Source organism: Ananas comosus, linkage group 2 (assembly GCF_001540865.1).
Source record: "Ananas comosus cultivar F153 linkage group 2, ASM154086v1, whole genome shotgun sequence".
Taxonomy (NCBI): Eukaryota; Viridiplantae; Streptophyta; class Magnoliopsida; order Poales; family Bromeliaceae; genus Ananas; species Ananas comosus.
The window spans coordinates 7,936,141-8,008,229 of record NC_033622.1 but is presented as its reverse complement, the minus strand read 5'-3'; the positions used below and the strand labels follow the sequence as shown (position 1 = coordinate 8,008,229).

Sequence of the window (72,089 nt, the reverse complement as noted above, 5' to 3'; positions counted from 1 at the left end):
CAGCGCCTCATCAGTCGGAGGCCTCTCGAGCACCTAGTGGGCGGGTATTTGCCACTCAGGTGGAGGAGCAGCCGGCGGTACCAGATGACGTGGTGGCAGGTATTATCCTTATCAGAGGCACTAGAGCTAGAGCATTATTTGACACAGGTGCATCTCATTTATTCATTGGTGCATCATTTGCGAAAACTTATGACATAGAGATCACGCATAACGAGGACTATTGGTCAGTAAGTACACCAGAGCATTCGTTCCGTGTTCATGATGAGTGCTTGGCTTGCCCAGTACAGATCGGTGATTAGATTATGTCGATAGACCTATTGGTGTTAAACCAAATGTGGGGATTCGATGTCATTATGGGGATCAATTGGCTCTCCAAGTACTATGCGGTTATTGATTGCAACAGCAGGGTGATCACATTTCGTGAGCCAAATCAAGAGGAGTCAGTATACCGGGCATGTAAAAGCAAGCGCTTCACGGCGACCATATCGGCGGCGAGGGAGAGGAAAATGATTAAAGGAGGTTGTGTGGCCTATTTGGCGACAATGGTGGATACTCGAAAGGAGCACCCGGATTTGGGGAGCATTCGAGTGGTGTGTGAATTTCCGGATGTGTTTCCTGTGGAGTTACCGGGATTGCCACCGGACCGGGAAGTCGAGTTTGTCATTGATTTGATTCCCGGGACGGTGCCAATTTCGAAGGCTCCTTATAGAATGGCACCGGTGGAACTTAATGAGTTGAAGGTTCAGTTACAAGACCTACTCGATAAAGGCTTTGTACGGCCGAGCGTGTCTCCGTGGGGAGCTCCAGTGCTATTTGTAAAGAAAAAGGATGGCACACTTCGACTTTGCGATGATTATCGCGAGTTGAACAAAGTGATGATCAAGAACAAGTACCTGTTGCCTAGGATTGACGATTTATTCGATCAGTTGTAAGGGTCAAGGGTATATTCAAAGATCGACCTTCAATCGGGGTATCATCAGTTGAAGATACGGCCCAAGGATGTGCACAAAACGGCGTATCGTACGCGGTATGGCCACTACGAGTTCACGGTTATGCCATTTGGGCTTACTAATGCCCCGACATTCTTTATGGACTTGATGAATCGAGTCTTCCGTCCGCTATTGGACCGGTGCGTCATGGTATTCATTGACGACGTATTGGTATATTCTCGGACCGAGGAAGAACACGAGGAGCATTTGAGGATCTTATTGGAGACACTCCGAAAGGAAAAGCTATATGCAAAATTAAAGAAGTGTGAATTTTGGCTTTCGAAGGTTACTTTCTTAGGTCATATTATATCCGGGGATGGCATCTCGGTAGACCCGAAAAAGTTGAGGCAATTAAAGATTGGCCTCGCCCGACAAGTGTAGCGGAGATTCGTAGCTTTCTTGGACTCGCGGGCTACTACCAACGGTTCGTGGAGGGGTTTGCCAAAATAACTACTCCACTAACGCGCCTTACCCATAAAGGGTTGAAGTATGTTTGGAGCCTCGAATGTGAGCGGAGCTTCGAGGAGCTAAAGGAAAGGTTAACGTCTGTAGCACACTGGACCTTTGCAAATTGCGAGGTTCGAGTGATTGGATGTGTCCTAACCTTTTCCAGACTTTCTGGTGGGTCGTTGACAGTGTTCCGACCTATGGTTCGAACCCCAAAAAGTGAGGTTTAAAGCCTAGCACCAAAACCCGAAAAATCGGATTTTTGGTTAGCTCTCGGGTAGCCTTCAGAGGGCTGTGTACCGGTACGGTGTGATGGCTGTACGTACCGGTACAGCCATCAACATTGGCTGCTTCTCAGCCAACCCGAGGCTCGGGTTTGGCTATTTCGTAGGATGTGTACCGGTACGTGGGCCCGTGTACCGATACGCAGTGACAGATTTTGAATGGTCAAAACTGCAGGGGTGTTTTTGCATTGTGGCTTGTCTATATTAGCACCCACGCCCCTAGGGCTTTCTCCTGAGCTTGCCACAGCAGGAATAGAGGTAAAGGAGCCCTCCTTGATTTTTCTTTGATTATTCTTGGATTTTGGTGGGATTTTAAGAGATTAAATTTTTCTTTTTGCTCTTTGGTGCAACTTCACCATTGTTGAAGCTTGAAGCTTGAATTTGGAGCCTTGTTGAGGGAAGATCTTTGATGTTAGAGGGCTTAGAGCCTAGATTGAAGCTTCTAAGAGGTAAGCAGCTTGTTCTCTCTCTCTAGATTGGAATTTTATTGATGGTTTTGAGATGAAACCCTAGATTGGGAACCTAGGGCTTATTTTGGGCATTTTTGATCTAGGGCTTTTGGGGCAAAATTATTTGGATTAGAACCCTCCTTTGGGTTGGATTGGAAGGATTCTAACCTTCTTTTGGAGCTTGTGAGAGTTTTCTCCACTCTAGGTGAGATTTTAGCCCTTTTGACTTGTTGGTTAATGTTTGATCTCATAGTTGATCAAAATGCCCGTGTATCTCTTTGCTCAATACTTTTAGGGTATTTTGAGACGCGTGGACAACTCCGTTCGGCGAAACGAAGGACTGCGCGACAGTTCGGTGGGTTTGACCTAGCCACACAATGAGAAAATCTCATTTGTGATGATTTGAGTATCGTTAAATGATAAAACATGCGTAATCATGTTAGATATATTTATTATGAATTTTAGAATGCTTAACATGCCTATATAATGTATAGTAAATTTTTGGATCTCTATGTGGTAGAGTGCATGCATGTAAGATATAGCATTCTAGTCAAGACTTGGAACCATGATTCCTATTATGAAAATGAACATTGCTTTTATGCATTTAACCTTTTTGCCCAATTGTGACATTAGGGACTTTGGAAGCCTAGAGAGGCTTGGGGACTTAGACTATTTGAAAAATTGGGCCAATGTCATAAAGAGGCATTGGGCCCGGGCTATAGTGAACATTGGTATTTATGTCTTAATTGGAACATAGAATATGAATTGGGCTTGATTAGTTGTGATGCTTAAGTGTCATAAAGAGGCACTAAGGAAGTGAGTGTTGGATATCACATTGTGACATAGAGCTAGACCGTTGGGTTACTGGTAGCTATTGCCATGTTTGAGACATGAGGGTTGGATATTTGAGCCTTTGACTACCCTTGCTTGCCAATTGTGCTCATTCGCACATACTTGTGAGGGTCACTCCCTACAAGCCGGCACTCCGGAGTTAGTCTACGCGACCTATGTTCGCTCGTGCGGTATTGAGAAGCCTACGGGGTCGAGTGGGACAGACACATTCCAAGAGTAGGAATGTTGGGCTACCACAGGCACTTAGGCGGCGCAAGCTAGACTACCTTGGGTAGGTCCTTAATTGAAAATGGAAATCGACACAGTATTGAGTGTGTTATGATCACTACTAGATAGAGAGTAGTAGTTGGATTATTTAGATTTGCTTCTAGCATAGTGTTGGACACTTGAGTATACATACATACATGTAGCATGCTAGGAGATGTTGTTCATTGCATTCATGTAAACATTGTTTACTATAGTAAAGCATGATCTTCATAAATTCATAAAACAAATTATGATTGTTACTTGTGGTCATGTAGGGACATACTTGTTCATTATGAATTAAAGGTGCATCTTAATTGAGACAATGTAGTATCTTAGCATTTTAATTATGCCTTCTTAAATGCAAATTATTCATTATTATTGCTCTTTTTTTTGACTTACCCTTTCTTTGGGGTCTAGTGGTGCATTGAGCTGAGGTCAGTAATTGCCCACTGGGAACTATAAATTATAGTTCTTACGCCCTCTGTTTTATGTTTTCTTTCAGAGCCTTCCACGCCGGTAGAAGCTAGGGACCGCGGGAAGGGCGTTGCTTCGAGCTAGCTCTTCTGTGAGGGACGACTTGATAGTTTGTTTACCTCTCGATATTTTTATTTTGGAGAGGTTGAGAGCTGTACCAGTGTACTAGAGGCCACCCTTTTGTGTACCTTTTTGGACTGATATTGTTTAACTATATGTTTCACTTTTATTGCTTTAGTATTTCTCTTTTACCTTGTTGTAGACGATAGCTCTATTTGTACTCTGATATCTCTAGATGTTATTTATCTTTGGTTTATTTTCCGCTGTTGATGTAGATGCCTTATATGTGTTGACATATGGCGGGTCTGGGCACGCTACCGGGAGGGCCTCCGCCGGTCCCGGGGCGTGACAGATTAATTTGGTATCAGAGCCTAGGGTTGAGTCTTAGTGGACCTAGCGAACCTTAGGCCGGTTGGACTATAGGAATTAGGCTCGTGAGAGACGAGGTCTAATTGACTCGTGAGCGAAAGTATTTTGATTGGGTTTATGACAACTCTAAAAAGTTAGAGTTTGATCGGAGTGTATGGCTTCTAACTTCGCGGAGGGTTACGTTGGCGGCCGACAACGTAACATCGGGAGTTAGTGGTGAAGGACACTTCCTTAGTTTCGCATGACTTGGGTACTTATTTATTTGAGCGGGGTTGCGATAGCGTGGGTTTTACTAACTTCCGCTTTTATGATGTTGTAGTGACAATGCCGACGACTCGCTCTAAGTCTGTCGGAGCGGACAATGCGGCGAACTTTGAGGAGGTGGAGACCTCCGCTACCTCCGGATCCGGCGAGGTCCGTGAGTTGACAAGCCAGCTGGCGGCCCTCACTGATTTGGTCGCACAGCAGGCGGCGGCAGCACGACAGCAGGCGGATGCGGCGCGCCGACAGGAGGCGCGAATGGAGCGACTGGAGGATTTGCTTAGGCAGCAGGCGGCTGCAAGGGAGTCACAGGTATCCACACCCCCACCAGCACCGGCAGTGATTGCGACACCGAGGGCGCCATCTCCAGGGCCCGGTACTCCGAGGACATCACCGGATATTGCGGCTCGGGGAGAGGAGTTCGTGGCACCACCGGCGTGAGCATCTGTAGCGGGGGCGGTTTTCGCCGCGATGGTTGAGGGAGCTGAGCGGGATCGGCTCATGGAGTGCCTTAGTGAGTTCAGGCGATGCAGTCCACGGACCTTTGACGGGGAGAACGTGGACCACTGGATAGTGGAGAAGTGGCTCATGCATATGGAGAAGCTATTTCGAGATACCTTTGTGGAGCAGAGGGACAGAGTGTGGCTCGCCACACACTTCTTAGACGGCGAGGCCTACCGTTGGTGGTTGGATATCCTGGACAACCCCAACACAGACTTGGCAGCGATCTCATGGGCGAGGTTCAAGGAGCTGCTTCTGGCGCACTACTTCCCTACCAGCGCCAAGAGGAAGATGGAGCAGGACTTGCGCAGCTTGCGCCAGGAGGAGCGGTCAGTGGCCGAGTGCGAGAGGGAGTTTTCTCGGCTACTCAACTGTGTACCATTTATGGTGCGGAATGACGAGGACAAGGCCCGCATTTTTTATCGTGGGTTGCGGCCTTCGATCTTTCGGTTGGTGCAGTCCTCCAACCTCCAAACCTACCGGGAGGTTGTGGACCGTGCACTCATTGTGGAGGCTGAAGCGGCAGACCTTCAGGAGCGACGCGAGGCCCTAGACAAGGGCCAGAGTAAGAGGCCAGCGGTTAAGGGTGCGAGTCAGACGCACTCACGGAGGCCGCCGAGGCATCCCAGGAGCCGAAGCCAGTCGCGAGGATGTGGCCAGTCTACTCAGCGAGGAGGACCTGATGGACGCCAGGCTCCGCACTGCGTGATCTGCTGTGTTCCCCATTTTCCACGGCAGTGTTCACGCAGTCGGGGCAGGTGCTTTCTGTGTGGCCAGGAGGGCCACTTCCAGTTGGACTGCCCGAGGGGTTCAGCGCCAGCGCCATCATCGGCATCAGTGCCATCTTCACCGAGTCCCAGCCAGGGGACACTTCCTGCAACTCACCAGGCCGGGCGGCCACCTATCCAGCAGCTGATGGAGGGGTCACGACAGGCCCCGAGCGGGCGCATGTACGCGGCTCAAACTGAGGAGGCGGCAGTAGTCGAGAATGTGGTCGCAGGTATTATTTTACTTTATGGTATTCGAGTACGAGCATTGTTTGATACCGGTGCATCGCATTCATTCAAAGACCGATTGTTTGCCGAGTTGCATGGCATCCCACTGACATCTTTGTTGCATCCTGGATGAGTTGTTGTGCCCGATCATTCGTTAGATATTCGGGAGTACTGCCCCAGTTGCCCTGTTCGGGTTGGAGATTGGATTATGCCCGTAGACCTTTTAGCTTTGCATAAACTCGGGGAGTTTGATGTTGTCTTGGGCATGGATTGGTTGACTAAGTACTACGCCACTATCGATTGCAAGGATCGAACTGTGACATTTAGAGAGCCGGGGCAGGCGGAGGTTGTGTACCGAGGATGCTAGAGTTCGCTGTTTGCGATGACGATTAGCTCCTCGTGAGCTAGGCAGTTGATTAGTAGAGGCTGTGTGGCCTACTTGGCTACTGTTGTGTTGAGGGGTGATGACGATGCCCCCAGGATTGAGGATATCCCCGTAGTGCGGGAGTTTGGAGATGTGTTTCCGGCTGAGCTTCCAGGCATGCCACCTGATAGGGAGATTGAGTTTGTAGTAGATCTCGTTCCTGGGACTACTCCAATCTCAAAGGCGCTCTATAGGATGGCACCAGCAGAATTGAGAGAGCTGAATGCACAGTTGCAAGATCTTTTGGATAAGGGTTTTGTGCGACCGAGTGTGTCACCTTGGGGAGCACCGGTCCTGTTTGTCAAGAAAAAGGATGGATCACTTCGCTTATGCGTGGACTATCATGAACTTAACAAAGTCATGATTAAGAATAAGTATCCATTACTGAGGATCGACGATCTATTTGATCAGTTACAGGGATCTAGTGTGTATTCCAAGATCGACCTGCAGTCGGGATATCACCAGCTAAAGATCAAGCCCGAGGATGTGTCAAAGACGGCTTTTAGAACACGGTATGGACATTATGAGTTTACTGTGATGCCATTCGGGCTTACTAATATCCCGGCAGCTTTTATGGATCTTATGAACCGTGTGTTTAAGCCTTATCTAGACGGGTTTGCCGTGGTATTCATCGACGACATCTTAGTGTATTCCCGGAGTAATGCGGATCACGAGGAGCATTTAAGGCTTATACTTCAAGTACTTCGGGAAAAGAAGCTCTACGCCAAGTTAAAAAAGTGTGAATTTTGGCTTAGAGAGGTAGCATTTTTGGGCCATGTGATTTCAGGATCAGGCATAGCCGTGGACCCGTGAAAAGTTGAAGCTATCGAGGATTGACCAAGGCCGACGAGTGTCACGGATATTCGGAGCTTTCTTAGTTTGGCCGGCTACTACCGACGATTTGTTGAGGGATTTGCAAGATTATCTACTCCCCTCACGAGGCTCATGCATAAGGGCACCAAGTTCATTTGGAATGATGCGTGTGAAAGAAGCTTCCAAGAGTTGAAGCAGAGATTGACGACCGCCCCAATCCTAACCTTGCCAGTTACTGGAGCAGGGTATGTGATTTATAGCGATGCTTCCTTTAATGGATTGGGATGTGTGTTGATGCAGGACGGGAAGGTGATCGCGTATGCTTCTCGCCAACTAAAGGATTATGAAAGGAACTATCCTACTCATGACTTGGAATTGGCGGTCGTGGTCTCTGCATTGAAGTTATGGCGCCATTATCTCTACGGCGAGCGGTGTGAAGTGTATACGGATCACAAAAGCTTAAAGTATTTATTCACTGAAGGAGTTGAACTTGAGACAGCGCAGATGGTTGGAGCTGCTCAAGGATTATGACTTGACTATTCTTTACCACCCAGGCAAGGCTAACGTGGTGGCAGATGCGCTAAGTAGGAAATCGACGAATAACATAGCGATGCTTGTGGTTACTCAACCGCCGTTGATCGAGGAGATGAAGCGGTTGGAGTTGGAGGTAGTGGCTCCTGATACACCTTTGAGACTGATGACTTTGGTGGTGCAACCTACACTTGTCGAAAGGATTAAAGAAAAGCAAGTCTCCGACGTGAAGTTGCAAAGGATCCGAGCTAAAATGATGAATGGTTGCACCGGTGACTTCTCTGTGGACGGTGTGGGATTGATGTGTTTCCGCGGACGGATTTGTATACCGGCGAATTTGGACATTAAAGAAGAAATTCTTCAAGAGGCACACCGAGCACCGTATGCTGTACATCCGGGAGGCACCAAGATGTACAAGGACTTGAAATTGATTTATTGGTGGCCCGGGATGAAGAAAGACGTTGGTGAGTTTGTTGCTAGATGTTTAACTTGCCAACAGGTTAAAGCTGAGCACCGAGTCCCCGCAGGGAAATTGCAGAGCTTACCGATTCCAGTGTGGAAATGGGAAAAGATCACCATGGACTTTGTGATGGGTTTGCCCCGCTCGCATGCCGGGTATGATGCTATTTGGGTGATCGTGGATATATATAGATTGACAAAATCGGTACATTTCATATCTATCCACACTACTTGGACTGGTGAGAGACTCGTACAGGTATATTTAGATGAGATTGTGCGATTGCACGGGGTACCTACTTCTATAGTATCAGATCGAGACCCCCGTTTTGTATTTCACTTTTGGAGGAGTTTACAAGATGCCTTGGGCACGCGCTTGGACTTCAGTACAGCTTTCCACCCTCAGAGTGATGGGCAGTCAGAGCGTACTATACAGAGACTTGAGGACATGCTTCGAGCCTCTATGATCGACTTCCAGGGAGGATGGTCGCAGTATCTACCAATGGCAGAGTTTGCTTATAACAACAGTTATCAAGCAAGCATCAAGATGGCACCATTTGAGGCACTTTATGGACGGAAGTGTGGATCGCAATTTCATTGGAGTGAAGTTGGCGAGAGATTAGCTTTAGGCCTAGATGTGCTCGAGAAAGCAGAGGACAAGGTTCGCATTGCTAGGGAGCGACTGTTGACAGCCCAGAGTAGGCAAAAGAGTTATGCTGATAAGCGTCGACGAGACTTGGAGTTTCAGATTGGAGATCATGTCTTCTTGAAAGTCTCGCCGACAAGAGGGATTAGGAGATTTGGAATTCGGGGTAAGTTGAGCCCCCGATTCATTGGACCGTATGAGGTTTTGGAGCGTGTAGGCCCGGTAGCGTATCGACTTGCTCTACCGCCAAACCTATCGGGTGTACACAATGTCTTTCATGTATCGGTCCTTCGGAAGTACATACATGATCCGGCTTACGTGTTGGACGCCACACCTTTGGAGCTGAGGAATGATTTGAACTTTGAGGAGCAACCTTTGAGGAGCAACCTTTGAGCATTTTGGCTCACGAGGTGAAGAGATTGCGAAACCGTGAGATTCCTTACGTGAAGGTGCTTTGGAGCAACCACGACGAGCGCGAGGCCACTTGGGAGTTGGAGAGTGCACCGCGGGAGCGCTATCCCCATCATTTTCAGATGAAGGCTTGAGGTACTTTACTTTTGAGTTTCGCGGAAGAAACTCCTTTTTAGGAGGGGTGAATGTAGCACACTGGACCTTTGCAAATTGCGCGGTTCGAGTGATTGGATGTGTTCTGAGCTTTTCCAGACTTTCTGGTGGGTCGTTGACAGTGTTCCGACCTATGGTTCGAACCCCGAGAAGTGAGGTTTAAAGCCTAGCACCAAAACCCGAAAAATCGGATTTTTGGTTAGCTCTCGGGTAGCCTTCAGAGGGCAGTGTACCGGTATGAGGTGATGGTTGTACCGGTACAGCCATCAATATTGGCTGCTTCTCAGCCAACCCGAGGCTCGGGTATGGCTATTTCGTAGGATGTGTACCAGTACGTGGGCTCGTGTACCGGTAAGCAGTGACAGATTTTGAATGGTCAAAACTGCAGGGGTGTTTTTGCATTGTGGATTCTCTATATTAGCACCCACGCCCCTAGGGCTTTCTCCTGAGCTTGCCACAGCAGGAATAGAGGTAAGGGAGCCCTCCTTGATTTTCCTTTGATTATTCTTGGATTTTGGTGTGATTTTAAGAGATTAAACTTCTCTTTTTGCTCTTTGGTGCAACTTCACCATTGTTGAAGCTTGAAGCTTGGATTTGGGGCCTTGTTGAGGGAAGATCTTTGATGTTAGAGGACTTAGAGCCTAGATTGAAGCTTCTAAGAGGTAAGCAACTTGTTCTCTCCCTCTAGATTGGAATTTTATTGATGGTTTTGAGATGAAACCCTAGATTGGGAACCTAGGGCTTATTTTGGGCATTTTTGATCTAGGGCTTTTGGGGCTAAATTATTTGGATTAGAACCCTCTTTTGGGTTGGATTGGAAGGATTCTAGCCTTCTTTTGGAGCTTATGAGAGTTTTCTCCACTCTAGGTGAGATTTTAGCCCTTTTGACTTGTTGGTTAATTATTGATCTCATAGTTGATCGTAATGCCCGTGTATCTCTTCGCTCAATACTTTTAGGGTATTTTAAGATGCGTGGACAACTCCGTTCGGCGAAACGAAGGACTACGCGACGGTTCGGTGGGTTTGACCTAGCCACACAATGAGAAAATCTTATTTGTGATGAATTGAGTATCGTTAAATGATAAAACATGCGTAATCATATTAGATATATTTATTATGAATTTAGAATGCTTAACATGCCTATATAATGTATAGTAAATTTTTGGACCTCTATGTGGTAGAGTGCATGCATGTGAGATATAGCATTCTAGTCGAGACTTGGAACCATGATTCCTATTATGAAAATGAATATTGCTTTTATGCATTTAACCTTTTTGCCCAATTGTGACATTAGGGACTTTGGAAGCCTAGAGAGGCTTGGAACATAGAATATGAATTGGGCTTGATTAGTTGTGATGCATAAGTGTCAAAAAGAGGCACTAAGCAAGTGAGTGTTGGGATATCACATTGTGATATAGAGCTAGACCGTTAGGTTACTGGTAGCTATTGCCATGTTTGAGACATGAGGGTTGGATATTTGTGCCTTTGACTATGCTTGCTTGCCAATTGTGCTCATTCGCACATACTTGTGAGGGTCGCTCCCTACAAGTCGGCACTCCGGAGTTAGCCTACGCGACCTATGTTCGCTCGTGCGGTATTGAGAAGCCTACGGGGTCGAGTGGGACAGACACATTTCAAGAGTAGGAATGTTGGGCTACCACAGGCACTTAGGCGGCGCAAGCTGGACTACCTTGGGTAGGTCCTTAATTGAAAATGGAAATCGACACAGTATTGAGTGTGTTATGATCACTACTAGAAAGAGAGTAGTAGTTGGATTACTTAGATTTGCTTCTAGCATAGTGTTGGACACTTGAGTATACATACATACATGTAGCATGCTAGGAGATGTTGTTCATTGCATTCATGTAAACATTGTTTACTATAGTAAAGCATGATCTTCATAAATTCATAAAACAAATTATGATTGTTACTTGTGGTCATGTAGGGACATACTTGTTCATTATGAATTAAAGGCGCATCTTAATTGAGACAATGTAGTATCTTAGTGTTTTAATTATGCCTTCTTAAATGCAAATTATTCATTATTATTGCTCTTTTTTTTTACTTACCTTTTCTTTGGGGCCTAGTGGTGCATTGAGCTGAGGTCAGTAATTGCCCACTGGGAACTATAAATTATAGTTCTCACGCCCTCTGTTTTATATTTTCTTTCAGAACCTTCCACGCCGGGAGAGGCTAGGGACCGCGGGAAGGGCGTTGCTTCGAGCTAGCTCTTCTGTGAGGGACGACTTGATAGGTTGTTTACCTCTCGATGTTTTTATTTTGGAGAGATTGAGAGCTGTACCAGTGTACTAGAGACCACCCTTTTGTGTACCTTTTTGGACTGATATTGTTTAACTATATATTTCACTTTTATTGCTTTAGTATATCTCTTTTACCTTGTTGTAGATGATAGCTCTATTTGTGCTCTGATATCTCTAGATGTTATTTATCTTTGGTTTATTTTTCGCTGTTGATGTAGACACCTTATATGTGTTGACATATGGCGGGTCTGGGCACGCTACCGGGAGGGCCTCTGCCGGTCCCGGGACGTGACAACGTCGACCCCGGTGTTTGCTCTACTGACTCCGGGGGAGAGCTATGTAGTGTACAGTTATGCTTTTTATATTGGTCTCGGGTGTGTTTTGATGCAAAATTGTCAAGTTATAGCATATGCTTCGCGCCAATTAAAGAGTTATGAAAAAAACTACCCGATTCAGAACCTTGAGCTAGCGGCGGTTATCTTCGCGCTAAAATTGTGGAGGCATTACTTGTATGGTGAGCATTGTGAGATCTACACCGATCACAAGAGTCTCAAATACTTGTTCACCCAAAAAGAATTAAATATGCGACAACGGCGGTGGTTGGAGTTGCTAAAGGACTATGATGTCACTATTCTATACCACCCCGGGAAGGCTAATGTCGTGGCCGATACTCTAAGTAGAAAGTCGGCAGAGAATTTGGCGACGGCAATTACACTCCAACCGGCATTACAAAAGGAGATGCAATGGTTTGGTCTTGAGGTTGTGGCTATGGGAGTGCCGGCAACACTCGCCACATTGATTGTGCAACCAACCTTATTGGAGAAAATTAAAGAATTGCAAGTTTTCGATGAATATCTCCAAAAGGTGCGGGGTAAAGTGGAGAGCTGTAGTGCTGATGAATTTGGCATTGGGACTGATGGCGCACTACGATTCAGAAATCATTGGTGTGTGCCCAAGGACAATGATCTTCGGGGGGTGATTATGCACGAAGCGCATCAATCTCCCTATAGCATTCACCCGGGCGGCACTAAAATGTATCAAGATTTGAAGCTACATTATTGGTGGCCGGGCATGAAGAAGGACAAAGGGGAGCTCGTGGCACAATGTCTCACGTGCCAACAAGTAAAGGCGGAATGATGGTTTCCAGCGGGGAAATTGCAAAGCCTATCAATACTCGTTTGGAAATGGAAAAATATCGCAATGGACTTTGTGACCGGTTTGCCTAGATCCTAAGGTGGACATGATACGATTTGGGTAGTTGTGGACCGGTTGACAAAATCGACACACTTTTTGTCGATCCTCACTACTTGATCAGGAGACAAGCTAGCTCAAGTATATCTCGACGAGGTTGTGAGACTTCACGGGGTTCTGGTGTCAATTGTGTCGGATCGGGACCTGAGATTCACATCACATTTTTGGAGGAGCTTACAAGATGCTTTGGGCACACGGCTCTACTTTAGTACGACATTTCATCCTCAGAGTGACGGTCAATTGGAGAGGACTATTCAAATACTTAAGGATATGCTTCGAGCGTGTGTACTTGACTATAAGGGCGGATGGCACGATCATTTACCAATGGCGAAATTCGAGTATAATAATAGCTATCAGGAAAGCATCACGATGGCGCCATTCGAGGCCCTTTATGGAAGGAAATGTCGCTTGCCGATTCATTGGAGCGATGTGGGCGAGAGAGTTGCTCTTAGCCCCGATGTGGTTCGGGAGGCGGAGGAGAAAGTTCGTCTTGCCCGACAAAGACTTGCGACGGCGCAATCTCGGCACAAGAGTTATGCCAACAAGCGAAAAAAAGATATAGAGTTTGCGGTTGGAGACCGTGTATTCTTGAAGGTATCACCGATGCGATGAGTAAAACGGTTTGGAGTCCGAGGAAAGTTAAGTCCCCGGTATGTTGGGCCGTATGAAATATTGGAACGGGTCGGCGCGGTGGCGTACAAGCTTGCATTACCACCGAGACTTGCGGGAGTGCACGATGTATTTCACGTGTCCAATCTCCACAAGTATGTTCATGATCTGGAGTATATTCTCTCGTATGTGCCGATGGAACTTCAAGAGGATATGACTTACGAGGAGTTCGCGGCGTATATTATTGATCGGCACTACAACAGAATTAGGTTATAGCGACACATGTTTGGGACACTTTTGAGTAAGTGTCCTATTTATGCTAAAACTTAAAAACACATCTACTAATGCCTAAATATAAAGCCCAATCCAACCAAAAATAAAAGATTACTCTACTCAACCCACCACACCCAGTCCATTTGGCCCGATTACAAACAGAAAAGAAAAAAAAAGAAAAATCAATTACCATCTTTTCTTCTCTCTTCACTCAATCCACTGAAATTCTAGATGAAGAGCCTTTACTGTCGTCCTCCTCCGCCACCGCAGCCAACGAGATAGAGTTTCGGCGGTTGCTAAATGCTTAAATAAGTGTTGGTAAATTAGTAGCGCTCTTTTAGGTTATAGCGACACTCTTTAACTGTCACTATATACCTAGCGACCCCACATATAGCAACACTTTTTAAAAGTGTCGGTAATTTTAGTTAGCAGCACTTTTTTGACATGTACCTACATTTAAAAGTGTCACTATAGACCGTTTTTGTTGTAGTGCGGGAGGTGAGAAAATTGCGGAATCGTGAAATTCCGTATGTTAAAGTCCATTGGAGCGAACATGACGATAGGGAAGAGACTTGGGAGCTTGAGGACGTGATGAGAGAGCGTCATCCCCATCTCTTTGCAAATCTAGATTAAGATATGGATCTAGATTTCAATTAAGTAGTTTCGCGGACGAAACTAATTTTAAGGGGTGGAGAATGTAACATATTGAAACCTCGAGAGCAATTATCGAACTTTACCCAAATAGGTTAAAGTTGTCGAGAGAAATAGTTGGACAAGTTTCATTTAGCATTCCAACAATGTTGGAAGGGTTAAAAGTGAGTTTTAAGAGTTTAGAGGGTTTTAGCATTGCTCGGTGCGAAGAGAAGTCGAGCAAGAGCTAAAACTGCATTCTGGGGTATTGCGCGAGCGGGGCGGTGGAGGATTGAGGCAAGGGTATTGCGCCATAGCTAGTGGCCACCGGAGTACTTGCATCTAGTCATTCCCTTTTTGGTTCATGTATCAACTTTTATTTTATTGATCTAGAGATGTAAAAGTTGTAAACATTCGTGTATTTTGGGGTTGAATGATCAAGATGTAAAAGATATTACGCATAAAAGAAAAGTGGATGTAATAGTTTTAGTTTACTAGTATTTGGTTGAAATGTAATCAAATATTATGTATGGTTGTATGTTGTAGCTTAGAGCTTTCGCTTCCATTGTTGCTTGCCCTCGTGCAAGCCTTGTATAATTGCAAATCTCATTGGTTGATTGCTTAATTATACTTATTGTTAGAGCCTTGGGTGGGCAGGGGAGGCCCTGTTCGTTCGGCGTCTGTTGACGTGACCCGAATCCGACCAAATTGGCGGGGAGCGAGGCGTGACACTACTTCTACCCATGATGCTAGATAAGTAAACAAACTAAGTAGAGCGATAAAGCGATAATAAAGGTGCAAGGCTCAACATATATCATACAAAAATGATAATAGGAGAGGGGTGGAAAGGATGTCACCGAGCGTATACCACTGTACCGACTTCGGGTCAAAATACCCACCTGTACGTACGTAGCTCTGGTCTCCCGACCGCAGAAGAATCTCAACCGGACCTACGAAGGGTCTACTGGGTTAGAATCCAACCCACGAATAAGAACCACTAACTCCCAATCCCCACTTGTAAACCCATAGGAATCGGTTTCCCAAAATCGATTGCCGAAACTCACCGGAAGTCCCGAAAATAGCACCAGGACTCCGCCGGGACCCACGAAGTGTCCCGGGACTCACTGACTCGTGCCACGAGTCACCCTCTGCCACCCAACACTATAATTAGGGTGTTCCGTCAGCAAACACAAATGCTCACTCCGAAACGATTATCGTTGGATAACCACTCAATCCGGGTTCCCGGAAGTGTCAATTTCGAAACCGGAATCCACCGTCGCTCACCCGTCATCTCCGAACCCTCGGAACAACCCAACTGACCAGCAAATAAGGCTCAGCGATAATATAATTTACAATGAGGCACCGTCGGAAGAAATCCGAACCGAAAAAGCATTCCGTTGGCGGATTTCACTGAAAAATGCACCGAAAATCAACATTCGATTTCTGAAAAGGCCTGGGGCCTTGGACAACCAGTCCAAAGGTCACCCGCTGCCCGCACACACTGTCCACAGCAACCACGAAACGTAAATTTGCCTATAAGCCCCTGCGACTATATAAAATCACATCATTTTATGTGATTTTTGGAGTTTTACGGCTCGACAGCGCAAACCGAGGACATTTGAGCCAAGTTGAGACATCCGCTGACAGGTTGCGATGTGCTGGAGGCCGTGCTCATACTTCGGAGCATGGCCGGCCACTGTGGAGAGTCCGGGAGCGACGCAAAATTCAGCGAATAGCGCGCACAATTCCTAAACAGTGAATGATACGCAAACTGGGGCTTTGCTGACCCCAAAGAAGGTGAGCACGATGATCGACACAGACCAGGGATCTAAACCCGAAATAATGCGCAGAAATCATAAACTGCACTTACCGGAGCAAGGTGGAGCACGAGATGGCTGGCGGCGACCGGACGGCGGGCGCACCGGCAGGGGAAGGTTGCGGCCGGTCGGAGGGAGGCTCGGGCACGCTTTGGCCGGCGGCAGGAGGCGGCCGGTGGCGCGGCGTAGCGGCACCAGCCCGTGCGGCTCGGCTCGGGCACAAGGGGCAACGGCGTCTGGGCGGCGGCCGGGGGAGCGCCAGCAGACAACGACTAGTCGCCGGAGGCCGAGGGAGGGCGGCACGGCCGTCCGAGGGCGGTGGCGGCGCACAGGGACCAAAGTGACCCCTGTTCGGCTTGAACCTGCACCAGGTGGCCGCAGGGAGCTATGGCGGCGGCCGGGGCCCCACGGGGACGGCGGCGCCGGTGGTAAGGGGGTCGTCGGAGGTCGAGGAGGGCTGTGTCAGTGTGCGAACCGCGAGCAAGCTTGGGCTCGGCGCAAGCAGACCTTAGCTGGTCGTGGGTCGCCTAGGCGGCAACAGCGGCGCATTCGTACAGCGGGGGACCGGCGAGGACGACGCCGGTAGTCAGGCCACGGCTGAGTAAGGGGGCCCCGACATGTGTAGTAGGTTCCCTGGAGTCGACGACCGAAAAGGTGGAATGGATAGTGGAGGGAGGCAATGCCACCCTTTTTCGGCGGCCGGGAACGCTCGCCGGTGGCCGGGGTGCGCGTGGTTAGGTGCTGGGAGGTGTTGGAGGCTACTGGGGGCGCAACTGGAGGGAGCTAAACATTTGGGGTTAGGGTTTCATGCATGAACCCTACCACCTATATATATTAGGTGCAGTTTTTGTAGAAAAGTCCTCCGAAGCTGTGTATTTTTAACCCAGTCCCTCATAGCATGTATGTTTCACGCATACGCACCTCGACGTTCGAAATCGCGCAAAATGGTACATAAAATATAAGGTTTTTTGCAAATTTTCTGTTTTGCTAATTTCGACCCCTCAGCGAACTTTATGCGATTCCCGGAGATCCGTCCGTCGGATTTCCGATTGGATCACGCCAGTGCGTTCAGCATAACTAGGGCATCAAGTCTATTTGTAATCCTTTTACTTTTTCCGCATCTACCGTCTTTTCTAGGAGTAGTTGGTAGAATTGATTTTTGTTACAACTGCAGATATTAAAAAAAAATTGAGTACCGTGTTGAAAAGAGAAGGAATAGAAGTAAATAGAGTTTAAATAAAAATGGTACTTAGGTCGGCTTAGTGGGCCGCTGACGCAGGAAGCGAGGTGTAGTACTGTGGCATCTCCTAAGGAACAGATGGTGCTTCTTGGGGAAGGAGACGAGTGAACCCTTCTACATGGCGTCGGAGAACGAGAGTTACAAGAGTTGGAAGTGGTTCTGAGGATGAACTGGAGGGTCCGAGAAGCTTTGAGTTGGTCATGGGTTGGGAAGCGGAGCGGGTTGGATCTAAGCGTATTTGATCCGATACGCTACCCAGTTGGTGCCCAGGTCCAAGCAGTCTTGAACCCATCCGAGGCCCATCTGGAAGCTTCCATTTTATTCCAACCCTGCTCTTTTACACAATTTGCATTTTGGTCCTTAGCTAAGTAAAATTCAAATTCTCCCTTCTCCCACTCTCTCTCTCTCTCCTCCTCCTCTTAATTTCCTATCCTCTCCTCATCATTTCTGGCGATCGCCAGAGCTAAATCCAAGGAGCACAATTCTGTAGCTCTCAAGAAGCTTATGGATCCAGAGGTGGAATTAACATCATTGATGTCGTACCGCTAAGAGTTCAAACTCCGCAATTGCATCTCAGCATTAGCATTACTGGTGGATCCGATCAGCACCAGTGCCTTCCCATACTTGATTCCATATCTGTGGATTGCGCTTCAGATCAGGGCATGAGAACTTGGTATCAGAGCAGCACCATCCTCGGCTGTGGAGCTAAAGTGCTTAATCTTGGAAGAATCATCAATTCCTGTACGTATTTCTCACTATCTTTGATCATTGTCATTGTGATTCAGAAATTGGAAACTTGTAAATTGTGAGTAAGAAGGATATAATTAGTAAATTTCCATCAATACAACATCGAGATTGCCATAATTGGCAAAAAGGCAGAGAATCGCTTCACCTTTACCACAGAAAAGGGGCAGATGGCTGAAGGAACAGGATTGAGAGATCTTAATGAACATATTACTGCCCTGGAAAAGAAATTCCAGCAATTAAGCTTCAATTACCACCATAAGATTAGTGGATTAACTGCACAGACAATGGAGGTGAAGGAAGTAGTGTCACACTCCAGGATTCTTTTATAAATCCTTTTTAGGAAAGCTAGCGGAAAACGTGTAAGTTTTTTTTTAAAACACCTTTGAGAACACCCCACGGACGCACACAGACCCCACTACATGAACAAAGGATCATCTGTACGGACGAATAGAGTCTCCCTTGTACATGCACGGCATAGCAACACAACACATAAACAACCACACCTGCAACCACAAAGCACAACATCTAATAATCATAATATAATAGTAATTCATGTACAACATTTAACATATGAAAATCAATGGGTGAGGAACTAAACCAATCCAACAGAAGGTAAATGAACATCATTAACGGGTAACTCTAAGTACAACTATCTAGCACTGTCCTCATGCATCGTCCCAACCCTCACCGCCCGCATTATCTGAAAAATGGTGGGGGTGAGAACATGTAAACATAACTCCCCTCCTAGTGGGTACCGCAAGCCGACGAAGACGAGGAATACTCACCGGTACAGGAAGAGATAACCAAAGTCATGAACAGATATCACAAATACAGTAGCAATAATATCGGAAAGAAGAGAACAGTAAGGAGAAATGTAACTAACCGCTACTGTAATGTAAAATAGAATATATAAATGGATATCATAATGTCACGCCCCGAGAACCGCCTCTTTGGTCGAATTCGGGCATTTCGATAGACCGTCGAATGGACAGGGTCTCCCCTGTATGTCCTAGGCGTTATAACCCATACAATTCGCGAGATTTCAACTAGGAACAAAATTCATATATGATTGCATAAGGAAGGTATCAATAACATAAAACACAACTACTAAGCTATTACAAGCATTCGTCTCAATTTTTACATTTGCATTACATTCAACTTCCAAATATAATCTACTTATTATTACAAGTTCTTTCCACACCCCAAAGCTAAACTGACTCGGGGTACTTTTATCTCTGGTCTCAGTGGAAGGGTGCTATCTATCGAGCTACGCTCTTTCCTCGCGTCGTCGCGCCGCTCGCGTGTGGACCTGAAAAACGTAGGGTGAGAACTATAAAAATAGTTTCCAGTGGGTACGACCGCCCAAAAGAAGAGCTCGACCCACCAGGTCCAAAGGAGGCAAAACTAGCATGTTTGTCCAACAGATATCCATATATAATTTATGCAAGTACTAAACACATGCGTATGCCTCACAACATGCAATATGCAGTTCATATAAGTAGATCTACTGATTCTACTTTCTATTCCATAATCCATGCGCTATCTATCGAGCTACGCTCTTTCCTCGCGCCGTCGCGCCGCTCTCGTGTGGACCTGAAAAACGTGGGGTGAGAACTATAAAAATAGTTTCCAGTAGGTACGGCCGCTCAAGAGAAAAGCTTGACCCACCAGATCCAAAGGAGGCAAAACCAGCATGTTCGTCCAACAGATATCCATATATAATTTATGCAAGTACTAAATACATGCGTATGCATCACAATATGCAATATGCAGTTCATACAAGTAGATCTACTGATTCTACTTTCTATTCCATAATCCATACCATTTACCATTTGCTCCTAAGGTTTCTCTTACCTTAGCCAATCTATATATAATTTATGCAAGTACTAATACTAAACACATGCGTATGCCTCACAACATGCAATATGCAGTTTATACATGTAGATCTACTGATTCTACTTTCTATTCTATAATCCATACCATTTACCATTTGCTCCTAATGTTTCTCTTACCTTAGCCAACTATGCACCCGACTCGGTCTCGAGTCAATCACCAGCGGAATACCACTTATATCCAAGCCTGAGGAGAAGAACCTGCCACATACACCTCAGCCTTCAATCCACAAACCAAATCGCCCAACGGGTTACGAAGAACTGTGTACACCTATGGTCAGGGATCCCTCGGTGGGAGAGGAATATACCCATACACCCGCAGCTGAGATCCCCGAAAGGGAGAGGAACATGCCACATACACCCTAGCGCTCGAAGATTCTTCCGGTGGGAGAGGAACCTGCCACATGCACCCACCGCCGAGAACTATCGATATTCACAAGTCCTGGGATTCCAGAATCCACTTTCCAAGTCTCAAGAGTTAGTCACATACTCTATAATGTCAACCTTTTTAGGTTCAAGCCATTCATATCCTAGTGGTCATTCTACCACTTTGTCTCTCAACCTATGTTTAATGAAACCAGGTTCAATACCACTATGTTCATAACCTAAGTTCAACAACACTAGGTGTAACACACTGGACCTTTGCAAATTGCGAGGTTCGAGTGTTTGAATGCATTTCGAGCTTTTCCACACTTGGTGGAGGGTTGTAAAATGTTCCCCGACCCGAAAAGTTCGAAATCTGGAACTTTGGACAAGTCCTGAGAGTTTTTACTCTCGGGGACCGGTCCCTGGAAGGAGAGACCGGTCCCCTCAGTGAGCAGTGTTGAGGCGGCCTGAGGCAACCGGTCCCTGGCAGGCGAGACCGGTTCCCGAACGCGTCTTCGCAGTGAGAGACCGGTCCCGCGCAGGGAGAGACCGGTTCCCGAACGCTGGTTTTTCGGGTTCGCAGCGAGAGACCGGTCCCAGCTGGGGAGAGACCGGTCCCTCTGGGCGAAAACTGCCCAGTTCGGGCTGATGTAATTTTGGATTTTTGAGGGGCCTCACTGGATTTTGTTACATTAGATGGGCTTATTAGCCATTTCCCCCTCTTCCCTCTCTCATTCTCTCATTCTCACCCTCTCCCTACATTTTCTAGAGAGAGAAGAAGAAGAAGAAGGAGGAGAAGAAGAAGAGGAGCTAGCTTGAGGGAGCTTGGAGCTCAACCCCTTTCTCTCTTTCCCACCTTTGCAAGGCTTGGAGCTTGCTTGTAGAGCTTAGTGGTGGACCAAACTTCAACCCTAGGGCATTTTGGGCTTGGATTGAAGCTTCCAAAGGGTTAGTATCATGTTTCCCTCCTCTAGATTCTTGTTTTTGTGATTTTTGGGAGATGAAACCCTAGAAATGAGATTTAGGGCTTATTTTGGGCATTTTTGATCTAGGGCTTTTGGACCCAAATTGATTGGTTTAGAACCTTCCTAGGGCTTGGATTGGAAGGGTTCTAGCTCTCTTTTGGAGCTTTGGGAGAGATTTCTACTCTTGAGGTAAATTTTGGCCCTTTTTGCTCCTAGGTTAATGTTTGATCTTACGGTTGGTCGTGATGCTCCCGTATCTCTTCACTGACCACTTTTAGGGTATCTTGAGGCTCGTGGACAACTTCGTTCGGCGAATCGAGACCCTACGCGACGGTTCGGTGGGTTTGACCTAGCCACACAATGAGAAATTCTCATTTGTGCTTAATTAAGTGTTGTTAAATGAAAAAGCATGCATATTCTTGTTATATGTATTTATTGTGAATTTTAGAATGCTTAAAAGGCCTATGTTATATATGATGAAATTTTGGACCTCTATGTAGTAGAGAGTAGCTTATTGGGCCATAGTTGCATTTAGCATTCTACATGAGACGTGGTATCATGCTTCTATAGTATAAATGAGTTCGGATTCATGCATTTAAACCTAAGTTACTTGTGACATGAAAATTGACAAGATTGTCATTTAGAAGCTATGTGAATTAGAGAGCTAATGTCATCAAGCGGCATTGAGCTCGGGACATGTGTGAACCTAGTGGATAGGGCCATCGAGGGACTTGGGATACATGTTGGACACCAAATTGCCTAAGTGTCATTAAGGGGCACTAGGCGTAGCAAATGTTGAAACTTCACATTGTGACTTGAACTAGATCTTCGGGATGCTAGTGACTATACCATGTTAGAGACATGAGGATTGGATACTTGAGACTTGGACTTTGCTTGCTTGCCATTTGTGCTCATTCGCACATGCTTGTGAGGGTCGCTCCCTACAAGCCGGCACTCCGGAGTTAGCCTATGCGACTTATGTTCGCTCGTGCGGTATTGAGAAGCCTACGGGGTCGAGTGGGACAGACACATTCCAAGAGTAGGGATGTTGGGCTACCACAGGCACTTAGGCGGCACAAGCTGGACTACCTTTGGTAGGTCCTTAATTGGAAATGGAAATCGACACGGTGTTGAGAATGGTTAATCACTACTAGATAGGTTTAGTAGTTGAATTACATTTATATGCTTTTAGCATAGTGTTGAGACATGTAGTATACTTGATAGTCTCCTTTTGCATTAAAGCATACTTGGTTGCCATGACAGAACTTATGCATAATGTATTCATAAAGGTTAATGACTTACTATTTTGATATCGTAGATGTACATCACCATGACATCGTTTATACTTGAGTTTAGTAATTTAGCATTTTAATTATGCCTTTATATCGCAGTCATTATTGCTATTATTATTGTACTTACCCTTTTCTTTTGGGGCCTAGTGGTGCATAGAGCTGAGGTCAGTAATTGCCCACTGGGAACTATAAATTATAGTTCTCACGCCCTCTTTTTCTCGATGTTTTTCAGAGCCTTCCACTCAGGGTGAGGCCAGGGATCGCGGAAAGGGTATCGCCTCGGGCTAGCGCGCTTACCGAGGGATCGTTCGATAGGTGGTCTACCTCTCGTGTTTTCTTTTGTGAGGGGTTGAGAGTTGTACCCGTATTTGTGTAGAGACCACCATTTTTGTACTAGAGACAGATATGGTACTACTTATGGTTATCCTTGTTTGACTAGCTTTATTTCTCTACTTTGGTGCAGATGATAGAACTTGCTCTGATATCTCTAGTTGCTAGTTATTTCATTTCTTATATTTGTTCTATCTCTTGCTTTTACTTTCGCTTTTATCGTAGACGCCTTATATGTGTAGACATATGGCGGGTCTGGGCACGCTACCGGGAGGGCCTCCGCCGGTCCCGGGGCGTGACACTAGGTCCTATGTTCTTCCACCTAGGTTCACCCAACTCTAGGTTCAATGTCCAACCTATGTTCAATGACACTAGGTTTAATGTCCAATCAATTCTTTTCTATCCTAGTCGTCCACATCTAGGATTCATAGTTTTCATGCCATCTAGTCCTTAATGCCACACTTGTCGAGTTCTCTAATTCCTAGAGTTCATCGACCTATCTTTACTAACCACATCTTGGCATACATATATATATATACATCTTATATGTTCCACATGCCTATGTTCTTGTCATTCAATGGTAGGTAATTTTCATCCAGTAACATGATATAATATTTACATTAACCATGTACAATCTACCATAATATACATGCATCAATGATAAAACCATACTTCACTTTGACATGGAAGCGACCTAGTCACTTCGGTGAAGCACAACCCACCTCACAATGCTTCTCGATTACTTGTAGACACTTGCAATCGGACTCCCGCGGCCAATGTCACCCGGTTTGGCTCGTACTTGCAAACGACCACCGGACGCTCGCCGATTTCCAATCTACAGTTGTTTGGGGCTTTCCTCTATCCTTCAATTAGAGAACAAGGAGATCACTTTGGTTCAAAACCCTCAATGTCACGCCCCGGAGCCGATACCAATTTGGCCCGACCCGAGCACGTCAAACAGACGCCGAACGGACAGAGTTTCCCCTATCCGCCCAAGGCTCATCACACGTACATTTTCATCGTTAGAGAAAAGCACTAGCGGAAACATACACAAACCGCTTACACGAGGGTAAGCAATAGCCATAAGTGAAAGAAAGGAAAACTAAACATTCACAAGTAATATGATTCATTTTAGATCATATACATTACATCCATCTCTTACATTTAAGATTCTTTGCTGTTCTTACATAATCTCATCATTTCTTTCTTACAACACATTTACCTCAAAATAAGCTTTACATTCTTTCTTTACATCACTAATCATCAAATACAAAAGATGATAAAAGGGTGTCTACTACAAAATGAAACCCAACATCGGTGGCCTCTGTCTAAGGCGCGATACCTTTACCGCGGTCGCTCGCCGGCTCGCTCGGTCCCGGCTCTGTGGAAATAGTGGGGTGAGAACTACAACAAAGTTCCCAGTGGGTTCGGCCTCAACATCACCGACTTTCCCACTAGGACTAACTCAGGCATAATAGAAAGGATAAGCTGAAATATGGTAACCAATCTATAACATGATGCTAATATGCCTGAACAAAAGCAAGGAATATGCTCAACATTAATAGATGCAGATTATGCATGTTCTTTAGTTCTTTTCACTTTACTCTTTGTTCTTTATTCTTTGTTCTTTGCTCTTTAATCATTAAGGCTAACCCGGGGGTTTCGCCACATTAACTTGCCTCACGTTAAGTCCATCATCGCAGGTACTCACCAGCTAGGACCGTCCTTACGGGTCTACTCCAACCCGGATGCATAACTCCGGAGCGCATCGCCCGAGGGGGAGCGACCGCCCTCGAGCACGGAACTCAATAGCAAGTATGATCATATCCTTAACTCAAAGGATTATAAGTTCAATCTTGACTTTACACTAGCTCTAGTGTTCTTTACATCACTTTATGTTGCAAACTCATGCAATCACATTCTTTACATTCTCATTACTCTTGCTAACTCTAGCAATCATTGTTCTTTGCATTTCTTTTACTTTTGCTAACTCTAGCATTCTTGTTCTTATTGCCCACTTTACTTTAGCTTTACTCGTCGTCATTTTCATCATTCTTTACATCACTTTAATTCTTTACATCACACTAACTCTAGTGTCATTTCACATTAGCTTTATCGAATGCCACTCGATCTATGTCATTGTGCCACTCTGTTCTTTTGCTCACTTTGGGTGCTCACTTTTCTCTCATGCATACATATAGGGTTTTAACTTTCATAAGGTTCTTAACCATCACATTATGCAAGTTGTACTCACAATCATGCATCATTACATTCCTTTCATTACTTTACCCTAAAATGCATGCAACAATGCATATAACATATGCTCAAAGAATGACACATTAGGCATAGAGAGAATTTCAATGAGTTTGAGAAGCACCACCCACCTCGTAGGCTTCCAAAGGTGCTCCGATGATTTTCCTTGGGATTTTTAGATGCTTCGTTCTTTACCTGCGGCAAAACGAACCCTTATTAGGCCATTTTGCCCATAACCTTTCATACACTTTTCGAAATGCTATTCCGAGCGCACCAACGCGTCGGAAATACCCCCAATTAGGTTTTTAGAGGGTCAATTGCACTTAGCAATCCTCATGAGCAAAAGCCCCAATTTGGTGCCCTAGCTCCAACACATGTATCAAACCTAGGGTTTGATCTCAAAGAGAAGCAAAAGTAGCTTCATTACACTCTAATTAGTCCATAAGAACCATTCTTAACTCACTCCAAACCCTAGTTTGGATTTCACCATTAGAGGTGGGTTGAAGCTCACCTTGAGCTCAACCATGGACTTGATCTCTAAAGAAGCAAAAGAAAGCTTCAAAACTCTTCAAATATCCCTTTAAAACTCATTTCTAGGTTATTCAAAACTCATTCTAGGGTTTTTCTACAATATAGATCAAAGCTTACCTTGTAAGCTTTCCTTTCTTGCCCTAGAGAGGAAGAAGATGAGGCTCCTTTGCTCCTTGATCTTCTTCTTCACTTTCTTCTCCTTCTTTTCCTTCTTTTCTTCCTTTCTTCTTCTTCTCCTTTGTCTTCTAGAGAGAGAGAGGGAGAGAAGAGAGTGTGAGAGGGTGAGAAATGAGAGAAAAACCCCTCAGCCCCCCTAACATAGCTCAATGGGTTGCCAAAATGCAAATAAACCCCTCAACTTTCACTTTAATACACTGCCCGAACTGGGCATTCCGCGCAGGCAGAGACCGGTCTCCCCGAGCAGGGACCGGTTCCCGAACGTCCACCCTGCGCAGCCAGAGCTGCTGCGCGCAGTGCAACCGGTCTCTCCTTATGGGACCGGTCTCTGGGGGACCGGTCTCTCAGGCAGAGACCGGTTCCCGAGAGCTATCCTTCCAGGACTTAGCAGATTTTTCGGCTGTCTCATTCCATACGTGTTCGGGGACCGGTCTCTCCCTTTAGGGACCGGTCCCCGAGAGCTGAAAATCTGCAGTTTTGCAGAATTTGATTCTTTAGCTCTCGAAAACCTTCCATAACTCACTTTTGATCATTTTAACACCTTCGGACTTTCCGAAGTGTACCGTCCTCGCACTTTGGTCAATTTGACTAAAGTTCGATATTTATTTTCCGAATTTTCGGTATATTACACTCAAACCCCAAAATCCCCAATTCTAACCCTAGGTTTTCAATTTCCATAAGAAAACCCCAAAACTCATGGTGAAATCTTGATTAACTTAGTTTAGAATTATCTAGGGTTCACTAGAACCTCATTTCTAGGGATTTAATCCAAACCCTAAACTTCCTACCCAATTACGAACCTCGAGTTGAAGGCATTCCAAGCCACCAAGCTCCCGAGAGCTCGATCTACCGCTCCTCCAAGCTCTCCGAACTCGATCTCCACCGCGATCTCTGAGTCGAAGAAGGAGAAGAAGAATGAGAAGAAGAATGAGAGCGAGATGAGCTCCTCCCACTCCCTCACTGTCTCTCCATGCGTGTGTGTGTGTGCGTTCTGCAGAGAAAAGGGGCCGGGGGCCTCTTTATATAAGCCCCCAACTGAAATTATACTTTTACCCCTCAAAAATAGCATTCTGGGATGCTGCGTACCTGTACTCGGGCTGGCGTACCGGTACCCGACTCCAATACCTCCAAACACGAGAGCATGTTTTCTCATTTTTTACCACTGCATACCGGTAGCCGATTCCAGTACCAATACCCGGCCAGTCCAGTACTGGTACCCGATTCCAGTACCGGTACTCAATACAAAATTCTGTAACTCAGGCAGATTTCAGCTTTCGGAGCTCGTTTTCGCGTCTGGTTTGCGTCGAAAATACTCGAATGCTCTCCAAACTTCGCCGGAACTTATCTACTAGCTTTTTAAGCTTGTTCCCACCAAAACTTCATAATTGTAGGAGTCTGGTACATTACACTCTCCACCACTCAAAAAGAGTTTGGGATATTACACATAACTACAGTAGCAATATTACAAGGGTAAACAACAGTAAAGGGGAATATAACTAACCGCTACTGTAATGCAAAACAGAATGCGAGTATGCATCAACCGGACAAATCATCCAAAAATACCCAATCAATCTGTCGTATCGGTCTAAAGATCTCAGGCAATGCCACACCGCGCTCACCCACTGTGACACCCTAATAGTCCCTTATCAAATGGGAATGGGATTGTCATTTGGTTTATAAGAGATTTAGACACTAGTAATAATAATTAGGCTTAAGCATTTTGGGCCGGTGTTTGGGCCCAACGAGTTATTATTGCTAGCTGGTCGGGTCGTTACATTTAGTATCATACCAAATTTACCAGCCGGAAGTGTGAGATAAGTCTTGGCTGAGTTAGGGTCGGAATGATAGACTAAGCCAGGGTTGGTGATTTACAGGCTAAGTCAGGGTCGAAATGACAAAGGCTAGCGAGACAAGTCTCACATCGCCTGGTGATCTTGGGCTGTGTGAGACTGGACTGACAAGGGCGTTAGGTCCTTAACGGGGGGAGTCTGTGACACCCCAGTAGTCCCATATCGGATGGGAATGGGATTGTCATTTGATTTATAAGAGACTTAGACACTAGTAATAATAACTGGGCTTAAGCATTTTCGGCCGGTGGTTGGGCCCAATGAGTTATTATTGCTAGTGGGCTGGATCGTTACACCCACCTGGTATATGACCTAGCATAAGCTCCTGGGCTCACAGGTTGCGTTCACCCACCTAGCATATAACCTTGGCATAAGCTCCTAGGCTCACGGGTGGGTACTCCCAAGCACTTTTTTGAAAAAGTATATGTCACGCCCCGAAGACCCGCCTCTTTGGTCGGATTTGGCGCGCCGACAGACCGCGGGACGGACAGAGTCTCCCCTATACGTCCAAGGCGTCGCAACAGTACAATACAAGTGGTTCCAAACAGGAACAGTATTTATACATTGATTGCATAAGGAAAGTATCAACAACATAAATACTAAGCTATTACAAGCATTCGTCTCAAATTTTTTACATTTACATTATATTCAACTTCCAAATACAATCAGCTTAATACAAATTGTTTCTTTCTTTTCCTTTCTACACCCGTAAGCTAGGCTGACTCGGGGTACTTCTATCTCTGGTCTCAAGTGGCAGGGCGCTATCTACTGAGCTACGCCCTTGCCTCGCGCCGCCGCGCCGCTCACGTGTGGACCTGAAAAACGTGGGGTGAGAACTATAAAAATAGTTTCCAGTGGGTACGACCACCCAAGGAAAGAGCTCGACACACCAGGTCCAAAGGTCCAGTGGGTACGACCACCCAAGGAAAGAGCTCGACACACCAGGTCCAAAGGAGGCATCAAAAGCAAGTTAGTCCAACATTTAAACATATAGTTTTTATGCGAGAAATAAATCCATGCTTATGCCTCACAACATGCAATAATGCGACATAAATGCAACCCATGCAAGTAGATCTACTGTTTCTACTTTCCATTCCACAATCCATACCATTTGCCACTTGCTCCTAAGGTTCATTTACCTTAGCCAAGCTATACCACCCGACTCGGTCTTGAGTCAATTATCCACAACTCACCGCTTTACTTGACTTAGCTATCTGGCGGCGAAATCGTCGCATATGCCAAACAATGGCTCAAGTCAACGGTGGCATAATCCTTTACCTGGCTTAGCCATTTGGCGACGAAATCGTCGCACACGCCAAACAATGGCTAAAGCCTCCGACGGCGAAATCGTCGCACACGCCCCCTTAGCATCAAGCCCGGCGACGAAATCGTTGCATACGCCCAAGCTCTGATTCCAAGGTCACCAAACTCACTGGATGTGCATATCCGTCCATTTTCAAGTCAACCTCTCTAGGTTTATGTTCTCACGTCCATGTGATCATCCTGCCACTATATCTCATAACCTAGGTTCAATAACGCTAGGTCCAATGTCCAACCTATGTTTAATAACACTAGATTTAGTGTCCAACCTATGTTTAATAACACAAGGTTCAGTGTCCAACCTATGTTTAATAACACTAGGTTCAGTGTCCAAGCTATGTTTAATAACACTAGGTTCAATGTCCAACCTATGTTTAATAACACTAGGTTCAATGTCCAACCAATTATTTTCTATCCTAGTTATCAACATCTAGGATTCATAGTTTTCATGCCATCTAGTCCTTGGTGCCACACTTGTCAAATTCTCTAATCATCCTATAGTTCATTGACCTATATTTACTAACCACATTTAGGCATACATATATATATATACATCCTATATGTTCCACATGCCTATATTCTTGTCCAATGATAGATTATTTACCCTAAGTAGCATACAATCTATGCCTACTCATTTAACCAATTAATCTATCATTACATGTATGCATCAATAAACAAAGTCATATTTCACTTTGGCATGGAAGCGACCTAGTCACTTCGGTGAAGCACAACCCACCTTTTAAACTTCCTAATTGCTTGTAGACACTTGCAATTAGGCCAACTACTTGGATTCCCAAGCTTTCTCCCAAGCTTTCCTTGCCCTATACAAGAAATCCTTTGTCACCATTTTTGAACCACTAAATGATCTTTCTACTTGAAATCAAATAGCCTTGCATGATTTTCTAACCCTCAATTAGGGTTTCAAAGGGTTAAAATATTTTTAGAACCCTCCACCAAGAAACCCCTCTTTCTAACCTGGGGCTTTCCAAACTTTATGATAAAACCCCAATCCACTTGCTAATCTCCACCATTTGTAGCTTAGATTAGCCTAGGATTTGCTAGAAATCCAGCTAGAAGGTTTAAATCCAAAACCCTAACTCAAACCCTAAAATTCTCAATTCTAACCCTAGGTTTCCAATTTCCATAAAAAGACCCCAAAACTCATGGTAAATTTTGATTAACCTAGTTAGAATCATCTAGGGAAATTTAGAATCCCAATACCAAAAGATTTAGCAAAACCCTAACCTCTTGACCCGTAGACGAACCTCGAGTCGGAAGCACACCGAGCCACCAAGCGCCCGAGAGCTCGAACCACCACTCCCCACGCGTTCCCGAGCTCGATCTCCACCAAGATCTCCAATTTGGAGAGGAGGAAGAAGAGAGGAAGAGAGATGAACTCCTTCTCTCTCTCTCTGCATGTGTGCGTGTGTGTTCTGGGCTGAGGGGAAGGGGTGGGCACCCCCTTATATAAGCCCACACTGAAATTACACTTTTACCCCTCAAAAACAGCGTTCTGGGAGGCTCCGTACTGGTACTCGGGTTCGCGTACCGGTACCCGGCCAGTCCAGTACTGGTACCCCGTTCCAGTACCTCATAACTCGAGAGCTCATATTCTCAGTTTTACATTGCGTACCGGTACCCAGTTTTCTAGTATCGGTACCCAATACAAATTTTGCAACTTAGACAGATTTCAGCTTTTGGAGCCCGTTTCTAGTCTAGTTTGCTCCGAAAAGACTCAAATACTCTCCAAACTTTACTGGAACTTATTTAATAGCTTTTTAAGCTAGTTCCCACCAAAATTTCATAATTGGAGAAGTTCGAGTTATTACGGTACACCCTCTTGCGGTGGATCAAACCGCTGGTGTACGTGAAATGCGTCTGAGCTGTGGCGATCGATGCAATATACTCAATAGTCCACTGTCGAGGAATAGCCGAGGTAAAGTCTAACAAAGAGTAACCAACTAACCAAGTCAACCTTTATCTCAAGGATAGAACAATATCACCGACCACGAAGTCAACTAATGTCAAATCATACCATACGAGTGTCACCGACTATGAAGTCAACTAATGTCAAATCATATCATGTTTGAATACGAGTGTCACCGACTACGAAGTCAACTAATATCAAATCACAGTATGTATGAATACGAGTTTCACCGACTATGAAGTCAACTAATATCAAATCACAGCATGTATGAATACGAGTGTCACCGACTATGAAGTCAACTAATATCAAATCACAGCATGTATGAATATGAGTGTCACCGACTAAGAAGTCAACTAATATCAAATCACAACATGTGGGAATACGAGTGTCACCGACTATGAAGTCAACTAATGTCAAATCATAGCATGTATGAATACGAGTGTCTCCGACTATGAAGTCAACTAATGTCAAATAACAGCATGTATGACTTAATCATCAGAAACATCACTCAACTACTAGATCATGATCATATAAAATAGGAATAACGGTAGAGTGACTAACTACGAAGTCAAGTGGTGTAAGAATGCTCAATCAATATCAAATAACGAAAGAAGATAATAAGGATAGAGATCACCGAGCAGACACCACTTTAGTGACTTCGGATCGAAGTGCCCACCTGTATCGATGTTGCGCCTGTCTCCCAACTGCTTAAGATCATCAACCGGACCTACAGAGGGTCCACTAGGTTAGTATCTAACCTACAGATTCAAATACCAACTCACAACCCCACACATATGTTAAGGATTTTCTAGGTTGGCGTATTTCGTAAAGTCGAATGGAGTCTTGAAGAATTGATTGCGGTAGTTTGAAGAGAAGATTCAATTTGAAGAGCAAAGACTTATTTGGAAAGCTCGGCACCTCAGGTATGAAGAATAGATCATTTGTGGTGAATTTATCTAATTACAATAAGTTTAGAAGACTTAGATTGCTTTAAAACACTTAAACTGAATTTTTCAGTGTTTTGGGACCGGTCCCAGAGTTGAGAGATCGGGCCCTGAGGGTCCTCACTGCGTGGGATGTTGAGGCAACCGGTCTCTGAAAAGGGAGACCGGTTCCCGAACATGGGATTTTCTGTCACGCAGCGAGGGACAGGTCTCTGGCATGAGAGACCGGTTCCCGAACGTTGTGTTTTCTGTCACGCAGCGAGGGACCGGTCTCTCACTCGAGGGACCGGTTTCCCAAAGACCGGTCTCCTCGAGAGGACCGGTCCCTGAGGACGACACCAGTTTTTAAAATAAATTTTTTGCAATCCTAGTCTACTTCTAAGTCTTCTAAACCTATAAATAAGCCATGGGGGTCATCATATGGGTTAAGGCTTTGAATTTCTACTGTTTAAAAACCCTAGATACTTGTTTTCACATTCCTATGATTTTATTCATATAACAAGTTTTATATAATCAATGATCGACTTGATTCTTCAATTTTAACTCGAGATATTCTTCGAGAATCAAGTAGATGTTTGATTAGAAGGTGAACCCTCATTGCTTATGGTATTCTAAGTCTCAATCACCACAAATCATCGATTATACAAACTCCGGAAGGAGGTTCGGCGCGTGGAAGCCGAGGATTCGGTGGGCGCTTTGAGGAGTTGGGGCGTTGACGCAGCAAGGAGTTGCGGCGAGGTCGATTGGAGGATTCCTATCGATCGAGGACCGGCGAAGACCATCAACAATAGGAATTCGGTAAATTGAGTCATGTATTTTCGTTAAATCACTTGTACTCAAGTTTTCTTAGTGGATTTTCTTCGCGTGATCGGTCCCGTGGGTTTTTCACTCCGGATTGGAGTTTTCCCACATTAAAATCTCGGTGTGCTATTTTTTATTTTCCGCTATCTCTTTTATTTGCATTGAGAGTTTTTGTTTTTGCCGTTTTACACATATTCACCCCTCTCTAGGTGTTATTTACCTTTTAGATCCTCGGAATCCATATCTTACAAGTGGTATAAGAGCGGGTATAGGTTGTAATTCATGGCCGAGGGCAGTAACATTAATCGACCCCCTCTCTTCGATGGCACAAATTACGATAATTGGAAAGTCCGTATGAGGGCGTTTCTTATTGCCATCGACGAGCGGATATGGCAAGCCATTGAATTTGGATGGAAACATTCCACCGAAGTTATCGAGAATGTTACCGGTCCGAAACCTAGAAATAAGTGGACGAAAGAGGAAAACGATCTATCTTCGTTCAAAGGAAAGGGTATCAATGCTTTATTTAATGCTTTGAATCAAACGAAATTTTCTCGTGTCTCGGCGTGTGAAACCGCCAAAGAAATTTGGAACACTTTACAAGTTACACACGAGGGTACAAGCTTGGTAAAGATTCAAAAATTACAAATACTTACAAGTAGATTTGGCTCTATTCGTATGGAAGAACATGAATCTTTTACCGAGTATTATACTCGTTTGCAAGACATTGTAAACTCGTGTGCTAACTTAGGCGAGAAAATTCCGGACTCTAAATTGTGAGAAAAATTTTGAGAACCCTTTCCGAACGATTTCGTCCAAAGGTTGGGGCTATTGAAACGGTAAAAGATCCGGATGAACTTAAGGTAGAAGAATTAGTAGGTGCACTTCAAACGTATGAGATGACTTTTCCTTCTAATTCGTCTTCTTCCAAGTCTTTTTCTAAAGCTTCAGGGATAGCTCTAAAATCAACAAAAGGAAATGTCTCTACAACTTCATCGGACTCGGACTTGGAGCAAACCTTGGAGGAGTTTGAAAAGCAACTAGCGCTTCTAACGAAGAAGTTCCGTCGGAACTTTAGAAAGAAGTTTCCTCCTAAGTCCACTTCCTCCAAGTCAAGCAAATATAAAGGGAGTTCTTTTTCATCTTCCTATTCTAAGAATAAAAAGTCTGAAAGCTCTTCTAAAGATTTTTCAAAAAAGAAGAAAACTAATGAAGGTCAAATCCAATGCTATAAGTGTAGAGGATTTGGTCATATTGCATCGAATTGCCCTACAGATTCATCTTCGAGTGAGTCATCTTCAAGTGATGAGGATGTTAACGCTACGGCACTTATTGCACATGACTCTTTTATGTGTTTAGCATCTACAGATTCTATCTCTATGACGTCTATGCAAGAAAAATCTACGTCGGAGAATTCATCGGATGAAGAATCGGATGAAGATGATATGGTTGCCGCATATCATCAATTGGTTGTCGAGTCAAAGAAGATGGCAAAGCACAATAAAAAATTGCGGCGAAGATTGCTCGAATTGGAAGAAGAGAACACGAAACTAGAGTCGCTAACCAAGAGTCTCGAGCATGAAAAAGATGGTTTGACTAAGTCTTATGACTCTTTATTTGAGAAGTGCACATTGCTTGAAAAGGAAAAGAAGTCTCATATTGAAAACATCAATTTTCTTACGAAGCAATACTCGGAAGCTAGAGAAGCAAATATGGAATTCACCAAGACGATTATTCAACTTAAATCAGATTTAATCAATTCTCGTCTGGCTCTAGCAAACTTGATAAGATGCTTGGACTTGGTCAAACAAATAAACTTGGACTTGGATACGAACGGACGTATATTGATCAAGCAATGAAGAAAGATGACGAACATTCTACAAAAGCGGTTCCTAAGCTTTATAGTAAGTTTATCCCTCCGAAGAACTTCTTTGCTAACAAAATTTGTCATCTTTGTGGTGTTTTAGGTCATGTGAAAAGGGTTTGCAAACAAAAGGCTAAAAGCCCTACTACACCCTTGGATCGGAAGGCACAATGGAAATCAAAGAAGGATGATCCTAAGAACAAACAAACAAGGAAACCAAAGAAGGTAGATCCGAAGACAAATCCAAAGCAAACTTGGAAATGGAAGAAGGATGATCCAAAGAAGAAAATTGCTCAAATCGTCGACAAGCAACATATTTCGCAAATAAGTCGGCCAACGCAACCCAAAACACGTAAGGTTTGGGTGCGCAAAGGTGAACTCTTTCCTTGCCTTATCATTCACACCTCGCTTCATGCTTACGACAACACTTCTTGGTATCTGGATAGTGGTTGTTCACGTCATATGACTGGTGATAAAAATTAGTTTACTTCTTTAAATAAAATCTCAAGTGGACTTGTTGTTTTTGGAGATGGTCGGTCATCGAAAATTATTGGAAAATGAACTGTCACTATCTCAGATGGCCCTACATTGAATGATGTTTTTTATGTTGAGGGGCTTAAATCAAATCTCGTAAGCATAAGCCAATTGTGTGATGATGGGTATTCTGTAAAATTTTCTGATAAAGAATGTAATGTGACTCGTGATGATTCTATTTTCTTAAAAGGTGTAAGATCTGAGAATAACTGTTATGTAGTTCCTAGTTCTTCAACTGAACATTGTAACCTAGCGACATTAGAGACCGAAACTTTATAGCATGAACGACTAGGTCACATGAACTTTAAGGAACTATCTAAAATAACAAAGAAGGAGGTTGTTAGAGGTGTACCTAAGATAGACTTCAAAGAGAACACTGTATGTGGGGGTTGTCAATTAGGGAAACAAACTAGATCCGCACATAAGAATTTGAACCACTTAGGGACATCTAAACCATTAGAGTTACTTCACATGAACTTGATGGGACCATCTAGGATTCAAAGTTTGGGTGGAAAACGTTATATCTTGCTTATTGTTGATAATTTTACTCGATTTGTATGGAGTGCTTTCTTACATGAAAAAGCTGATACTTTTGATTCTTTTTCTGAGATTTGTCTTCGTCTTATGAATGAGCGTAACGATAAAATTGTACGTATTCGAAGTGATCAAGGGAGAGAATTCATAAATTTAAAATTTGTTGATTTTTGTATTTCAAATGGTATTAAACATGAATTTTCGGCTCCTTATACACCCCAACAAAACGGAGTGGTAGAACGCAAAAATCGGGTTGTACAAGAGATGGCATGTGTAATGCTTCATAGTAAGAAAATTGCTTTACATTTTTGGGCCGAAGCGGTTAACACGGCCGTCTACGTTATCAATCGGATTTATGTGCGTCCGGGCACTTTGAATACTCCGTATGAACTTTGGCTTGGTAGGAAACCTAATATTAAATACTTTCATGTCTTCGGGAGTAAGTGTTTTATCCTTCGGGATCGTGAAAATCTTGAAAAATTTGACTCCCGAAGTGACGAGGGGATATTTTCTCTGTTATTACTAGCTACAAGCGTCGCTTATCAGTGCGTACAATTACGAACTACAGGGTGATAGAAGCTAATCAAGTATAAAATAGAGAAGATTCTTCGGTAAGTTCTTTGGTGAAAGTGGTTCATACTAATGCTTTGATGAATGATGAGATAATATTCTCTATTTGTATGTCCCCTTGAATGATGTGTTTCGGGCATTTTGATAATCCATGCATTTCTGAAATGTTGCAGTCAAATGAGTCATCTGAGCCTCAAAGCATCTACATCTGAAATACTAGTCTCATCTGAGATGCCATGAGAGAGTCAAAGAGATACCCCTTGTTAATACGCAATATGTCATTGGAGATCATAGTGGTATGTTGTGCGAAAGTAGAAGTCAACGTCAATGTGAATTTGATGTTATGTTTTTCTAATAGGGAGGGGGGGGGGGCGGGGGGGGGGGGGGCGGGGGGGGGGGGGGGGGGGGGGGGGGGGGGGGCGGGGGGGGATCAAAGAATATTGACGAAGTCTTCTTAATGATAATTGATAAATGCCTAGTAAAGAAACTGGTCAATTTCACACCACAATGATGTATGGAGAATTAGTGCCAACGCCTGAGCAAACAAATGTTAATTGTACTAAATGAGATTTTTAAAAATAAGAAAAATAAAGATGAGTACAATTATCGAAATAAGTAAGACTTTTGCTCAAGTTTCGACAAATTGAGGGGATTGATTTTGATGAAACCTTCGCCCCGGTTGCCCGTCTCGAATCTATTCGTATTTTGTTCGCGATAGCTTGTCATTTTAAAATTACTCTTTATCAAATGGATGTTAAAAGTACATTTTTGAATGGTTTTCTAAAAGAGGAAGTTTATGTGGAACAACCAAAGGGTTTTGTAGATTCTAAATTTTCAAATCATTTTTTTCGTCTTAAAAAGGCACTTTATGGACTCAAACAAGCACCGCGAGCATGGTATGAACGATTAACAAAATATCTTTTAGAAAAGGGATACAACCGAGGGGGAGCAGATAGAACTCTTTTTGTAAAACACACTAAAAATGACTTTGTTGTGGCACAAATTTATGTGGATGACATTGACTTTGGCGCAACTAAAGATACAGTTGCCACTGAATTTGCAAAGTTGATGACTAGTGAGTTCGAGATGTCTATGATGGGTGAACTTTCATATTTCCTTGGTCTTCAAGTTAAACAATCAAAGGAAGGAATTCATTTGTCTCAAACCAAGTACGCAAAGGAATTAGTTAAGAAATTCGGTTTGGATGGAGCAAAGGATTTTGATACATCAATGGGAACAAGTAATAAAGAATTTGGAGTGAATGTTGAAGGACAAAGTGTGGATGAGAAACAGTACAGGAGCATGATCGGCAGTTTACTGTATTTGACCGCAAGTAGACCAGATATTGCTTTTAGTGTGGGAATTTGTGCTCGCTATCAAGCTAATCCGAAGGAAGTTCATTTGAAAGCAGTTAAGAGAATCATACGATATGTTAAAGGTACAACCGCTTATGGTCTATGGTATCTGATGGGGACGTCTTTGGACCTAATCGGCTACTCGGATGCGGATTGGGCCGGTTCTGCGGATGATCGAAAAAGCACCAGTGGAGCATGTTTTTATATAGGCCACTGTCTAGTTGCGTGGCATAGTAAAAAATAAAACTGTATTGCACTCTCCACTGCTGAGGCAGAATACATTGCGGCCGGTAGTTGCTCTACACAGTTACTATGGATGAAAAGCTTATTGAGTGATTATCGGATCTCCTCCACCTCGTTTACAATTCTATGTGACAACACGAGTACTATTAATATTTCAAAAAATCCTATTTTACATTCACGAACAAAGCATATTGAACTAAGATATCACTTTTTAAGAGAATTGGTTGAATCAAACGTTTTTCAACTTGAATATATTTCAACTGAAAATCAACTCGCGGATATTTTAACTAAGCCTTTGGATCAAAAATGTTTTCTACATTTAAGAAAGGCTATTGGTATGAATCCTTCAATCTAGATACATTCTATTGGGCCATAGATCATGTGCATATTCCATTTTGTTTTTGTGCATGTTTTTGGTTTTTCCTTATTATTTTTGAGAGATGATTGATCTTCACGGATGGTGTCGCTGTGAATTACATGATTTTGTGAGCTCTATCATATGACTTTAATTGCTTCGTATTATATTTTGATTGATCACTATCAATGTTATTCTCTATTGTCAAAATCTTTGAGCGATCAAATCATTGAAATTTTGTTTTAGTACACTAAATTAAATTCAACACCTTATGTGTCACGCCCCGGGACCGGCGGAGGCCCTCCCGGTAGCGTGCCCAGACCCGCCATGTGTCTACACATATAAGGCGTCTACAATAAAAAGCGGAAGTAAAGCAATAGGTAGAACAGATAGAAAGAAGTAAAATAACTAGCAACTAATGATATCAGAGCGAGTAAAGTTCTATCATCTACACCAAAGTAAAGAAGTAAGGCTAGACAATAAAAGAAACCGTAAGTAGTACACTATCAGTCTCAAAAGTACAAAATGGTGGTCTCTAGTACACTGGTGAAACCCTCAACCTCTCGCAAAAATAAAAAAAAACGTCGAGAGGTAGACCACCTAAGCTCGTCTCTCTCTGAAGGGCTAACTCGAAGCGGCGCCCTTCCCACGGTCCCTAGCCTCTCCCGGCGTGGAAGGCTCTGAAAGAAAATAGAAAACAGAGGGCGAGAGAACTATAATTTATAGTTCCCAGTGGGCAATTACTGACCTCAGCTCAGTGCACCACTAGGCCCCAAAAGGAACGGGTAAGTACTATAAGCAATAATGAGAATAATAATAAAAGAGACGGTTTGCATTTAAGAAAGCAAAATAAAATGCTAAACTACTATGTTGCACAAAAGCAAGATGTCAAATGGTTGTCATCTACTATATTCAAATGAAGTATGTCCAAGCATGAATACTATATCCCAACATAGCGAGCAAGTAGGTAACATGATCTACTATGACAATGTACGAGAATATGCTCTATCTGGTAATGAAGTATACTATGATGAAATAATTTAGGACTATAAGTATATACTGCACCATGCTATAGCATGTTATAGTAATCAACCTACTAACATATCTAGTAGTGATTATTCATTCAAAACCCGTGTCGATTTCCCATTCAATTTAAGACTTACAAAGGTATTCCAGCTTGTGCGCTAAGGTGCCTGTTGGTAGCGCAACATTCCACTCTGAATGTGTCTATCCACTGACCAGTAGGCTTTCATGCACAGAGCAAATAAGTCGGCATAGGCTACTCCGGAGTGCGGATTGTAGGGAGGCCTCACAAAAGCTGTGATCGAATGAGCCATGGCAAGCAAGCAAGTTCAAGTCTCAAGTCCCAATTCTCATGTCTCTAACATGGCATAAGGTCATAGCCATCCGAAATTTAGGTTTAAGTCACAACATAAGTTCAATATACTATTTGTGGGCCCCTTTATGAAGCATAACATTTTATTAATGAACAGTAGTACCCTCTCATGGACTACCATAGGCTTCACAACATGACCGAGCTCAGGTGCCACTTCATGGACATTAGCCCAATTATTCACAAATAGACAAGTCCGAGCCTCTTATGGCTTACCAGAAACTTCAAGTTCAATGTAGGAATAACTTTAATGCATCAAAGTGCTATCATTTTCACAATGGATTTAAATGATTCCCAAGTCTCAATAGGATGCAAAACATATGCGATACACATGTTATTCTCTACCTATATGAGGTCCGACCTTTCATATACACGATAACAGGCATATTAAGCATGCCTAAAATTCACATATAAATATTCTAACATGATATGCTGCTTATTCCAATTAAATATGATTAATTCATCAGCAGAAATGAGAATTCTCATTGTGATGGCTAGGTAAACCCCCTGAACCATGCGTGATCTCATCGATTGCCGAAGCGAAAGTTGTCCACGAGTCTCAAAATACCCTAAAAGTATCGCGCGAAGAGATACACGGGCATTACGATCAACTATAAAATCAAACTTTAACAACCTGAACAAAAGGGCTAAAAGTCACCTAATGTGTAGGAAATCTCTCTCAAGCTCTAAAAGAGAGCTAAATCCCTTCCAATCCAAGCCCAAGGAAGGTTCTAATCCAATCAATCTAGCCTCAAAAGCCCTAGATCAAAAAGCCCCAAAAATCAACCCTAATACCCATTCTAGGGTTCCAAATGGTAAAACCTACCAAATCAAGGATCAAAGGGTAGAATCCAAGTACTAACACTCCCAAGATGCCTCCAAGCAAGCTCCAAATCTTCTAGGGTTGAAGATTGGTCCTCCACTAAGCTCTACAAGCAAGCTCTAAGCCTTGCAAGGGTGGAAAGGAGAGAAAGGGGTTGAGCTCCAAGCTCCCTCAAGCAAGCTCCTCTTCTTCTTCTCCTCCTTCTTCTCCTTCTTCTCTCTCTAAAAGGTGTAGGGAGAGGGTGAGAATGAGAAAATGAGAGAGGGAAGAGGAGGAAATGGCTAATAAGCCCATCTAGTGTAACAAAATCCGGAGAGGCCCCTCAAAAATCCAATATTGCAACAGCCAGGTCTGGGCAGTTTTCGCCCAGAGGGACCGGTCTCTCCTCAGCAGGGACCGGTCTCTCGCTGCGGACCCGAGAAACCAACGTTCGGGAACCGATCTCTCCCTGGGCGGGGCCGGTCTCTCACTGCGTAGGCGCGCTCGGAGACCGATCTTGCCTGCCAGGGACCGGTTGCCTCAAGGCTGTCGCAACACTGCTCACTGGGGGACCGGTCTCTCCTTTCAGGGACCGGTCCCCGAGAGTAAAAACTCACAGGACTGTTCAGAATTCCAGTTTTCGAACTTTTTAGGTCGGAAAACATTCTACAACCCTCCACCAAGTGTGGAAAAGCTCGAAATACATCCAAACACTCGAACCTCGCAATTTGCAAAGGTCCAGTGTGTTACATCATGCTTTGAATTTTGAACATTGAAATTATTTTATTTGATTATTAGCTATGAGATGAATAACTCTTTCTCTGTTTTTGAAATTGCGATAATATTTTTGACTTGAGGGTTGCACTAATTTAGGGGGAGTCTTTCCGGTTATGAAAATTTCTTAAATTCAAAAAATGTGAAAAAAGTTACATCCCAGCGGGGAGTGTGAAAACTACCACCACATGGAGAAAAGAGCTACCACCTAGGTCGTCCGGTCAGTGTGTGCAGCTACCATATGATGATCAAAGTATCTCTATAAGCTAAAAGGCAATAAAGAATAAATAAATATGAGATGTTATAGAGATGGTAAAATACTAATAATATGTTTAATACATCTCCTAGGCGATATAAGGTGGCTAGTTAAAAGATGCTCAAAGAGCCACTCCTATCTCGAATAATGTGCATAACTCAATTTGAGGGTATTATTTTAATTTCACGATTATGAGATTTACTTATTCATTTTTCTTAACAAATATAACAATAAGACAATACAATCAATTTTTAGATCTTGTATGATGTGTGGAATTTTATTTGATACTTATCAAGAATTTTATTTGATTTTCGGATCAACAATTTTTGACAGATTGAATATCTTTGAAATTGATTTTTCAAGATTTATTTATGAAATTTTATTGGAAGACATTGGGGATGGAAATTGATTATTTTTTGTGTTGGACATTCTGGGATATTATATAAAATTTTTGCAAAATTCTGAACCTAAATTAAATATTTGAGTTTTGGCTCTGGGACCGGTCCCAGCCTTGGAGAGACCGGTGCCTCCGCCCGAACCGATATAAGGGTTTTGTGGTTTGTTTTTTTTTTAACTTTACCAAATCTCATCAAACTTTTCTCCTGAGCTCCTTGCTTCCCCAGCGTGATTTTGCTTCCTTTCTCCGTGGATTTACAAGTGTTTTTGGTAAGAGTTTCGGATTTTATTTCTTTGTTGCCTTATAATCCGAAATTGTACTTTATTTTTAGATTTTTGGGGTTTGATCTCATAATGTTGTTGGATCTCTCCATTTATGCCCTGTTCTTACCTCTAAACATGTTATTCAGGATTTTCATGTATTATTTCATCTTTTGATATGATTATTTGGCCGATTTTGCTAAGTTTTCACTATCAAAATCTTAATTTTTCAATTTTTTCGAAAATATGTGATTTTCCTGATGTTTGTTGCATGATTTGTCCATGAATTTCATAATTAAGTGGCCCTAGGATTATCTAGCATATTATATATCAACTTGCTAAAGTTTTTGGAATCAGAAAACAATTGTTCTTATGTTCAATATGTATAAATCATTGTGTTTAACAGGGGCTTCTTAGAAAATGTACTCGTGGCTACTTGTTCTTGTGGTTCTTATGGCCGGTGGTGGTTGTGGCAGCAAACGTCAACGGTCTTCGGCTAAGTGGCCTGTTGAGCACCACCCGGAGGACGAGGGGAGCGAGTATGCTCTAGGTGAAGAATCTGAATCTGATGAGCCTGATTGGGAAGCACTTACTCCTGAAGTGCTTTCGAAGAAGAAGGGTAAAGCTCCCGCAGTCACTGATAAGGACAAAGGAAAGGAAAAGGAAAAGGGAAAGGAAAATGTGCTGAAAAGGGAAAAGGCAAAGCTGCAGATCAAGGGGCCGTTACGGGAGGTCGGAGGAAGTCAGGTGGTGTCGAGATTAGAGAGCCAGTTTCTGAGCCTTCGCGATATTCTGTTCAGGACGTTAATTCTCGCCGACGATCTATGTACTCCTCAAAGCACTGCATTGGTGAACGTGATGTAAGCGTCGCAAATATCATTGAGCGTGTGCCGGCATTTCAAGATCTGTTTGAACGTGGTAATTTGCATAAGATTTGCAATTTTCCGGAGCAAACAGGTTTCTGCCTAGAGCTTATTAGAGAATTCTATATGCAAGCAGGACATCTGACTGACTCTGACGGCGGCCCGTACATGTTCACTACTTCGGTACGTGGCGTCGAGTTGACTATTACACCCGATATGATAGCATCTGTACTGGGGATGGAAGCTCGTACTGAGGGAGTTGAGTATCTGCAGGCCGGTTTTGACTCACTTCGAGATTGGAATCGTATTGTGAATACTATTTGCATACCGGGTACAGAATCAAACGGGATTATGGTATTGTCTAAGGATTTCAAGATGGAGTACAGGTTTTTGAACTTCGTGGTTTGCTATAACATTTTGCCCCTTGCAAACACGAAGATTTTGAGATGAGATCGCATCCTCTACATGTATTTGTTGGGTAAGCCGGATATTGTTAAGGCAAAGAATATCAATTTGAACATCCCGTTTCTGATTTGGTGGAGATGGCAAAGGATATTAAGACGTCAGGTCAGTAATGACGGTTGCTTTTCCGTTGATCATCATGAGGATTCTGCGACTTTATGAGGTGGATACGCGTTGTACATCCTATGAGCATAGTCTGGGACGAATAATGAGACGACACGTTTGTAATATACCGAAAATTCGAAAAATAAATATCGAACTTTAGTCAAATTGACCAAAGTGCGAGGATGGTACACTTCGAAAATCCGAAGGTGTTAAAACGATCAAAGATGTGTGTGGAAGTGGTTTCGAGAGCTAAAGATCAAATCCTGCAAAACTGGGCATTTTTAGCTCTCGGGGACCGTCCCTGTGGGAGAGACCGTTCCCAAACGCGTATGTAATGAGACAGCCGAAAAATCGCTAAGTCCTGAGAAGCTAGCTCTCGGAACCGGTCCCTGGCCCGATGAGACCGGTCCCCGAAGAGACCGGTCCCCCAAAGAGAGACCGGTTCCACGCGCGCAGCACTCTGCTGCGCGGGGAGAGCCTTCGGGAACCAGTCCCTGAAAGGAGAGACCGGTCCCCAGCTGCGCGAACTGCCCAGTTCGGGCAGTGTAATGAGATAAAAGCTGAGGGACTTATCTGCAAAAATGCATTATGTGGGTCATGTTTAGGGCTGTGAGAGCCTCTCCCTCTCATTCCCTCACACCCAAACTCATCCCTCTCCCTCTCTCTCTCTAGAAGGCAAAGAAGAAGAAGAAGAAAGAAAGAAATGAAGGAAAAGAAGAAAAAGAAAGTGGAGAAGAAGCTATTGAAGTGAAGCAACTTCATCTTCTTCCTCTCTAGTGCAAGTTAGGGAAAGCTTTGAGGTAAGCTTCAACCCTAATCATGCTAGAACCCTAATGTGAGAGCCAAATGACCTAGAAATGGTTTTTAAGGAGCTTTTAGAGTATTTGAAGCTTTTCTTTTGCTTCTTTTGAGATCAAGGCCATGGAAATGGTAAAGCTTGAGGTGAGCTTCATCACCTCTCATGGTGAAATCCAAACTAAGGTTTGGAATGAGTTAGGAATGGTTCTAATGGACTTTTTAGAGTATAATGAAGCTACTTTTGCTTCTCTTTGAGATCAAACCCTAGGTTTGATACATGTATTGGAGCTAGGGCACCAAATTGGGGCTTTTGCTCCTAGGGATTTCTAAGTGCAATTGACCCTCTAGAAACCTAATTGGGGGTATTTCCGACGCGTTGGTGCGCTCGGATTTACGTTACGAAAAGCCGATGTAAAGATATGGGCAAAATGGCGTAAGTTGGCTTCGTTTTGTCGCAGGTGAAGAACGAGGAGCCTATAAATCTCAAGAAAATCGTCGGAGCACCTAAATAGACCTACGAGGTGGGTGGTGCTTCTCAAACTCGTTGAACTTTCCTCTATGCCTAATGTGTCATTCATTTGAGCATGTATATATGTTGTTGCATGCATTTTAGGGTAAAGTAATGATGAAAATGTAATGTTGCATGATTGTGAGTACAACTTGCATAATATGATGAATGAGAACTATGTAAACGTCAAAAACCCTATGTGTATGCATGAGAGAAAAGTGAGCACCCAAAGTGAGCAAAAGAACAGAGTGACACTATGACATAGATCGAGTGGCATTTGAAAATGTAAAGTAAAGAGACACTAGAGTTAGTGTGATGCAAAGAACTAACGTGATGTAAAGAGTGATGAAAATGACAATGTGTAAGATTAAAGTAAAGTGGGGCAATAAGAACAAGAATTGTAGAGTTAGCAAGAGTAGAGAAATGTAAAGAATGTGATTGCATGAGTTTGCAACATAAAGTGATGTAAAGAACACTAGAGCTAGTGTAAAGTCAAGATTGAACTTATAATCCTTTGAGTTAAGGATATGATCATACTTGCTATGAGTTCCGTGCTCGAGGGCGGTCGCTCCCCCTCGGGCGATGCGCTCCGGAGTTATGCATCACGGGTTGGAGTAAACCCGAAGGACGGTCCTAGCGGGTGAGTTCCTGCGATGATGGACTTAATGTGAAGCAAGTTAATGTGGCGAAACCCCCGGGTTAGCCTTGAGATTAAAGAATAAAGAACAAAGAACAAAGAACAAAGAACAAAGAGTAAAGTGAAAAGAACAAAGAATTTGCATAATCTGCATTTATTTAATGTTGAGCATATTTCTGCTTTATTGTTCAGGCATATTAGCATCATGTATAGATTGGTTACTATATGCAGCTTATTCTTTCTATTATGCCTGAGTTAGTCCTAGTGGGAAAGTCGGTGATGTTGAGGCCGAACCCACTGGGAACTTTGTTGTAGTTCTCACCCCAATATTTCCACAGAGCCGGGACCGAGCAAGCCGGCGAGGGACCGAGGTAAAGGTATCGCGCCTTAGACAGAGGCCACCAGAGTTGAGTTGGGTTTACATTTTGATAGTGGCTACCCTATGTTCACCTTTTGTATATGATGATTAGTAATGTAAAGAAAAGAATGTAATGTGTATTTTGAGGTAAATGTGATGTAAGAAAGAAATGATGAAATGACATGTAAGGAATTCGAAATGAACAAGATGAATGCAATGTATATGATCAAAAACGAATCATAGTACAAATGAATGTTTAGTTTTCCTTTCTTTCACTAATGGCTATTGCTTACCCTCGTGTAAGCCGTTTGTGTATGTTTCCGCTAGTGCATTTCTTGTTTGAATTTGTACATGTAATGAGCCTTGGGCGAATAGGGGAAACTCTGTCCGTTCGGCGTCTGTTTGACGCGCTCGGATCGGGCCAAATTGGTATCGGTCCCGGGGCGTGACAACGTTTGTGAAGTCGTATGTGCAGCTTCGATCTCCGTCTCAGCGACCTTCTCCACCTCCTGCGGCTCCTGCTTCCTCACGTCCTTCTGTGGAGATTTCTGAGGAGGATGTCTCGGTGTCGTCTGTGTATCGCGAGCAGCATCGTTTATCTGAGGAACTGAGGAAGATGTCTGAGGAGCAAGCTGTGATAAAGAAAGATGTGAGCAAGATCAAACGGTTAATGCAAGCAATTTTCGACAAGTTAGGTTGTTGTAGTGAGGATTTACCTCCGGGTGATGACTCGGAGTAGGTAGTGCGGAGTTCCTCCTTGTGTCATTTTTGCGCTTTCTGACAAAAAGGGGGAGATGCTCATGATGATGATGCTCATAATGATGATGATGCTCATGATGATGATGCTCATAATGATGATGCTCATTTTTGTTTGGTGCTTTGTTATGTAAATTTAGATGCTCTGACAAGTACGTAGATGAACTATGACTGTCGTTTTGATGCTTTGGTTGATACTTTGATGATGACTGACTATAACGTTTATGTTTAATGTTTTGATATGATAAGTATTCTTGAATCTTGATTGTGTTTTAAGAATGTTTTTGCAGGAATATTCAAGACTTCAAGACTCCATGTTTAAGTCATAGAGTTTTGTATTAGGAATGTGTGAAAGGTGTAATTTTTCTTTTATTGGATCGATCATGCAGGAGATTGTCGTTTGGTGATTGCGATGATCTTCTTTTTATTATTTTTGAGTTGTGTACGAGCATTGTAATATATTTTGTCACGAAATCGCCAAAGGGGGAGATTGTTAAAGATTTTCTAGGTTGGCGTATTTCGTAAAGTCAAATGGAATCTTGAAGAATTGATCGTGGTAGTTTGAAGAGAAGATTCAATTTGAAGAGCAAAGACTCATTTGGAAAGCTCGACACCTCAGGTATGAAGAATAGATCATTTGTGGTGAATTTATCTAATTACAATAAGTTCAGAAGACTTAGATTGCTTTAAAACACTTAAACTGAACTTTTCAGTGTTCTGGGACCGCTCTCAGAGTTGAGAGACCGATCCCTGAGGGTCCTCACTGTGTGGGATGTTGAGGCAACCGGTCTCTGAAAAGGGAGACCGGTTCCCGAACATGGAATTTTCTGTCACGCAGCGAGGGACCGGTCTCTGGCATGAGAGACCGGTTCCCGAACGTTGTGTTTTCTGTCACACAGCGAGGGACCAGTCTCTCACTCGAGGGACCGGTCTCCCAAAGACCGGTCTCCTTGAGAGGATCGGTCCCTGAGGACGACACCAGTTTTTAAAATAGATTTTTTGCAATCCTAGTCTACTTCTAAGTCTTTTAAACCTATAAATAAGCCATGGGGGTTATCATATGGGTTAAAGCTTTGAATTTCTACTGTTCAAAAACCCTAGAAACTTGTTTTCACATTCTTATGATTTTATTCATATAACAAGTTTCATATAATCAATGATCGACTTGATTCTTCAATTTTAACTCGAGATATTCTTCGAGAATCAAGTAGATGTTTGATTAGAAGGTGAACCCTCATTGCTTATGGTATTCTAAGTCTCAATCACCACAAATCATCGATTATACAAACTCCGGAAGGAGGTTTGGCGCGTGGATCTCGCGTGAAGCCGAGGATTCGGTGGACGCTTTGAGGAGTTGAGGCGTTGACGCAGCAAGGAGTTGCGGCGAGGTCGATTGGAGGATTCCTATCGATCGAGGACCGGCGAAGACCATCAACAACGGGAATTCGGTAAATTGAGTCATGTATTTTGGTTAAATCACTTGTACTCAAATTTTCTTAGTGGATTTTTTTCGCGTGATCAGTCCCGTGGGTTTTTCACTCCGGATTGGAGTTTTCCCACGTTAAAATCTCGGTGTGCTGTTTTTTATTTTCCGCTATCTCTTTTATTTGCATCGAGAGTTTTTGTTTTTGCCGTTTTACACCTATTCACCCCCCTCTAGGTGTTATTTACCTTTTAGATCCTCGGGATCCATACCTTACAACACAAACCCACAAAAGTCGATTTCCCAAAACCGATTACTATAACTCGCCGGAAGTCCCGAAAATCGCACCGGAACTCCGCCGGGACCCACGAGGTGTCCCGAAACTCTCCGACTCATGCCACGAGTCACCCACTGCCACAGAACACAAATTAAAGATATCTTGGCAGTAAACGTCAAGTCTCACACCGAAATGATTATCGTTGGATAATTGTTCCGATCCGGGTTTTCGAAAGTGCCAATTTCGACACCGGAACCCACCGTCGCTCACCCATCGTCTCCGGGCCTTCGGAATGACATAAGTGACTAGCCAACAAGGTTTAGCAACAAAACATAGTGTACTCTAAAAACGTCGGAAGAAATCCGAACCGAAACCACGTTCCGTCGGAGAATTTTGTTGAAAAACGCACCAAAATCGATATTCGATTTCCGCGAAGAGTTTTGGACCTTCGACGATCAGTCCAGGGATCACCTCCCCCACACACGTACTTCCTACAGCAGCCACAAGAAGCTAAATTGCATGGAAAGCCCTACCAATACATAAAATTATAATATTTTATGTAAATAACGAGGTTTTGTGGCTCAATACCACAAACCAAGGGTTTACGGGGTCAGCCGAGACACAGGCTGATAGATCTCGACATGACGGAGGACATGCTCATTATCCGGAGCACAGCGGCTCACTGTGGAAGGCCCGGAAGAGACCCAAAGTTCAGCAAACTACGCGCAAAAGGAGTAAACCACGCTGAATCTATAGATTTGGAACTCGCTGACCACAAATGAGGTGAGCACGGTGATCAATACTGACCGACGATCACCGTGCTCACCTCCGGAGGCATCAGAATAGCCTCGGGTCGCCGGAACAGTGGAGACAACCCAGAAACACCATTAAAAAGTTTTACACAAGCTTACCGGGGCAGGGAGGCTAGGGCACGGCCGTCGGCAGCTCGGCGGCGGGCGCGCCGGTGGCTTGCGGGTTCGAGCGATGGAGGGAGGCCGGGGCTCGCGTTGGCCGGCGGCAGAAGGCGGCTGCGGCAGCGCTGGAACAGCTTGAACCTGCACAGGCTCAGCTCGGGTTCAAACTGTCATGCCGGCCTCGGCGGCGGCCGTGGAGCCTCGGGGCGACGACGATGGGTCACCGGAGGCTGGAGGGAGGCAGCAAGGTCGGCCCTAAGTGGCGGCAGCGCAAGGGAGAGGGATTGGGTCTGCCTCATCCCGGAGTTGCCTAGGCTAGCGGCAGGTTGCCGTGGAGATAGCGGCGGCGTGCGAAGAAGGCAGCGGCCAGCAGGGGAGGTCGCCGGGGGTCTAGGACGTCGCCGGAGACGGAGCCCGAGGGTCGGGGCTCACCCTGCCAGGCTCACAAGCTGAGATGAGGATGGGTGGTAGAGGATATAAGAGAAAAGAGAGGGAGATGGCTAATGCCCAGCCGGAGCTCGGTCAGCGGCGGCCGGGAGCGCGCGGCGCATACGGGGGAAAGAGGTAAGGCGGCTGGGAGGTCGGCTGTGGGAAGAGGAAGATTAGGGTTAGGGTTTCATCCATGAAACCCTAAGTACCTATTTGCATACTAATGTGAAAATTGCACATCAATCCTCCCATGTTTAGTATTTCATTGGAGTCCCTCACAGTGCGAGTAAAACGCGTCTACGTATCTCCACGTTCGATTTCACGCACAACGGTACATAAAATATAGGGGGTTTTGCGAAATTTCCATTTTGCCACTTTCGACCCCTTCTTGATCATCATGCAATTTTAAAAGATCCGTCGGTCCACGCGTTCAGCATGGTCGGAACATTGAAACTACCATTTTCTTTTGCCGGAATTGATCGCAGATTCGTGACGAATGCCATCATCTCTCTGATTCTCCAAGACCACACATATATGTGTATATAAATCAAATAAACCTCAAATTCAAATTCAAATTTGAATTCCCTACCACTGGTGGGTACCCGAACCATCCTCCACCCTACTCCAGGACACAAGCACGGAAAACGAGAAGTTTTACAATGTAAGAACAGCAAAGAACAAAATCCTCTTTGCGATAAAATCCAATTTTCTTGGAAATTGTGGGTCAAAACCAAAATCCGTTAGCCCCAATTGGTCCAGGACAGTCGGACCATTGAAAACCAGGTATTGGGTCATTATGAACGGAATTCGATACACACCAGAAGCCATTTCTACCCATTGGCCTCTTCGAAAAATTAGAGTTACTATTCACTTCCAGTGATTAGTAAGGATCGCATAACTTCTCTATACTAACTCATTTTCTCTTGAAACTTGACGAGTGCTTATGTAATTGAATTACATACAAAAATATCATCAACAAAGAGTTTAGCTACACAGCAAAATTCTCAGTTCTCACAAGTAGAGCAAAGACATTATGAATCATTGCAAGTTGAATCCACTAAACGTCATGAATGGATATTGAGAGACAGCGCATGTAAGCATGAAGAGTTGATGAAATTGATTACCTCAAAGTTACCTGGTCATAGTACCGAAGTTAAAACCATTGGCACTAGTCCTTCTTTGCACCATATGGAGCTTAAGGGAAAAGGAATTCCACCCAATCCTCATGAACGGCTTAAGATAGAGGGAGAAGAACCAATGTTATAAACGGCTTGAGATAGAGGGAGAAGAACCAGTGTCCAGTAAGGGAGTTAGGCATCCACAACAACATTAACATTTTCCTTATCCAAAGTTGGAATTTCCTAGCTTCAACGGGCCGGGATGATCCAAGAATATTGTTGGAGAACTACGAACAATACTTCAATCTTTATCAGATTCCTCAAGGTCAGTGGCTAAGTATAGTTACAATGCATCTCGTGGGCAAGGCCAAGATTTGGAAACAGGGGTACTTTATCAATAGACAGAGTATCACTTGGGAGGAGTTTACAGAAGCACTCTGTAAGAGGTTTTGGATCACAGGGGAAAGGTATTTGATTAGGGAGTTCAATAGTGTCAAGCAATGGGGCACAGTAGATAAATACCAAGAAAAGTTTGAGGATTTGAGATCACAATTCCTCTATTACAAACCATATCTCACAATTCCTCTATTACAATCCATATCTCACTGAGAAAAGTTTCGAGGATTTGAGAAAAGTTTGGACTTCAAGAAGAATTAATGGCATTAATGGGTTTGGTGCACCCTAACACATTGGATGAGACTTATGAGCAAGCCCGGTTGCATGAAAGGGCGGTGTCAGTGCTCACAGAAGGAATAGGGTTCTAGGCAGAGGGGTAACCGAACCTCTCAACAATAGACAAATAGAAACTTCGTAAACCCATTATTCCAGTCAACAAAAGTTGTCTAGCAACCAATATTAGGAGAATCGGCAATTGATCGAACGGAGCCGGTTAATGGGACAATGCCTTAAATGTGGGAATAAATATCATCCAGGCCATATTTGCCCTGATAAAACTTTGAATGCATTACAAGCTAGTGAAGAAGTGGTAGAGGTCTATGATGAAGATTGTTGGCGTGAATTGAGAATGGAGCAAAAGCATGAATCTGATGAAGAGTGTAAACTCCAAGAAGAAGAAGAGATGCAAGAGCAAGGAGTTTCAATTCATGCCCTTAATGGGGAGAGGCAACAAGATACAATTAAAACCCAATGGGAGGCAGCGGGTAAAACGTTGATGATTGTTAAAAATGGAACGGCAAAAAATAGATCCAGAAAATAACTTAATGTAGGAAAAGAAAAGATAAAGGGAAAGAGCACACCGAAATTTACGTGGTTCGGCCAACGGCCTACGTCCACGGGCGAAGACAGAGCAAATACTTTATTAATATCAAAAGGCGGAGTACAAAGAAGATCTCTCAAAAGACCAAAGCTTAATTAGATCGAAAATGCCGAAATCCGCATCGGTACAAGCAACTCCAAAGTGGCTCGGCTTAATTAACGCCACGGCTCCTCATTACCGTACGGACCAACAGGCTTGGTCAACTCTCTCCAACATGTGGTTTAATTAGCATGGCTTCTTAACATGCACAGCATTGCCTTCATTAATTAGATCCCCATGCAACAGAGGCTCTGCAATGCACGCACGCCGCCGCAACATGACCACCAACAACTTAATTAATTTGCATGGCCTAATTTGAGTCGTCACTCCGGCTACATTAACTTGGCCGCATATATGTAGGATGTGGCTTCAAATTAGAGTCTAATTGGAACTCTAATCTAATTGGATTTCTAAACACAAGTCTAATCTAATTCAATTTGACTTAGATTCCGACCCATAATCCATATATGTCAAATTAAATCTAAATTGTATCTAATCCCAATTAGATTGGAATTTAACTCCAATTTAGATAACTACAAATCAAACCAAATTTAACAATCTCCACCTTGGTTTAATTTTTAGTGCAGCCGCTATATCGAGGTCACCACAAAAAACTCCACCTTGATTTAAATTCTCCTCAATGCTCCTTAACGCTATGTGCTCCGCCTTCTCCAAATGCCCTATAGGGCCTCAAGTGCTACCAACTGCCACCAAGTCCAAACAATGCTTGAACTAGGCAATAGTAAGAGACTTAGTAAGCATATCCGTCGGATTATCCTCAGTACCAATTTTTTTAACAGTCACCGTGCGTTTCCCAATCACATCCCGAACAAAGTGAAACTTTATATCGATGTGCTTTGTCCTCTCATGAAACATCTGGTCTTTTGACAAATGAATAACACTTTGACTGTCTGAATAAACAATCGTCGGATCCCAACAAGAAGCAAGCTCTCCAAATAAGCCTCTTAGCCACATAGCTTCCTTCACGCCATCTGTCATCGCAATATATTCCGTCTCCGTCGTAGACAAGGCGACAATAGGTTGTAGTGAAGCTTTCCAACTAACTGCACATCCACCAATAGAGAATACATAACCTAAAAGTGATCTCCTCCTATCCAAATCACCTGCAAAATCCGAATCAACATATCCAACCACACCATCCTTACACCTCCCAAACTGCAAACAAGTGCTAGTGGTACCTCACAAGTATCTCAGAATCTACTTAACAGCCTGCCAATGAGCCTTACCAGGATTGGTCATATATCTGCTAACTCCAAACAAGTGCCAGTAGTACCTCACAAGTATCTCAGAATCTACTTAACAGCCTGCCAATGAGCCTTACCAGGATTGGTCATATATCTGCTAACCATGCTCACTGCATAGGAGATGTCCGGCCGTGTGCAAATCATGGCGTACATGATACTCCTAACAGCACTAGAATAGGGAACATGAGACATGTACTCCCGTTCATCATCGGACTATGGTGATAACTTGGCGGAAAATTTGAAATGCGCCGCAAAAAGAGTGCTCACCAGTTTTGCATCTATCGTCCCAAAATGCTTTAAAATCTTTTCTATATATTTCTCTTGTGTGAAATGCAATAGTCTTGACTTGTCCCTTTTAATTTCCATACCAAGGATTTTCTTAGCAGCACCTAGATTTTTCATCTCAAACTCACCTTTAGGTAAAGCCTTCAATTTATTTATCTCAACTATGTCATTTAAAGCAATTAACATATCATCGACATAGAGCAACAAATATATTAAAGATCCCTTATCAAGCTTTCTGAAGTACACACAACCATCACGCTTGCTTCTGGAATATCCGTGACCTATCATGAAAGAGTCGAACCGCTTATACCATTGTCGAGGAGACTGCTTTAGGCCATAAAGCAATTTCTTTAACAAGCAAACATGGTCCTCCTTCCCTTCAACAATGAATCCCTTCGGCTGTTTCATATAAATTTGCTCTTCAAGTTCTCCATATAGAAAAGTTGTCTTAACATCAAGCTGCTTAAGATACAGGTCATTCATGGCTACTAACGATAAAAGAACACGAATAAAAGTATGCTTCACGACGAACGAGAAAATATCATTAAAGTTAACACCTTCAACCTGACTGTAGCCCTTAGCAACTAAATGAGCTTTATACTTTGTATCTTCCACTCTGGGAATTTGTTCTTATTCTTGAAGACCCACTTGCAGCCAACAATTTTTTTGCCTGTAGGCAGTTTTACCAACTCCCATGTGCGATTCTTATGGAGAGACTCCATCTCCTCATTCATCGCCACCAACCACTCTGCAGAACTAGCACTAGAAATAGCTTGATTATACGTGGAAGACTCGCCTTCTTCTTCTGTATCTTGTGCCACTGAAAGAGCATAAGCAACCATATCTTCATAACCGTATCTTTGCGGTGGTTTAATCTGTCTCCTCGCTCTGCTCTCTCCAAAAGAGTCATGTTCATCCGTTCGGCTACCCCGTTTTGCTGTGAAGTATGTCTAAGGATTTTATGTTTGACGATTCCTTTATTCTTGCAAAATTTTTCAAACTCTGACGAACAAAATTTCAAACCATTGTCGATTCTTAATCTTTTGATCTTCTTTTCAGTTTGCCTCTCAATCATGACCTTCCACTGCTTGAAATAATTGAACACCTTATCCTTACTTTTCAAAAAGAACGCCCACACTTTACGAGAATAGTTGTCAATTAAAATCAACATATATCTAGCACCACCATAAATAGGAGTACGAGAGGGTCCCCAAAGATCAGAATGAATATAGTCCAGAGTACCTTTTGTCTGGTGAACTGCGGCCTTAAAACTGACTCTCTTTTATTTGCCAAGAACACAATGATCACAGAAAACTAACTTTTCTAAACTCTGACTACCAAGTAGACCTCTCTCACTCAACTTCATCATACCATGTTCACTCATATGGCCCAGTCACATATGCCATAATTTGGTACTATCCGAATCTGACATAGAGGAAGAAATCACTGCTGCTGAACCTGTCACAGTGGAACCTTATAGAACATATAACATGTCAGACAACTTGGCCTTTATCACTATAAGATTTCCTTTAGCAACCTTCATTAATTCGTCAGCTGAAGAATACTTAAAACCTTCAGTATAAAGTGTACCCAATGAGATCAGATTTTTTCTCATATCTGGAACATGCCGAACCTCAGATATAGTCCTTACTATTCCATTGAACATTCGTACCTTAATAGCGCCAATTCCAATAACTGTACACTTAGAGTGATTTTCCATCAACACATCTCCAGCTTGAATAGGTTTGTACGTCGAGAACCATTCTCTATGCGTACAGATATGGAAGGAATATGCGGAGTCCACAAGCCACTCATCCTGTCTGCGTGTCCGTAACTGTGAAGACGATATCATTTTTATTTGATTCTCTTGCTGCAACACTTGCTTCTACTTCAGTATTGGTATTTTTCTAACCTTGATATTTATCACCGTTAATCTTCTGCTGCTCTTTATTTTTCAACTTGAAACAATCAGCTTTTATGTGACCTTTCTTCTTACAATACCACAAATCAGATTCATATGCTTTGACTTTCATTTAGATGTAGCTCTATTACCGAAACCCTTCTCCCGAGACCTCCCTCTAGCGACCAAACCCTGTCCTGAAGCTCCACCTGTCTCGTTGCTTATCTGCATGTCAATTCTCTCTTTTGAAAGTAAAGAGGATTTAACATCATCGAAACATAGAGTATCTCGTCCAAACTAGAAGGTCTCACGAAAATTCTTGTAAGAAGGCGGTAGAGAGGATAATAATAAATGGGCTCCATCTTCTTCCTCGATTTTAACATCTATCGAGCGGAGATCCATAATAATAGAATTAAATTCATCTAAATGCGACTTAATAGAGGTACCTTCCGTCATGTGCAACATGAAGAGACGTTGCTTTAAATATAACTTGTTGGTGAGAGACTTCGTCATGTAGAGAGACTCCAATTTAAGCCAAAACCCTGCAACGGTCTTTTCATCCAAGATCTCACGCAATATCTCATCGGATAAACATAATTGTATTGTCGTAAGAGCTTTGTCATCAATCTCCTCCTTCTGCTCCGGCGTCAAAGAATCAGACATCTTTTCTTTTCCCAACAGTGCCTTTTGCAATCCTTGTTGCGTCAATATAGCACGCATCTTGACTTGCCATAATGCAAAACTATTGCTCCTGTCAAATTTTTGAATCTCGAACTTCGTCGTCATCTTAATCCTCAAAAGAAATTGAAAGGCTCTGATACCAATTTGTTAAAAACGGAATGGCAAAAAATATATCCAAAAAATAATTTAATGCAGGAAAAGAAAAGATAAGAAAAAAGAGCAAACACTGATATTTACATAGTTCAGCCAACGGCCTACGTCGACAGGCGAAGAAGATGGAGCAAATACTTTATTAATATCGAAAGGCGGAGTATAAAGAAGATTTCTCAAAAGACCAAAGCTTAATTAGATCGAAAGCGCCGAAATTTTCATCCGTACAAGCAACTCCAAAGTGGCTCGGCTTAATTAACGCCGACCAACAGGCTCGGTTAACTCTCTCCAACATGCAGTTGAATTAGCATGGCTTCTTAACATGCACAGCATTGCCTTCATTAATTAGATCCCCAACAGAGGCTCTGCAATGCACACCGCGCGCCGCGGCAACGTGACCACCAACAACTTAATTAATTTGCATGGCCTAATTAATTTAAGCCGTCACCCCGGCTTCATTAACTTGGCCGCATATATATATATATATATATATATATATATATATATAGAGCTAGTCTGGTAGTACTATCGTAGCACGGAGGCTCGTGGTACCAAGTTGTTTCAATGAATGCGGCGTATATCAATCGACGATCGGCTCCGTTAGACTTGATCGTATACTATAAAGTATTTGAAACTAAATTCGGATAATTTTTCGGCATTATTACTATCAAACGAGTATGTCTAAAATGAACGGCTGAAAATGAAAATCTCATAAAATCAGTGATAAAAATTCAAAATTCAAATCGGAAGTATTGTCTTGCTATTGATGTTAAGTAGATTTTCATTAAATTTCATCCAATTGGATACTTCTATACCGTTGAACTTAAAAACGTATCATATCTACCGTTAAATATGTTTTAATTTTGGAACTTTTTGATCCTAGCACATATCGAGTAGAAATAAATATGAGAATTTAGTTTTCCAAATACTTTTATGAGTGTAATCAAGTTAACGGAGCCGATCGTCGATTTGAAAGCCGCATCATTTGTAATAACAACTCGTGTAGCACGGAGGCCTCCGTGCCTACTGATGGTATACCAGCCTAGCTTCTATTAATATATATATATTTATATATAGAGTATGTCTGTTCTGTGCTTTCGAAAGTACGGAGGCTCCGTACTTGTAAGTTGTTTGATGATAGGACATCCGATTCGTACGAATCAGCTCCGTTAGGCATAATCTACGCTATTGAAACTATCTTAGAAACCAATTTTATAATTTTTCGACTTCATTTACCAAGCGATCAAAGGGTCTCAAAATTGTACTATTTTGACGGCCAATGTTGTACGTTTTAAGTTCAACGGTGTAGAAGTATCAAAATTACTAAACTTTGAATAGAATTTACTTAGCATCAGGAGCAAGAACAATACTTCCGATTTGAAATTTGAGTCCTGTTGTATCGCTGTTTTTTATAGATTTTTATTTTCAGCCGTTTTATTTTGAAGCTACTCGTTTTCTAGGCAAACAAAAGTCAAAAAATTATGAAATTTGTTTCTACGATAGTCAATAACGTAAGATCTATATAATGGAACCGATCGCCGAATTGGAAGTCCCATCATCGAAAACAACTTACAAGTACGGAGGCCTCCGTACTTTCGAAAAGCATAGGAGCGCCTCTTATATATTATATATATATATAACATATATAAGAGAGAGGAGAGAGATGTAGAGAGAGAGAGACGAAGAGAGAGAGAGAGAGAGAGATTAGAGAGAGGCTACTATGCTATGATAGTATGGAGGCTGTCAGTGCTTCTAGCTTGTTTTCGATGTTGCGTTTTGAAATCGTCGATCGCTCACAATTAAATTGATCAAGAGGCTAATTTGATATACCAGAAATAAATTTTAAGGATTTCGATATCATTTGCACTAAGTGAACGAAGGGATGCTCAAATCAACGGCTGAAAATAAAAATCTTACAAAATGTAATAATATGACATTAAAATTTTAAATCAAAGATATTGATCTTGTTTTATATAGTATAAAGAATTTTCTATCAAAATTTCACGTGATTTGGATATTTCTACACCGTTAAACTTGCAAACGGCTCACTACGGCCATTGAAATTTGTTGATTTTGAGCCCATTGGATCACTAGGCAAATGATATCGAAAAATAATAAAATTTATTTTCTAGGTACTCCAAATACTCTAGATCAAGTTTAACGGAGCCGATCGACGATTCGAAAGTCGCAACATCGAAAACGAGCTGGAAGCACGGAAGGCCCCGTGCTTCCGATAGCATGGTAGCCTCACTCTATATATATATATATATAGAATGTGGCTTCAAATTAGAGTCTAATTGAAACTCTAATCTAATTGGATTTCTAAACACAAGTCTAATATAATTCAATTTGACTTAGATTCCGACTCATAATCTATATATGTCAAATTAAATCTAAATTGTATCTAATCCAAATTAGATTGAAATTTACCTTCAATTTAGATAACTATAAATCAAACCAAATTTAACAATGATATTAATCGACACGGGTAGCACTCATAGTTTCATTGATTTACAAGTAGCTCGGAATGTAAAAGCTAATGTTGAGGCTGGCGCACCCCTTATTGTAACAGTAGCTAACGGACAAAAGATGCTACGCAAACTTAAGTGTCCTGAATTCACATGGTTTATGCAGGGCCAACAGTTTAGGAAAGATCTAAGAGTTATAAGGCTAGAAAGCTCCAGTCTGGTTTTGGTAATAGATTGGCTCAAATCTTATGGTACAGTGACATTTGATTTCCAGCAGAACTCAGTAACTCTATGTAAGGATGGAGTAGAACTGAGTTTTAAAGGAATTGAGGAAGGGGCATCAAGTTTCCTCATCTGTGCGGCGCAATCTAACTTAATTCCAACAAATGAAGTTGGATTTTTAAACAGGGCAACGCTAACATGCATGTGGCTGATGGGTACCCATCTCCTCAAATAATGGGTCTCGGATACAAATAATACTTCGGACGTGAATAATGTTGGTATTTATTACCGACCGTCTCTAGAGCAAATGGCAAAGGGCTTGGTGGTTAGTATCTCAGACCCAAGTTCGAATTCTAGCTAGTTGATTCACATTTCCAGCTAAGTTTATTTATAAATAAAATAAACGAAGCGGGTAGCGTGCTACCTATCTCTCAAAAAAAAAAAAAAAATGTTGGTATTTATTTAAACTTGTTTCTAGCCCATGAGCCTCCTTGGTGACCCAATATGAAATCGGCTTTTTGAGTGGGAGCTTATGCGTCACTTACTAATTATTATATTTGAATTTATAAGTTTCACATAGAAAACTCATGATATGTAAATACTGCCTTCTATTCTCGGACATATCTAAATTATCTATTTCGGCGATGATGAGAATGGTGTAACCTACTAAATTATCTGCCTAGCCAGCTGGTTCACCAACCTATAACAGTTTATAAAATTTAAAATTTAATTATTTTGATTTTATTTATAGCCCTATAAATCTCGATTATCACTTTGTAACTAGCACCTTTTCTATCAATCAAACTTGATCTCGTGTGCAAGTTTGTAAAACGTTAAAAAAGATTTATTTGCAAGTGCAGCATTACTCTTCTACCATCAAAAGATAATTAAGGCACTATTTAGACATCGGATGACAATCGTTTTGAAAAAACTTTCTATTTTCCAAAGATAAGAGTTTGTTTGTTGCTCTCTGAAAGATTTGGAAATTTATAATTTGTTAGAATAACAAATTTTATCTACGAGGTCATTTATCTTACTCCGAAAGAGTTTGTTTAGATGTCAGAGCAAGATATCCATTTATGCAATATAAAGATTTTTTCGGTATGAGTAAAAGTTAGAGGCTTAACTTTTATTCCTTGAATAATCTTGGTCCAATGTGGGAATTTAGATCATATTTTGCAAGTAAAATGTGTTATCGTACTAAATTATATAGATATTAAGATCTTTAAAAAAGTAAAATCAAACTCTCTTTTTACAAATACATCTTGATTGAATTCAAAAAAAAAAAAAAAAAAATCGGAATAAGAAATTCATGTATTCAAACAGTTAGCGCCTCCCAGTGCAAATATTTTAACACACTTTTCATCTACCAAATATTATATATTTTTCGAGTAAACCAAAAATATATGGTGGTTAAATAAAATGTTTATGCATGTAAGGAAGAAGACAGACAAAGAGATGTAAAATTAATATGATTTTCATTCATTGGGGTTGCTATGTAATTCCAACAATTGGGTACCACATCCGAAATGAATCAGGATCCTTCAATCCCTGGGGGCAATAAATATGCCGACATCTCAAACTCCAATTCGATCATTGCTCATAGAGCACCCAACAAAACCGCTCCCATTACAACCCCAAAGCCGGCACCAGCGGCCAACCTCCCGGGCGCCGCAGAGTGGTGCGCAGCCTTGTCAGCCCCCGGGCCGGGGGCATCGGCCACTGCAGCCGGAGCCGGAGGCGACGACAACGGAGCATCGCCGACGGGGCCATCTGCAGGCGCCGGCGCGTCGCTCTTATCCGCAGCGTCGGGTGCAGGCGCGCTCGCTTCCGAGGCCTCCTCAGGGGCGGGAGCAGCAGCCTTCTTGGGCGAATGCGCTGCAGGCGGCGGGGGCGGAGGAGAGACGAGCGTCCTCGACCCGTCGATCCCGGGGGGAATGATCGCAGCAGTGACCTGCAGCACGGAGATGTTGTACGGCCGCGCGGCGACCACCTTGACCAGCTCGGCGGTGAGGGGCGCGCCGGGCTCGGCGGAGCCGAACAGCATGCGCTCGTCGTCGGTGCGCTCCGTGTAGTTCAAAAAGCCCATGCGGTTTGCCGCGACGCCCGACGCCTGGTAGAGGGTGGTCAGGAGGGCGGTCTTGCTCTTCAGGCGCTCGAACTTGTAGGGGTCGTAGTAGTCGAGGATGACGTGCACAGAGAGCGCGCGCTTGAGGACGTCGGCCTGCAGGGACGAGAACGCGCCGGCGGCAGAATTGTCGACCACGAGGACGGTGATCGTCTGGCGGCGGTTGATCTCGTCGGCGACTTTGGATTGGGAGAGCAGATTGTTGAAGTTAGAGAAGTCGGAGAAGGGGGCGAGGATCTCAGTGATGTTGTGGGCGGCAGCCGGGCCGGAGAGGAGGAGGAGAAGAAGGGAGGCCAGGGGGAGGACGGCGGCGGCCGCGGAGGTGGTGGCAGCCATTGTTGGGAATTAATTGTGGTATTTTTCCCAATTGGAAGGAGATTTGGAGGCTCATATATTTATATAGGTTGTGTACGTGGGTGGGTTGGGTTCACTTTTGCTATACTTGGGGGGTTTTCGAGCGCCAAATTTGTAGGAGGTTTGAATTGTTGGATGGCTCGGAGGAGCTTGACAGCACAAGGGAGACGGAATGCCAAGGGTCTCGGTGGACGTAGTTAGCGGACGGATTGGTTAAACCGCAGGTACCTTATTATATCCGTGTGTCACATATTAGTATGAATGAAATTTATCTTTAACTTTATGAGTAGTTTACATTTTTCTTTGTATACGTCTGTAGGGGTCCGTGGTATGCGTGTTAGCACAACATATTCTTTTTTTTTTAAATTCTATATTTTTTAAATACAAAATATATATACATAATTTTTAAAATATTACAATATAAACCGACCATCCCTCTAGAGCAAATGACAAAAGAACTTGATGGTTGGTATCTGAGACCCAAGTTCCAATCCTAATTGATTTACATTTCCAGCTAAGTTTATTTCTAAATAAAAAATAAAAAAAAACGAAGCGGATAATATGCTATTTTTCTCTCAAAAAAAAAATTACAATATAACTTGTTATTTGAAATAATAACATACAATAAATAATAAAAGTCTTGAACCACATAATTACATATAAAAATATTTTACATATATAGGTCAGGATGGTAGAACGTTGCGGTAGGAGAGGAGGCACGACAGAAGAGATGGCTGCAACAAAAGAAAAGGACGAGGAGAAATTAGGTTTAGAATTTTTAGATATAGATAGAATAAATAAATAAATAAATAAATAAATAAATATATATATATATATATATATATATATATATATATATAGAGTGAGGCTACTATGCTATCGGAAGCACGGAGCCTTCCGTGCTTCCAGCTCGTTTTCGATGTTGCGATTTTCGAATCGTCGATCGGCTCCGTTAAACTTGATCTAGAGTATTTGAAGTACCTAGAAAATAAATTTTATGATTTTACGATACCATTTGCCTAGTGAACGAAGGGGCTCAAAATCAACGGCTGAAAATAAAAATCTTACAAAATGTAATAATATGACATTAAAATTTTAAATCAAAGATATTGATCTTGTTTTATATAGTATAAAAAATTTTCTATCAAAATTTCACGTGATTTGAATATTTCTATACCGTTAAACTTGTAAACAGCTCACTACGGCTATTAAAATTATTGATTTTGAGCTCCTTCGATCACTAGGCAAATGATATCGAAAAATCACAAAATTTATTTTCTAGGTACTTCAAATACTCTAAATCAAATTCGACGGAGCCAATCGTCGGTTCGAAAGTCCCAACATCGAAAATGACTTGGAAGCACAGAAGGGTCCGTGCTTCTAGAAGCATACCAGCTCACTATATATATATATATATATATATATATATATATATATAGAAAATTGAGCTAGAATACTTTCAAACTTTTGAGTTTTTCACCATTGGATGGAGAGATGTAGGGTTGAGATGATGGTGGTAGGTGGATAGTGTTTNGCACAGGAGCTCTTGTGCTTGGCATTTTTGCACCGTTGGATCGCTTCGCCTCGAGATCCGCGCGCAGTAAAAGGGTGAACTAGACGGAACGGCAAATAGCGCCGTTCCTCTCTCTCCTCTCTCTACACGTGAACCCACTCTCTCTCTTTTCCTCTGGCAATCCACCCTCTCTCTCTCTCTCTTTCTCTCTCTCTCTCTTCACTCTGGTTCCCCCACCAGATCTATAGATCTTTTTTTTTTTTGAAGAAGGATCATCATCTTCTTCTCCTTCTTCTTCACCTTCCATCTCTCTTCCTCTTTCCCTTTCATCCCGGACGCCCCCTCCGCACCGACGCCTTCCGGGCCACGGCGCTACAGGATCGCTCCTCTCTCTCTTTCTCCCTCTCTGGTTCCCAAACCAGAACCATTTTTCCTTTATTTTTTTTCATTTTCTCCCTCCATCTCTCTTCCTCTTTTCCCTTCTCTACGGTGGTGGTCCACGCCGACGCCTTCCGGGCTGCAGCGCTACTCGATCCCGGACGCGCCGACGCCTTCCGCGCCGACGCCTTCCAGGCAGCGCGCTATACGATCGCTCCCGGCCGTGGTGCGCTCCCTCGGCCCTGTGAGGATCGATCCCGAGCAACGATCTGAGGATATTGTTCTCCAACTGCGCAACCAAGGTATTCATATTTAAGTGAAATGGTCTTCCTGTGTGTGGAAGGTCACTACTATTGTCACATTGCTATTAATTAGATAATTGCTAGCTATCCGCCACACTAGTAGTACACAATAGATTAATTTTATGATTGTTTAGATGCCCATAACTTAATTATATTCATTATTTATTCTCTTTTAACTCTTTTAACTCTTTCATTTTATTTGTTCATTAGGATTTATTAGGGTTTCCTACAAAGCAGCTTAATTAAACATCTCCTTTACATCAATTCATGTATTTTAATCCTCGTTTCATGTGTAAATGCCTCCCCTCATAGTTTTTTTAACTTTGTTTTGCATATCTTTTATTATTTCTTTCGCCATGATATTGGTTACGTACCCTACATATATAATTTTTCAATCTCTTTCCTTAATTTTGTCCTTCTCCTTATATAGCTTATTTCGACTAGCTGTTTTAAACCGAACCGTGATTATGTAAATTCTGTTGTTGAGCACAATAATATTAATGTTGAGAAATTTTGCTATTCGCGAAAGTTTAAAGTCGTCTTTCATAAACAGATCCAAAAATAAAGCCTCTTGCTCTCATGACTACCCTAAAATTTGCACAAAATTTTATTCATACGTACCAGTCTGAACTATGGATATAATGATTTATTTGAGCTATTCTTATAATATTAATTTGATTATATCTATAGGGGTTAATTAAATGAGGGAATATGGCTCTACAATTGGTTCTTCTGTTTCTCTGTGCAATATTGATGTTGAAAATGAGGTAGATGAGGAATTGGAACAAATTGCTACTGCTGAACAAATATGTATGAGCACACAACCTATTGAAGAGCCACGTGTTGGTTTGGAATTCAACTCTATAGAAGATGGTAAAAAGTTCTACAATGACTATGCTTTTAAAATGGGGTTTAGTATAAGAAAAACATACCATTATAAGTCAAAGAAACATGATGATGCCATCACATCTGTAACCTATTGTTGCGCCAAAGCAGGTCTTTCTAAATCCCAAACTCACGAGAAAGGTCATTGCCAAAATTCAGAAGGTAGCAATACACCTAAAAAGCAATTTTCTAATCGACGAAGTGGTTGTAAAGCGCATATTGTATTGAGGATAGATGATCGAGGAAAATGGATGATTACGGTGGTGGCGAACGAACATAATCATGAATTAATCATTAGTCCTTCTAAAAGTCGATTTTTTCGATCGCATCGTGCTATTACAGAGGAGCAAAAAGAATTAATTCATATGATGAATGAACAGAATATTTCTACTTCACAAATTATGGCCTTTATGCAAGCAAGGGAGGGAGGAAGACATAATATTCACTTCACTCGCAAAGATTTAAGTAATAAAGTTGCTGAGAAAAATAGAAACCTTATTGGAATAGATGTAGCAAGTGCGCTTAATTATTTTCGTGAGCTTCAATCTAAAGATCCGTTATTCTTCTATGCTATTGATGTTGATGACCAACAGCGGGCTCGGAACATATTTTGGGTAGATGGAAGATCAAGATTAGCATATGAGCATTTTGGCGATGTTGTCACTTTCGATACAACTTATATGACGAATAAATATAGTATGCCATTTGCTCCTTTTATAGGGGTTAATCATCATTTGCAGTCTATATTTTTCGGGTGTGCTCTCATTAGAGATGAGACTGCTAATACATTTGCTTGGTTGTTTGAAACATGGATTAAAGCCATGTATGGTAGACACCCAAAAGCTATTATTACTGATCAAGATCCTGCTATGAAAAAGGCCATTGAGGAAGTCTTTCCAACCACTGTTCATAGGTGTTGTCAGTGGCATGTGATGAGAAAAGCAAAGGAGCATTTTGGTGTGCTTTATAACACTAAGGATGGCTTTGAAAATGATTTGAAAGAATGCATAAATTGTAGTTTAAGCATTGAGGAGTTTGAGGATGCGTGGATAACAATGCTTGATAAATATGAATTGCATGAAAATAACCATCTTCGGTTGCTATGGAATATTCGACATCAATGGATTCCTGCATATTTTCGAGATACTTTCTTTGCCAATATGTCTACGTCACAACGTAGTGAAAGTATGAATGCCGTTGCAAAAATATGGTTAGATGCACATACATCAATATTCAAGTTTGTCATGCAATTTGAGAAAATGACACATAATCAATATGAGAGAGAGGATTTAGAGGATTTTATGACAAAGGATAGAGAGCCCAGTTTATGGTCAGATGATCCAATTGAGAAAGATGCACGCCGCATATACACAAGAAATATTTTTTCAGAATTTAAGACTCAATTAAGAGCGACGACGGGTTATAAGTTGATTGAGTTGAAAAAAGATTCACTATATAAGATCAGCTCTATATCACACTCGTCCACTTCAAGACAATGGATGTGCACATATATAGTGACTGTTGTAAGGCCCGAAAATATGGTATCCTGCACTTGTAAATTGTTTGAATTTTATGGCCTCTTATGTGCTCATGCGCTTAAAGTAATGCATTATATTGAGATTTATAACATCCCACCTCATTATATATTAAATAGGTGGACTAAGAATGCAAAAAAGAGAATACCAAGCAATAGTACAGAAATGAGTGATGGTTCCTCGTTTTGTAGATCTCGAAGGTTTGATTCCCTTACATTAGAAATGCAAAAATTTATCTTTGAAGGTTCAAAAAATCTTAAGGCACATGAAACTGCATGTCAGATAATTAGAGAAGGAATTGATACACTAACATCAATTAATCAAATGTTTGAAAGTGAGGAAGCGACAATCAAGGAGCCTTCAATTAGTCTTCACAGAATCGTAATTTCACAATCAAGCCAAGTAAATATGCTTGCATCAGAATGCACGATTAAAGATCCTCCTCAATCACAATGTAAAGGAAAGAGAAAACCACAAAGGTTTAAGCCTTCCATTGAAAAAAAGATTAGGGTGCCAAGAACTTGCAAGCAATGTGGTAAAAAAGGACACAACATTAGGACTTGTAAGGAGGTATAATAAATTCCATTTTCTTTATTTTCTTCATATATTTTTACATTCCTTATTATTCACAATATGCTAATATTAATATTATTTGCAGATTGTTGATGAAGTGCCATCTAACGATCCAAGTTTTAGCGAGAGGCTTGAAGAAACCGATGACGAAGAGACTTAAAAGCAAGAACAAATCAGTGTTGTACCTTTGCAGATTGTTGTGCCAAAGTTTTTGGAGATTGTTGTGCTAAATCAGTGTTGTACCTGACTTTACTTTGCAGATTGTTGTGCACACAACTTATTTGCAGATTGTTGAACATTATTGTGCTTATTGTTTTGGATATGTATAACAATTCTAGATCACCGTTTTCTTTGCTTTCATTTTGTTATTTCGAGGTCCGTTTTTTGTTCTGAATCATTGAAGCTCATCTCCTCGACTTTTGCTTGTAGATAGTCCTTGTCTCTGGACTAAGAAACTGAAACTACTCGTGTGGGAGCACTTTCACTTTTTGTGTTCTCCATGCAAAATCTTTCTTTTCCTCATGTATTCTTTGCTAGCTCCTTTGTTTCGTTTTATCATCTCTTTTTGCTGTTTCATGCTTCCTTGTTCAGTGTTTTTGTTTGATAAAAATAGATGATATCATCTCTTTTTGCTGTTAATAGAGAAGTCAGAAGCTTTTTCTTTGGCAAGAAGCTGAATGAAGATATTGTTGGGGGATTTAAATGTGATATATTAACTGAGCATTTTTTAGCATAGACTTCATTGAACATGACCTCTTCGGACATTGTGGAAGCATAAATGAATCACACATGAAATTGGAAATGAACTGGACAAAAAATTGGAAATGAACTGGACTTGTAATATAATTGTAATTAACATTAAGCTAAAAAATTGGAAAATGCTAAATCATGAAGGCTGATTGGCATGCAGGCCAACTGTTGTAGACTAGCTAACTGATCGGTCATCTTATTGCGGACAAGTTGATCAGCCAAGTACTAGGAGATGCAGTTTAATGTAAGCATACACAATTTTGAAGTACATTATAAACACAGATGAATCAGTGGATTCATTGAGACGAAGCTGCAACACATCATCGAGTGATCACATGAAATTGTCAAGGTTGGTTCATAAATTAAAAGTGAGGCAAATATCCTACATACACCTCAAATGAACACAGTGGATCATATTACATTTAGACGAATAGAAGTTTAACACATATAATTACTAAAATGAATACAATAAAAATTTTTCTTTCAGCTTCAATTCTTTCCACCATTGCTGTTGTCCTTCTAGACGCTTCTTCAACTCCATTTTTCAGATTCTCCATTTGCTCAACCAAACTAGACAACTTACAGTTTATACATTGAAGCATCTCTTCATTTGAAGCTTTTAGAGAATATGCTGCTAGTTCAGAGTCTACACTTTCCTTCAAATTTAAAAGAGTAGAACTTTCTTGTTCTAAAAGTTCTTTGGATTTCACTTTATCGCACCACATAAAAAAATCACAATAGTTATCATTATTCTTTCCATAATTTCGACATCCATAAAAATGCCTTCCTTTACTTCTAACTTGCTGTGAAGTTCTTATTACAGCTATATTATTACATTTGCACCAAACTGTTCTATCTTCAAGAAAATTTGTAGTAGATGCCATCAATCACCTGCGCAAAATATTAAAATTAACATGTGTAAGGCATTCTCTTTGTAAATAAATGAGAATAGTTTTTTCAATAAATGAAGCACCGAAATCACACAAATAGCACCGAAATTTGTTTTCTCTTTGTAAGGCATTCTCTCTGTGTAAGGCATTCTCTTTGTTTAATTAAGCTGCTTTGTAGGGAAGCCCTAATAAATCCTAATGAACAAATAAAATGAAAGAGTTAAAAGAGTTAAAAGAGAATAAATAATGAATATAATTAAGTTATGGGCATCTAAACAATCATGAAATTAATCTATTGTGTACTACTAGTGTGGCGGATAGCTAGCAATTATTTGCAATTTACGACAACAAAATACAATTGCAATCACCTGTGTAATCTTTATGACGCAACAATAAATTTGCATATAATAATACAAGTTGTTGATAGCCTCTTTTAATGGTGAGTTCCTCTTAATCTAATTAATAGCAATGTGACAATGGTAGTGACCTTCCACACAAAGAAAGACCATTTCACTTAAATATGAATACCTTGGTTGCGCAGTTGGAGAACAATATCCTCAGATCGTTGCCCGGGATCGATCCTCACAGGGCCGAGGGAGCGCACCGCGGCCGGGAGCGATCGTATAGCGCATTGCCTGGAAGGCCTGGAAGGCGTCGGCGTGGAAGGCGTTAGCGCGTCCGGGATCGAGTAGCGCTGCAGCCCGGAAGGCGTCGGCGTGGACCACCACCGTAGAGAAGGGAAAAGAGGAAGAGAGATGGAGGGAGAAAATGAAGAAAAAAAAAGAAAAAATGGTTTTGGTTTGGGAACCAGAGAAGGAGAAAGAGAGAGGAGCGATCCTGTAGTGCCGCGGCCCGGAAGGCGTCGGCGCGGAGGGGGCGTCCGGGATGAAAGGGAAAGAGGAAGAGAGATGGAGGGAGAAAAAGAAAAAAAAAAGATCTATAGATCTGGTGGGAGAAAAGAGAGAGAGAGAGAGAGAGAGAGAGAGAGAGAGAGAGAAAGGGTGGGTTGCCATAGGGAAAAGAGAGAGAGTGGGTTCACGTGTAGAGAGATGAGAGAGAGGAACGACGCTATTTGCCGTTCCGTCTAGTTCACCCTTTAACTGCGCGCGGATCTCGAGGCGAAGCGATCCAACGGTGCAAAAATGCCAAGCACAAGAGCTCCTGTGTTTTTAAAAGCACAGGAGCTCTACTCAATACATATATATGTTAATATTTATAAATAAAAATATAAACTATGTATAATAATTTTTCACCCTTATATATATATATATATATGGAAAGTGCTACCTGTACACCCCTGTTTGGGGTGTACATCCTACAACTACCAATCTGGTGGTTTCGATGTTCAGTAAAGAGAGGTATAACCTCACCCCCTTTTTCCCTATTCGAAGCAGTCCCCCTCTCTCTTTCTCTATCTCTCCTACTCGCCTCTCTCTTGCGCTCTTGCCTCTCTCTCGCGATCTAGCCTCTCTCTCGCTCTCGCCTCTCTCCATCAAGTAGGAGCTTGCCTCTCACCCCGCAGTGCTTTTGTTTCACACATTCTCGTGCTCTGTAGAAAATCCTGCTCTAACCTTCTCGCAGCTCTCTCTCGTCCCCGCCACTCTCCATTGGTAGGAGGTCGCCTCTCAATTGCCTATATGACGCTCCACACCGCTCCCCTATTCATCTCAGGACGTACTACTCGTTCATTTGCTCATGGGCACCCGAAAGTGGGGGCGATTTCGGACCTCCCACAACCCAAATAGGAGACTCAACCAAATAGGGACTATTTTAATTCCTATAATCTTTTTTTTTCAATTTTTTATTTAATATAAAATTTCTATTTTTGGGGTTTAGGGTTCCATCTTCGCATTCGCTGTTTTCGTGTCGCGGACTTCGTCACCAAGTAGCAGATTCATTCAATTTTAGAATACTGCTGGTATATTTTATTTTTGGTTGCATTTATAAAAATTCAGGGTTTAGGGTTATGATTAGGGTTTAGAGTTTAGAAGTTGCTTCCACAGTCACATACTTATATTTCATGCATTTAATTAAATTTTGTTCGGTTTAGAATAGGAAACATGTATTCATTACAAATATACCTAATTACGGCATAATAGAATAGTACTGTGATATTTTCAATTTTGTTAGTTTGAATGTAGAATAAGTATTCAGTGCAAATATTCTGTCGCGCCCCGAGGTCCTTTCTTTGTAAACCAGTTTGAAATGAAGCTAGCGAAAAATGCCTATATATATTTTTTTGAAATTACAACTTGTCCCCAAGACGTAACAGACCCGCCACATATACAGAAATCTCTCTGTCCACATTGACAGAGTCTTTCCTGTATCTGCACGGTGTACCAATATAACATATACAACAACACACTCATCCACTCACACAAACAACATACACAATGCGGATATCAGACAACAATTGAGCTAACCTTCCTTACGATGATGCATGCTCTAAACACTCCTTAGGCGAAGGATGATGCTAATAATGCACACACAGCAATCAATTCTATTCTTTTAAAAGTATTTTCCACCCGAAAACTGTACTATTCCGGAGTTTTGGATAGGATCACTACAGGAAAAGAGACTTTTGGCGGCGGTTTTCTTGACCTTTACCGGCGGTTTAAACCGCCCCTACAAAACTTAGCGGCGGTTTTCTAACCGCCGGTAGAACGCCGTGAATACCACCGTCCCTACATTGTAGCGGCGGTTTCGATGACTGCCGAGGTAGGTCAAATAGTTTGCGGCGGTCGGTAGCGGCGGTTTTAAACGCTTCTTTTCTCACCCAAAATTTTTTCATATAATATGTAACGGCGGTTTAAACCGCCGCTAAATACCGCCGGGGTAGGTTAGAATTTGTAGCGGCGGTCGGTAGAGGCGGTTTTAAACGCCTTTTTCCTCACCCGAAATTTTTTTCATAGAATATGTAGCGGCGGTGTAAACTGCCACTAAGTAAATTTTTTTTTACAGTTTTGTTACTAGCGGCGGTTTTAACCGCCTATACATATAAAAATAGAATGTAATTGTTTCCTATTGAGGCGTTTTAAACCACCGCTACATAATTACCAAAATTTCAGTGATTATTTAATTATAAATTTGCAACATACAATTGCTACATTTTTTTAGGTCAAACTTACTGATACAAGATTAGCAAAAGAATACAAAATTGAATATAAACTAAGGTGAAATGCAATAAATATATTGTAAAAAGTTTAACATAGCATCAAGTGTTAAATTTCACTAACAGGCCAACCCCTCACATAATAGAGTATTACTTCTAATACACCAAAACAGACTTACATATAGTAGAGTATCACTTTTAATACACCAAAATAGAAAATATAAGTCTAAACTTCAAAAATCAAATGATTAGAAGGAAATTCATGAGTTCTTAAGCACATCAAAATATGACTCATGTCTCCAATGATTGCTCTCAAATAGTTCGGCCACGAAGATCAGCATTTGAAGGCTCATGACTTGAAAATGATGACTGGAGGTTAGGAAAAGGATAATTTGCACTACTATGATGTACAACCTGAAAGTGAAAAATGAAAATATATTATATTAATTCAAATGCTAATAATTGATAGGAATGCAAAATGTAAAAGAAAAAAATTTAAACTTTTTTACCTGTGGATTAATAGGTGGCACCGGTGCAGGTGATGGAGATCCAATATTTTCTTCA

The 72,089-nt window shown here is 42.4% G+C and overlaps 3 protein-coding genes across 3 annotated transcripts; 2 read left to right on the top strand and 1 right to left on the bottom strand.

Annotated features, from left to right (window-relative positions):
* On the top strand, positions 37,423–37,935 carry LOC109727274 (uncharacterized mitochondrial protein AtMg00810-like). The gene has a single exon (XM_020257330.1). The coding sequence runs from the start codon at positions 37,423–37,425 to the stop codon at positions 37,933–37,935; it is 513 nt and encodes a 170-aa protein (XP_020112919.1).
* On the bottom strand, positions 60,565–61,591 carry LOC109706753 (fasciclin-like arabinogalactan protein 3). Its single transcript, XM_020227724.1, has one exon. The coding sequence runs from the start codon at positions 61,567–61,569 to the stop codon at positions 60,706–60,708; it is 864 nt and encodes a 287-aa protein (XP_020083313.1). The 5' UTR covers positions 61,570–61,591; the 3' UTR covers positions 60,565–60,705.
* LOC109726388 (protein FAR1-RELATED SEQUENCE 5-like) lies at positions 63,400–67,187 on the top strand. Its single transcript, XM_020255946.1, has 3 exons — positions 63,400–63,780; positions 64,471–66,770; positions 66,859–67,187. Exons 2-3 carry the CDS (start codon positions 64,482–64,484, stop codon positions 66,931–66,933), a joined length of 2,364 nt encoding a protein of 787 aa, XP_020111535.1. The 5' UTR covers positions 63,400–63,780; positions 64,471–64,481; the 3' UTR covers positions 66,934–67,187.

Coding starts and splice junctions, on each gene's coding strand:
- LOC109727274 (XM_020257330.1), top strand. CDS start 37,423: ATGTCTATGATGGGTGAACTTTCATATTTCCTTGGTCTTCAAGTTAAA.
- LOC109706753 (XM_020227724.1), bottom strand. CDS start 61,569: ATGGCTGCCACCACCTCCGCGGCCGCCGCCGTCCTCCCCCTGGCCTCC.
- LOC109726388 (XM_020255946.1), top strand. CDS start 64,482: ATGAGGGAATATGGCTCTACAATTGGTTCTTCTGTTTCTCTGTGCAAT. Junction 66,771..66,858: donor ACATTAGGACTTGTAAGGAG/GTATAATAAATT, acceptor TATTATTTGCAG/ATTGTTGATGAAGTGCCATC.